At 35.8% G+C, this 72089-nt stretch overlaps 3 protein-coding genes and 6 pseudogenes across 3 annotated transcripts; 5 read left to right on the top strand and 4 right to left on the bottom strand.

The window, feature by feature from the left end:
- The first annotated feature begins 648 nt into the window (after positions 1–648).
- On the top strand, positions 649–2032 carry LOC148122837 (olfactory receptor 1165-like). The gene is made up of 2 exons (XM_087896585.1): positions 649–1549; positions 1932–2032. Exons 1-2 carry the CDS (start codon positions 649–651, stop codon positions 2030–2032), a joined length of 1002 nt encoding a protein of 333 aa, XP_087752711.1.
- Positions 2033–5096: 3064 nt separating this feature from the next.
- Positions 5097–7978, bottom strand: LOC148122836 (olfactory receptor 5D3-like). Its single transcript, XM_087896579.1, is given in 3 exon segments — positions 5097–5919; positions 5922–6163; positions 7930–7978. Coding segments are annotated over 3 exon segments (1056 nt in total). The 3' UTR covers positions 5097–5154.
- A 15361-nt stretch (positions 7979–23339) lies between these two features.
- LOC148122835 (olfactory receptor 4P4-like) lies at positions 23340–24271 on the top strand (annotated as a pseudogene).
- A 4216-nt stretch (positions 24272–28487) lies between these two features.
- LOC148122834 (olfactory receptor 4P4-like) lies at positions 28488–29417 on the top strand (annotated as a pseudogene).
- Positions 29418–34635: 5218 nt separating this feature from the next.
- On the bottom strand, positions 34636–35577 carry LOC148122833 (olfactory receptor 4P4-like; annotated as a pseudogene).
- A 2852-nt stretch (positions 35578–38429) lies between these two features.
- LOC146895380 (olfactory receptor 4P4-like) lies at positions 38430–46935 on the bottom strand (annotated as a pseudogene).
- A 1876-nt stretch (positions 46936–48811) lies between these two features.
- On the top strand, positions 48812–51284 carry LOC146895379 (olfactory receptor 5D3-like; annotated as a pseudogene).
- Positions 51285–54407: 3123 nt separating this feature from the next.
- On the bottom strand, positions 54408–55385 carry LOC148122832 (olfactory receptor 1165-like). Its single transcript, XM_087898326.1, has one exon. The coding sequence runs from the start codon at positions 55383–55385 to the stop codon at positions 54408–54410; it is 978 nt and encodes a 325-aa protein (XP_087754452.1).
- Positions 55386–60295: 4910 nt separating this feature from the next.
- On the top strand, positions 60296–60515 carry LOC148122831 (Nuclear RNase P; annotated as a pseudogene).
- Positions 60516–72089: the final 11574 nt, after the last annotated feature.

Here is a 72089-nt window from a genome sequence, read left to right as displayed (position 1 = left end):
CTGGGTCTTGTTTCTTCTGCTTGTATTGGCTTTTTGGGATCCTAGTCTGTTTGGATGCTCACCTTCCTAGACCTGGAGGGAGGGTGAGGAACTTGAACTTCCCACAGGGCAGGAAACCCTGACTGCTCTTAGGACTGGAGAGGGAGGAGGAGAGAGAGTGGAGGTAATGGGAGGTTATTGGGAGGAGGGGAGGAAGTAGAAATTTTTATAAATAAATAAATTAATTAATTAAAAAATACCAACCATTATTTAATAAGAGTTATTTGGCAATCTAAAGCCATTGCACACATCTGTATAGTAAGAGTCTTGTTTACAAGCTCTACTCCAGTAACAGAACTATCAGAGATGGTGTCCTAAAACTTAGATGGTGAAATGGGATTTATATCCAGTTTGGAGTGTTGACTATCCCTGAGTGATAACATTAAAGTGTTTACACAGAGGTGTTCATGACTTCTTGGTGTATATTAAATGAGGTAATGTTTATTTCCGACTGATATAAGAAACCTATGTGTATAAAAAAACTGTGATTCAAAGTCACACTATGTTCTTTTCAAATACAAGTTGGTGTATGCTATAGCATGAATTAAGGTATATTCTTCTCTCTCCCTTCATACTTTAAACATCTTCCACTGTATCCTGCTGCCTGGAATGAATTTTCTGATTTTCTCCAATAGGATCCAAATGCATCACTCAAGAAACCAGAGTACTGGAGTCTTATTTGTCTTCTTGGGATACTCAGAGTATCCGAACTTACAAGTGCCTTTGTTCCTGGTGTTTTTGATCATATACACTATCACTGTTTTGGAAAAGCTGGGTATGATTTTGGTTATCAGGATCAATGCCAAACTCCACACTCCCATGTACCTTTTCCTCAGTCATTTATCCTTCATTGATCTTTGTTACACCACAGTGATTGCGCCCAAACTCTTAGACCTTTTGATAACAACAGACAGATCTATGTCCATCAAAGGATGCATAGTCCAGTTTTACTTTGGCTGTGCTTGTGTGGTTGCCCAAACTTTCATGTTAGCAGTGATGGCCTACGATCGCTTTGTAGCCATTTGTAACCCTCTGCTCTATACTGTGGCCATGTCTCATAGGCTCTGTACTTTCCTTGTAAGCATAATTTACCTCTGGGGTGGGCTCTGTGCCCTCGAACTCACATATTTTCTTCTGGCACTATCTTACTGTAGATCTACCATCATTAACCACTTTTGTTGTGAGTACTCTGCCATCCTCTCAGCCGCCTGTTTTGATTCTTCCTTCAGCCAGCTGGCATGCTTATTAGTTTGTATGTTGAATGAGATTTGTAGTCTCTTGATCATCTTTGTCTCCTATATTGTTATTTTTGTCACTGTCATCAAGATTCCTACTAAAGGAGCACTCCAAAAACCCTTGTCTACCTGTGCACCCCACCTGACTGCTATCTCCTTCTGCCACGGAATCATTCTCCTTCTTCACTGTGTGCTCAAGTCCAAGAGCTCACTGCTTCTTGTCAAGATAGTCATTGTGTTTTATAGCATGGTCATCTGGTGCGGGAGAATTATCTGTATTCTGTCAATCATATTTTAATAAAACGCTGATTGGCCAGGCAGGCAGTATAGGCGGGAAAGCCAGACAGGAAGTAGGGGTGGAGCAAAGAGACTGGGAGTATTCTGGAAGCAGAAGCTCTCTCTCAGCCACTCCTGCGCAGACCACTGAAGAAGCAACATGTAAGCTGCCCCCGCTGGAAAAGGTACTGAGCCATTATGGCTAACATAGATGAGAATAATGGGTTAATATAAGTTATAAGAGTTAACAAGAAGCCTGACCTAATGAGCCAATCAGTTTATAACCTTATGGAGTCCTGTGTGTGATTTTCTTTGTTGCTTGCTGGCTGTTGGGGTACCAGGAAGGACAGAAACCCCAACAAGCCAGCACTCATACTACAGTCATCCCTATGCTCAATCCTGTTATTTACAGTCTAAGAAATAAAGATGTAAAGGAGACTGTGAGGAAGTTAGTTCATGAAAACATCCTTTCTCCCTCATAGCCACACACACGCACACACACCTAAATAATTTTTTACTAATATTTTTATTCATTGATTTCATATTATTCATGTAATGAAACAAAAAAATTCTGAGAAACTGGGGAAAATGTGTGTTTTTAACAGTTACGTGTTTCACAATAAATGGCTTTATAGAGAATATAAATTATGTTTTTTAATCTTAGAATGGAGAGAGCTAAATCATGATTCTATAATGATATATAAATTTTATTTTATTTTGTATTTCTCTTTTTTCATTCTTTCTTTTCCTTTCTCTTTCTTAAGTCACACCTATTTCTTCCCTTTTTCTGCCCTTTATAATTCCCCCTTGTATGCATGTTAACATTTGTGCAGGAGGACCTTTATATTTATATATGAGTACATATGAATCATAATTCCCTTTGTTTGCTTTTCCAGCAAGCAATAAGAAGGCATATTATATTATGCACATTCTTTAAACTTCATTTGAGCACTTTTAGAATCAATTGTCTTGCCTTCCATCAGTAAGGAAGAAAAACTCTTTGGAAATTATAATGTTTATAACTTTTTAGCAATCACAGTTTCTAACTGCTGGTTCTGAGATTACATAATTTGCTTTTATATACACATCTGAAACTTATGCATATAAAATTTTAATGTACAGAACATACAAAGGGTAGATAAAATTTTAAAGATTTTGTTCAAAGCAGTATTTACATTATTATTTGAAACATCATTTACTTTTCTATGACCTTTAACTATCTGTTTATCTGAATTATAGCTGGATTCTTTCTTTGTTTTCTCTTGTCAGTCCTGCGTGCTTCAGTCATTTAATCCTTGTACGTATCTTATTAAAGAAATTTACCTTTAATTATTATGTATATGTTGGAGTGTGGTCTTATGAAGCTGAGTGCAGTGCCCATGAAAGTCAGAAACAGTCTTGGATCCTTTGGAACTGGAATTACAGTCATTTGTGGGTTGCCCTTTGTAGGAGTTGATACATGAGCTCATATCCTCTGTAGGAACAGCGTGCATTCTTGACCAGTGGACCGTCTTTCTGGACCCTGCTAGTATGTGCATCCATGTTGGCAGGAGTTGGACTATAGCTACTTGTGGCAATCTATAATCATGTTTTCTATAGTCTTCAGGAGGCTACTTCCTTGTCATTGTCTTTGTCACACTCTTGAGCTACTGCTGATTCTTTAATAGCAATGTGTTATTTGCTGACCTGATCCTTTCTCAGTACAAAGTTCACAAACTATTCTCTGTGAGCTTCTTGGCACTGGTGCAATATCCTACTCTGAATAAGACATCAGCCAGAAGATTGCTTTTTTTCTCTCTAAATTTTTGAATAAAATACATAGCCTGAATTAATTTTCTCTCTTCCTTTATTTATATTTATATTCCTATAAATCAGCGTAATCATGATTTCAATGGTGGGATGATACACAGCTGTCTACATGTCTTTCATATGTCACAAAGATTTTCATGGTACCTGTTTTCTTTGTCTTATTTTTTTCTGTAAAATATCAAGGCTTTCAGAAGGTATCCTTTGTCTTTGTTTGATAGATCATCACCAGACTATGGCCTAAGCAACAACGATGTGAAGGAGATAGATAATAAATACCAACTGATATAGTAAAGCATATCATGTTAGACATTTTATTTGACTTAGAAAGTAACTGTGCTGTTGTTCAATGTCAAATTGACAAATCACAAATGTGAAGTAACCCACTTATCAGAAATTATTATCACATTATTTTACATTACAGAAATTAACAGGCCTAAAATCACATGTCTTAGAAGTAATCCCTGAAGTGAATATTCTGGCAAGAAGATTTGAGTATCAGCAGACTCTTTCATCTCTATCCAGATCAACATTCCTTTCAACTTGTAAAATTATTTTGAGATATTACCAAGTACATGTAACTTTAGTGCTGAGTTTTCAAACATCACTTCTTTCAGCACTTTGTGTAGCTGAGAGACAGCCTTCACTAAAGTTTGCTAGATAAACTTCACTGACTCAGACTGTTAGTGATGGATATAAACGTTTATTTAGAAGGTGGTTTCATGCTAAGCATCAGAATTAAGTCTCCCCCCTAGATTCAGTTTCATACCCTGCCATAGGCTTTGTAACAGATTTATATTACAAATTCTGGATTCCTTCCTATACCCTCTAGTGGGTCGCAAATCTATTTCCAGAATGTTGGTTACCACAACACAATCACTTTTTTGTAGTTTTGTTTTCTTCTACAAATGAGGAAAGCCAGTTACAGTGTCAAAATTATAATTTAATGTATAAATATCAGGTATGGTTTTTAAAAATTGTGATATACATTAAAAGTACATATAAGACAAATAGAGTTCATTTTTATTGTAATTTCATTCCCACTACATTATTTCTTGTTCAAAACATTACTTTAAATGTATATAACAATTGGCAGAGTTTTTTGTTAAATACTTATCATATCTAATTTACAGATTACCAGATATTCAATAAAGGAGGTATCCCGATAGTTAAACTCTATGATTGCTGATATAGTAATGTTTATTTCTAAGCACCTAGAAAGCTCTGATTGGATAAGTATTTTTTAAAAATCATTAATAATAAAGGAAATTACAATATTTGTTTTATAAATAAGAATCAACAATTAAAAATAAAAAGAACTTTAATTTGCAATTTGTTGTAGAATATCATTGAACTACATTGAACTTTATGAAAATTTTGATACTCCAAAAGACATCAGTCTTGATTAGCAAGTGAGAGTTGCAAAGATATAGAAATTTACTTCAGGCAATTAAGCACCCTACTAATTACAAAATAATGTAATCAATTCCATGTATCTAAATTTTAGCTAGCCAATGACTGAAAAAAGGAGAAATTTGTTTCATAATGAATGTGTACTATCTTAAAAATTGTGCACATTGAATTTCAAGTATGAAATCTTCACTTAAATAAAAAACCTCATGGCTACTTTCTATATTATTTATAGCTAAATAATCAACCTCAAGTTAAAAAAAATGGTTAACAAGATAACTTGGAGTTAAACTCGCTGTCTTTTTAATTTTTTTAAGTATTAATTTTATCATTATAGAAAGTGTGAGAAATTCTGTACAATATTTCTTTAAAATGAATGAATATGGCATTATATGATTTTACTGATTAACTTCCTGACTGTCTCTTTGACATCTTTATTCCTGAGACTATAGATCAGGGGATTTAACATGGGGATGAAGACTGCATAGAACACTGAGGCCACCTTGACCATGAGCCATGAGCTCTTTGTGTTTGGTACACAGTAGAGAAAAAGAATTGTCCCATGGAAAACAATTACGGCAGTCAGATGAGAGGCACACGTAGAGAAGGCTTTTCTACGGCCCCCGGTGGAGGGCACCTTCATTACAGTGATGAAGATGAAAATATAGGATGTAAGAATGATGACCAAGCTGCTTATTTCATTAAATGTAGCAGAGCCAGAAATAATCTCCTGGCTGATGTAAGGGTCAGAGTGGGATGCAGCCACAATAGCATCATGCTCACACACAAAGTTATTTAAAATATTAACTGCTTGAAAGGATAATGTCATCAAATAGTAAGTAAGCGTTGTGGAACATATTAGACCCCAAGAGTATGATGCGCCCACTAAAAAGGAGCACAGTTTGGGGGACATGGCAACCGTGCAGCGAAGAGGATCACACACTGCAATAAACCGGTCGTAGGCCATCACTGCCAACGTGTAGGTTTCTGTCACCACACATGTACATGCAAAGAAGAACTGCAGGATACAGCCTGAGAAGGAGATGGTTCTGTCTTCTACAAGCAAGTTTTCTAGCAGTTTGGGTGTCACAGCAGTGGAGTAACAGAAATCCACAAAGGACAGGTGAGCAAGGAAAAAGTACGTGGGGGCGTGGGGGTGTTGCGAAGCTGTGTGTTGACCCTGATGATGACAATCATGCCCAGGTTTCCCAATACAGTGACGGAGTATGTGGTCAGGAAGAGGAGGAACAGGGGCACCTGGAGGTCCGGGTATTCTGAGAAGCCCAAGAGGATGAAGGTCACTGAAGTAGTCTGGTTTTCTTGGTCCCTGAGATAAAACAGAAAAATTGAAAAACAGACACAATTAATAAGACAGGGTGAAAAATGTTTGTAAAGAACTACAAATAATATTATTTCAGTGGTTAAGTTTTTTAATTCAAAATATAAGTTGACATATCATAATATATGCTTTCCTTTGCAGTATAATGTTGCTTATTCCATAATAAAATCCAATTCACAAGATTAAAGATGGATCACTCAAACATAGGATAAAATTTCATCATAAATTGTAGAAAGTATTATTGGCTGTTACGGCAGGCACACTGTAAACTCATAGTGTATCACGACATATTTTAGTTATACAAAACAGCAGCTACAGTGAAAATTTGGATCTTTTAATTTCCTAATTTTTCAATATAATTATAATAATTATAATTATTCACTATATTGTGATATTATTTTTTAAAATAATATTAGACTTGTGCCCTCTATATAAAAACTATCATTGACATATACATTTAGTTTTTTTTTCAAATACTACTTTGGGTTTGGTTCATTCAATGCACAACACTTACTATATCATGAATACATTTACAAATTTCACACAAACTTTATTGAGTCCAAATTCTATAACTAGACCTTTTAAAACTTTACACAAATCTCCATTCTTTCTCTGATCCTAATATAACAAAATGTGAGCAACTTATGGTTGAATGAGGAATCTTTCCCATCAGTAACAAATGTGATTTCAACAACTTCTGATACATCTTTTCAACATGTGTAACTTTTCAGTCCATTTCTCATATTTGGTGCTTATTTTAATGCACTTGGTACTAAATTTCTAAATCAACCATTTTACTCTAGGAAGTGTCATCTATATTCAGTTGTTGGATGCCTCGTTAATTGGGGGCAGGGGAGGCAGAGTTGTGCCTTGAGGCAGAGGCAAAGAAACCTCCAGAAGGACAGGTGATCTGTATCGCTTTTTGAGTAGCTGTTGGCCTGTGAGAGCATCACCTGGACCCTCAGACCTAATGAATCTAGCTCTTGAATGGGCTCGTGTAGATCATGTTTTGAAATCCTCTTGTTGACTCTCTTGCTTTTGAAGTGTGAGAACACAGAGTTAAGAAATGCATGGACAATGTTACTAAAATAAGTTGAGGTCATAGGGAAAGTAGAGGGTTTTTATTGTTTTCCTACATCAGGTGCTGTGGGAGCTCTTTCCGCTCCTTCAGCCAATCGCCGCTGAGTTACCAGCCCATTGGGGCATGGTCTCTCTCTCTTTAAAAAAGCTGAGGCTGTCCTCCACACCCTCTTTGGCTTCCAGCTCCACTTTTGGCTCCTCGACTCCTTTCCTGTTCACACGGAGGGGCTGTTGTCTGGGACAGTAATCTGTAAGTTTTTTCCCCTTTGAATAAATAACCATTCTATTAATCATAATTCCAAACTGTTGTGGGATTGTCTGTGACTTATGCCTTCAATCAGGGGCTCATGTTTCAACAGCTATTAACTGTGTTTTCTCCCATGGTTATCTATGACCAATGGGCCTGGGCATTTTCATCACAGAGCTGTTTTGCTCCTCCCACTCTCCTGTCTAGAGCAGGATGTCTCAGCATCATACTGCAGGCAGGCGGTGCCAGATAATTGGTCATGGGAGGCCATCCTGTTTGCAGTAGGGCTTTAGCAGCCTGGCAGGCCTCTACCCAATAGATGCAATTAGCCTTCTCTCATTAGCAACAACCAAATATTATGTAGGCACAGTCAAATGTCCCCAGGAGGTAAAATCATCCCAGTTGAAAACCAGTTGATAAAAAGAATCAAAACCTAACAAGGCATATTTATTAAGTAATAGTATATTTCCTTGATTTATTAATGCAAACATAAATACCTGACAACCAGAACACGAGGAGGTAGGGTTCCTTGACTCCACAGTTCATCACACGGGCCTGGTCTCTAATATGTTGATCATCAGTGCTGCTCAGAGTTCTGTTGAAGGTTGTTTTTTTTGTTGTTTGTTTGTTTTGTTTTTTGTTTTTGTTTGTTTTTTGGTTTTGTCATAAGGAAGCATGGACAAACCATTTGTTATTCAAATATTAAATATAATGTTGTATAGAAAGTGCTCAGGATTTGGTGAAGAGTATTCACTAAAACATATTTTTATAAAAAAGAGGAGCCAATAAATATTTAAAGTCATAATATTGTGAAATTTGTTGTGAGGTTGTGTCTCATAGTAATGCACACCCAGACAGTCTTACTAGCAGAACTGCCTAAACATAAGCCTAAAAAAACTATAGTCATGGCAAAAAGGACACCGGAAAGATCAAGAGCCCCAACCTTTACAAAGAACTATAAACAACGAAGGAGTTCTGAGAGTGGGGAGGACAATGCTCCCCAGGAAAGAACATAACTGATTATTTATTATCAAATGGTCACCTGAAAAATTCATATAAATAACATTATTTATGAATGTATAAGTATGTAGATGTGAATATAGTTGCATGTAATGTAAATGTTAATGTAAAAAGAGTCATGTATTTGAAAGAGAACAAGGAACGATATATGGGACAAGGAAAGAAAGAAATGAAGAAATTATATTATAATCTCAAAACTAAAAGAAATTTTTAAGAAATCAGTATGCTACCGGCACAAAAGATTCAAAGCCTTCTTCTGGCTTTTTTGGGCACACTACATGCAGAAAAGATATTCATTTGCTTAAAATAAGAATACAAACTTTTTAAAAATATTTTTAAATGCAACATAGTATTGATTTACACATGGATTTACAACTTCAGAAGATTATGATCACACATTTCTTTCCTTCTAAAATAGAGAAACATATGATTTATTTATTTATAATTTTTTTACAAGATTACTACTCCTTTTAGGAAGCTATAAAAATAATACAATGGAAAAAACTAAACACTATATTTTGCACAGAACCATAGTAGTCATATATCCAGAGAAGATATACAAATGCCAAATAATCAGGACTAAAGCAGGTCACCATTGGTAATTGCTAGGGAAATGACAAAAAAATCAGAAACAACTCACTGATTTTGAGTAAGAAGTGTATTTCTTTATTTCTTTCTGTTTGTTTGTATACTTGTTTTGTTTTGCTTTGTAGTTGAGATACTGTATATACCTGGCTGCAGGAACTTCTTGTGTAGATCAGGATGATCTTGAATTCAGTGATCTTTGTATCTTGACCTCCTGTGTGCTGGATTAATGGTGTGAGCTGTTACCACTCTTTTCAGTTAAATGTGGTGGTGCACACCATTACTAGCCACCTTGGGAGGCAGAGCCAGCTAGATCTCTGTGAGTTCAAGGGAAGCCTGTTCTACAAAGTGAATTCCAGGATAGTCAAAGCTGAAGAAAGTAAGAGAAGAAAAAAAGGATATGGCTGTAAGGAGGTTGGGAAAGCATGGGAAGTGGGTAAAATATATGGAGATCGTGGTGTCCTTTTAGTATTATTGGAGAATATGTAAACCTGTGATATGCTTATGGAAACATGCATGGTGCTTCATCAAGCAATTAATGTGCAAATTCCACATAATCCAGAAATTCTACCTCAAATAAGTACCAAATTAATTAATACCAGACTCACATATTCATTTTCAGGTGATCCTTACTTACAATAAGCAAATGACAGAACCAAAGCAGTTAGCCATCAACAGATATGCATCCTTCAGCAAGAATGATCTATGCAAACATTAGAATAGATGAAATCAACACAGAAAATGCATAGTGCACAAATCCAACCATGTGTGGTACTTACGAACTTCATGCATACAATAAGCTTCCTTACAGTTAACCCGGTACAGAAGCTGGGGAAGAATCATCCAGCATGTCCACAACTCTTGTTGGGCTGGTTCAATGTTCTGGAGAGAGTGAATACAGCAGCACAACACTGTGAATACATTTGGGGACACCAAATTGTACACTCCCAAGTGTTCATGTATTAAATTTATATCCAGGATACTTTAAGTTTAAGTTCTTAATAGGTAATAAAACACAGCTATGAAGAACTGGTAAAATATGCAGCTTGCTAGTTATGACTAAAATATAAACATAGTTGTATGTGTGTGATGATTTTAAAGTCCTGTTAAGAGAAATGCAAAATACCCTTTCATGATGCTGGTCTCACTCAGGTTTGTAATTCTGTGAGCTTAGCCCTCAATAATTTATCACCTCTCCATCTCCACACAGGTTTATATAATTGTTCCAACTATTGTAAACTCTTAAAACTGTGTGCTCAATTTCTACATATTTTAATCTCAAGATTTGACCTTATAATGAGTTAAGTGTTAATGCAGTTAACTGTAAATCTTATATTATTTAAAGGAGAGATGACAGTCAGAGGCTTCTCCCAATGTGTTGTCCTTAGATAAAAGACATTTTATCTGTAGAGTCTAAGTCCTCATTTGCCTTAAGTTTTAAAAGGAGGGTTAAAATTAGCAAAAACACATAATTTTGGATTAACAGATGGTGGTAGAGTGTTTTATATACGGATAAGTGCAGTCTAGGACTAAGATATCTGTATGCACTCATATGTACATTGAAATGTGTTTTTAAGTCTCATGCTTTCTGTGTTTACACTTATATCTTATGAAATTATATATTCAGAAATCAATGATAACATAAATATTTCCACGGCAAATGCTATTACTCTTTAACTGATGGATTTTTTTTTTAGATGCGCTAATCATACTACAAAATTCTTCAGATCAACAGCAGTGAGATTTTGGTTTTGTTTACAAGCACACTCCACTAGGTGGCAGAATGGCACCATAATTCTAATCAACAGGAAAAAAACAATCTTTTTTAAGGACAGAAATATAAGCAGCAATCGTTATTTTTATTAGAACTTGATTATTGATTCCAATGCTTTATCAATTAATACACAGTAAACAGATCTTCAGAAATAATAAAGGGCATGGCTGAATTCAAATGATCATGTACTTTTTCCCTTATAATTTTAAATTCTGACTAGAAATAATTCTTTGGCTCTTTATCATTTAAACTATCACTAATTTTAAAAAGAAAAGGCATAGTTGACTACAAAATAACAATTAATATGACTAAAATCTTCATTTGAAGTTAAAATATTTACTAGATTAGTTTTAATGTTAAACATATCTGTGTACTATACATTGAGCACTCTCAACAACAAAATTATTTTTTTACAGTAAATATTTTAAAGTTGCCATAAAAATACTCTGATTTATAATAGAGTCCTTTAAAATTTAAGACAAATACTAATAAGAGAGGAATCACTAAATATCTTTAAATAATTCTAATTATAAATGGCCTTTAAAAATAGAAACATTTCATAAATTTACATGAAATTTTTTACAATGCCCATGATAATGCTCTTTTAATTGTCCCAGTTTTAGTAAACCTCCTACTAAAATGAGTCCTACAAATGGTCTTGAAACCTAGATTTTTAAAAAAAGGACTAATTTAATGAAATTTTAAAAATAGCACCAATAAAGATGCAAAAGCTTATGAACTACTAACTCCATGACAAAGACATAAGACTAAATGTGAGAGGCTGGACTGCAGTAACCTAAGCTAGTGGAATATGAAAGCAATTGTAGTTTGCTATACCAGTATCTGTGTGGCCATTTTTAGACGTGGTCAGAAGAGATAATGAAAGTCACTATGTACCAATGAGGGGAGTGTTTCTTCATATTGATATTATTTTATAAATAATATAAAAATAATAAATAATTTTACTGAACATTTGTCTACCCAATTTCAGAAATGAGGCCCCACTCAGCACACAGATGGATAGTTTTGACCCCATCTAAATTGCATCCTCCCTTCAGTTAATCTTCTTTGAAAGATATTAGTATCATACAAAACAAATATCATGATTGATACTGAAAACATTCAATAGTACTTTTTACAAAGTCCTTGGCCAGTGTTTAGTAATAGTTGGCTGATGCATGCAGGAAGTGGTCTTTTTCTTTAGACAATGCCAAAACACACTGAGGAGAAAATCCCATTTTACTTTGTGTGGTGATTTGAATAAGAATAGTCCCTATACTCTCCTGTATTTGAATGTTTGGATTGTTAGAATGTGGCTCTGTTAGAAGGTGTGTCCTTGTTAGAGTAAGTGTAGCTTTCTTGGACAAAGTGTGTCAGGAGGTGGACTTTCAGTTTTTAAATACTTAACCCAGGCCCAGTGGCTCTTTCTCTCTTCCTGCTGCCTAACGATGCAGATAAAGAACTCTCAGAACTTTCTCCAGTACCAGGTCTGCCTGTGCACTGCCATGCTTCCCTCCTTAACAACAATGGATGAATCCTCTGAACTGGTAAACCTGCTCCAAATAAATGTTTTCTTTTATGAGAGTTGACGTTATCATGGTGTCTATTTGTAGCAATAGAAACATTAACTAAGACACTATGTTTAAAAGAAAATGGTACCAAAAATCATCCTTTTCAAGGTTTATTTTGGAGTTATGCTCATTAAACCTTTCAGGGTTCAGAAAGATTACTAGAGCAGGTGAAAATCTGATTCTTAAGATCTGAGGGTAAATAAACTAATTCACTTATGTTATCTCTACATGCTATTTTTTAAGAAAAGAAGCAGAGAGAAGGGGCAGTTCCCACCATGATTTTAGTTTGTACAGACATGGTTGATAAAAATCCACAGGCAGAAATAATGATTATCAACATGTATTTATTTCAGAATCACAAAAAGGAAAGTAGAATCTAATAAAGCAGTGCCCCAGGAAAAGGTGACACTGAAAGATCTGGATAAATCCAGATCCCCCTAACAGGAAAAAATAGAGCCAAAAATCTAGCAGGAAGAGAAGAATCAGAAATCTAGGATTAGCCAGTTTCAGGGTTTCAGGAACTAGCTGAAGATAAAGTTAGATTGTAATCTTGAGAGTAATCTTGAGAAACAGGGAGTTTCCCCCTAGTAATTATCACTGGTATTTTTGGACTAGGAACTAGCTGATTATGACCTTTAGAATGATCTAGAGAGGCAGGGAGTTGCCCCCTTGTAATCATCACTGGAGTTTTCAGAATTTTCTGTGACACCCTCACTGCCCCCTTTCAGATTACTGGGCTGTGTGGTTTCTTACTATAAAAACTACTTCTCCTGGTCACTCGGGGTCAAACTCTTCCGCTGCGTGGGTTATGAGTCTCGGCCCCAGTGCACTGGTTCCCATCTTGTTGTCTTGTCACTAAACCTCGTGTGATTGCAGCAAGGATGGTCTCTTGTGAGTTATGGGGGGGTCACGTTATCCCGAGGCTTGAGTGAGAGTCTTCCAATATCGGGGGTCTTTCAAAACCACCCAGGAAGGTGGGTCTTTCAAAACCACCCAGGAAGGGTCGGTATCCAGAGACTTCAGACAAAGATACCCTGTTGAGATGACCTGACTATGGTGTCTGCAACTTGTTGTGGTTTGAAACGTGTTTGCTTTAGAACTTAGATGCAGACTGAACATTCGAGTGTTTTTAATTTCTGACACACAGAACTCATTTTGATTAAAATATTAAACCTAAGAACTAAGACCTAAACATTACTTTCAGGGAAAGAAAGACTCAAAATAAGAAATGACTAAATTTTTTCTTCACTTAAGAAGGGGGCAGACTGAGGGCTTAACAGCTGCTCAGAGAATGAAAGTGGTATTTAATAACAACAAATGGTATTGTACTCTTACCAGTAATGACCTGATATTTGCAACTGCTTATAAGATAATGAGAAAAATTGGTTTTGACCTATAATGTAAGAACAATGGTACTGACCAAAAGAGATTTGAAAAAGTTGGTATTGACTGACAATGCTAAGAATTATGATTTTGACTTGTTGTTGTTGGTAACTACTGAGAAAAGTTTTAGAGACACTGTAAATGTTGGGAGTTGATACATATCCTAAGAATTTTAGATCTAAGTGGTGCTCTAAATCGAGGGAAAAACATTTTCAACTTAGGCGATTCTCTTCCCCTTTAAATAGGAGACTACAGCCTTTGGGAGCTTCATTATTCATAAAGCGTTATGATTTATCCTAACAAAAAGGTATGGCTATGAGGCACAGGGTCCAAAAGTATATTTCTCTCCACTAATCTCTTTTCTTTACAGAGATCAGAAGTCAATGACGGGTTTGAAGTTTTTTCTACCCAGATGCCTAAGATAGGAGCTATCATATGTCAATGTCCGTTCCAAAGAAGAGAAAATTTGTATAAATGAAGAAGTCTTTGCCCAAGCCAGGTGCAATCTATCTGTTCTGTTGCAGAAAAATAGGTTTTATTAAAATTAATAAGAGGAAGTAGATTGGAGGCCCACATTTCATACAAGATATTTACAGTCAAGTTCTCTGGCCATGCTTGGCTTCTAAAGCATGGCCATCCTGCCAGACGAGCTGTGGCTACCTAACAAAACATTAAGATGTATTGTTCCTTCTCTTTTGTTATTTTGTAGTTTGCCTAGAGAGAGGTGTGGATTCCAAGCTGGTGACTGAGTTGCAGGTGTGACCCATCCCCCGGAAAGAGAATATTAATAAGTTTCCACCTTGGTTTACCTGGGGGAATAAAAGGTGTTTGAATAATAAATGCGGGTGATCTTCAGGAATGAATGAACCCTGAGACTCCTTTCCGATATTGCTGTATGAACTGTGTCTCAATTTTTCCCACACCTCTGTACTGGTCCAGTTAGGGAAAAGTAGTTTTATGTTGGGGCATCGGACCCCAACATTTCTCATTGAAACAAACCCCTACTTCCTACCAAATCCACTCTGTTTACCTACATACATACCCAACTTATGTCTCTCTCTCCTTGTGTCTGACTGTTTCTGACTCTATCTCAGTGTGTTTCTCTTTGTCTGTCTGTATCTTTCTCCTTCTCTGTCTCTCTCTGTTTTTGTGTTTCTATCTCTTTGTGTCTGTCTCTCTCCTACCATAGAGTTGTGTGAATCAAACACAATTTGTATTGTCCAAATATTCTTGCATGTTTTGCCTGCCTTAGGTTGATGCACTACTATCCAAGGCATTAAAGAAAATTCTCTTCTCTTGTAATATCTGTCAGTCTCCAACAACTCCTCACCTAGGGGAGAGACTATATGCCTACATCGTGGTGTTTTATTCCTTCTATATTTCTACACCTTGCTAGGATTTTTATTTTTCTGGTTAACTTCTGCTCTTGTGCACCATGTTATATCTGCACCTTGACCAATTGTGAGTCTCTGTGTTTATACTGAAAGACCTGGATAAATCCAGATCCCCCTAGCAGGAATAAATAGAGCCAAAAATCTAAGCAGGGAGGGAAGAATCAGAAATCTAGGATTAGCCAGTTCAGTTTCAGGAACTAGCTGAAGATAAAGTTAGATTGTAATCTTGAGAATAATCTTGAGAAACAGGGAGTTGCCCTCTTGTGATTATCATTGGTATTTTTGGATTTTGTATGATGCCCTCCCTACCCCTTTGGATTACTGGGCTGTGGTTTCTTCCCTTAAATACCCCTTCTCCCAGCTACTCAGGGTTGAACTCTTCCCCTGCGTGGGTTATGAGTCTCGGCCCAAGTACACTGGTTCCTGTCTTCCGATCGATTAAACTTCATGTGATTGTAGCAATGACAGTCTCTCATGAGTTACTTGGGGGGTCGTGTTACCCCGAGACTTGAGTGAGAATCTCCCCATATCGGGGTCTTTCATTACCAATAAGAAGCTCTTCCAAAGAGGCTTAAGAAATGCACTATTCTAAGCGTATAATGATGAATCATTAGGAGTTATTTTAACATGGTATCTATTTAACATAACTATTATAGCACATCTCCTTTTGGTTCTATGTGACAGTTTTGATGAGAATGCCCCCTAGAGACTCATATATTTTAATGCTTGGTTACTAGTTGGTGGATCTATTTGAAAATGATGGGGAAATGTATCACTGCCTGAGCCTCAAAATTTCAAAAGTCCATGCCATTCTCAGTGCTTGTGGTTAAAGATTAGAATGCAAGATCTTAGCTGCTTCCCTAATGTCATACCTGTTGGCATGATGCCACTCTCCCTGCAATAATGGTCCTGTACTCTAACTAACCCACCTGAAAGTGAATGCCCCAAGAAACTCTTTCATTTATAAGTTTTCTTGGTTATGCATAGTGTCTTTTTACAGGTATAATACAGTTAACCAAAACAACCTTTTAACTCTCTAGCCACAGGTATTTGGACATGAGATAATGATGCCATGCAGTAGTTCCAACTCATGGAATGGTCCTGAAATCACATCAGAATAGTTGTTTCATTCCATAAAGTTCATGCTACCATTGTAGTAAGTGGCATGTATCAGCAGGTCATGAACTGCAGTTCTCAGGGCAGGTAACTGGATAACATTGATGATTACTTTTCATCCCTAGTAGGTGTTATCACATTCTAGGCATGTTAGAAATAACCTAAAATGATGAGTCCTTTACACCAGTACTTGCTTGATTTCTTTGTTTTATGATTTGTGTATTGTGTCTCCATAACAGTCTTACTTTCAGTTTTTAGAGGGTGATCAAGAAATCAAATTGAAGACCCTGACATAAATCTATACACCTATGGACACATGATTTTTTATATAGATGTACACTTGAAAAAAGGGAGCATCTTCCACAAATGGTGCTGATCAAACTGGATATATCTGCCTGTAGAATAATGCAAATATATCCATGATCATCACCCTGTACAAAACTCAAGTTAAAATGGAATAAAGGCCTCAAGACAAAATTGCATACATTAAAGCTGATATATGATAAAGTGGGAAATTTCCTTAAACTCTTTGGCACAAGAGAAGACTCTTTGTACAGAGAATACTGTTAGCATAGGCACTAAGATCAACAATCAATAATGGGCCCTTATAAAACTGAAAAGTTTCTTTATAGATCTCTGATATTTATTAAGTATTCATCCAAGCTAAGTAAATGAGTTCCAGGTTTATTGAGAGAAGTCCTTCCAATCAAGGTGGAGAACTATTGATGAAGACACAGGAAGTCAACCTTTAATCTCTGTGCTTGTACAAATATACATGTAATCTCTATAATGTGTATACACTTACATGAACACACACACACACACACACACGGAGAGAGAGACAGAGAGAGAGACAGAGAGAGAGACAGAGATATAGGGAGAGACAGAGAGACAGAGAGAAATGGAGTGGGGATGAAGGCAAGCAATGGTGTTAAATTTTAAATGTTTCCATTAGATAATAGTATATGCTTTATGGAATTTGTGGGATAATTTAAAAACTGTAGATAGAGTTAGCACTTATATTTTGCATAAACTGGCTACAATGAGTTTCCAGTTCTATCATATTAATATTATTTTTATTGCTGTTCAATATCTAAGTATTGTAACTTTTCTTTACAAAAATCACTTTTCCAATGACTACCTCCTCACCACAAGGACAGGTGATTTTATTGTAGTTTTCTGATATACTCAAATGATGGATGCACTAATGCTAGCCCTTTTTAGACTTCTGAACAAAGTTTTAAATAAGAGTTCTGTTTAACCTTGGTCAACTGATCTCAGTGAGCTACTCTAGAAACAGTGATACTGTGCTGCATTTCTGTCAGCACTGTATCTGCCAAGAAAATTAGTTTGTAAGTGAACAGAAACCATGAAATACTTACGTTTTCACTTCCCCTCGGGACTAAAGTAAATGTGATATTGGAAGAGAGCTGTGAATATTTGCCAATACGCATGACATCAGTTTCCTTACCTCTTCAGTTATATTAACTAAAGCTAGAAAGAGTCAAGTTTGTTTTGGAAACATACCACAGGACTTTTCTTTCAAAACAAGTAAGTGTTATCTTCAGGTTATACAAAATTACTTGTAGGTGAAAATTTAAACACATATCCATTACACTTAATGGGTGATTCCAAATTAAGAGTAGCTGTGGATCATGCTGCATAAAATTTAAATCAAGTAGATGGCAAATTAAATTATTTTTCAATATCAGCTCTCAGTAAAAATTCTGCATGAAGCAATATGAATCATGCTTTTATAATATATTTTTAAAAAATAAATAAAATCATTATTTATGATGCTTCTATTCTTTATTTAAAATTTTAGGGACAATTTGTATAAAGTTGAATAAAAGAAAAAAATTTATTATGTTAGTTTTTTGACAGCTTCATATGTATAACATTTATGTTAGTTCTCTGACAATATCATACATATTCTGATTACATTCTCTTCCCATCTTTTCTTGCCTTTCTATAACACCTATCTAGTTCTCTATCCCTATCACTCCCTTTCCATGTTTGAAGACTCCCATTTTGTTTTGTAACTCATTTAATATAACCAGAGTCATATGTATATTACATTGTAAGTATTCACTGAACCCAAGTCAGGTAACCAGTAACTGATTACATTTTAGTATTGTAGCTAACTTATGAAACCCTGCAAAATTTCTTATCTGTTTAAAAATCTTGCTAACAAACAAAGATAAATTGCTATTTTTCTTCCTAAATATCAATTTTAGTCTATCCTTTGTGATTTGGGAACTTGACATCCTTGTATAATACCTACCACAGAGTAAGCAGTGATTGAAAGATTAATTTGAAAGATTAATGACAGACAAAAATATTAGATTCAGAAACTCTATATAATTAATCCCAAAGTCAGATATCAAGATTCAATACAAAATTGATTCATTTAGTCTCATTTTGTTTTATTCTGTTCTGCTTTCAATTATGTTGTTGTAAAGGAAAACTAACATGATGGCCCTAATACTCATAAAGGTAGAATTTCTGTACAGAACCAATTCATGGAATTTAACATTCAACAAATAAACAATCCATATAAAGCAGTTAGCTGTAGCACCAGAGGGCACAGTGATTCTGAGTATACATAATATTGTGATAAGTTAATAATGAAACATTTTGTAAACTATAGGAATTATGATCAAATTGTAAATAATTAGACAGGAAATAGAATAATGTCCAACTTCATCCCAGTACAGTTGCAAAAAAACAAAAACTAAAACAAAAAAAAAATCAGTGAAGGCTGTGAAATTTAAACTTCTCTGATCTCATGATTTCTCATTCTGTGGCATGAAGGCAGTCTGTAAAGTGTTGGAGTCAGTGTGGTAGGACACACTGACTAATGACATTCCTTACTTTATGCAGGTAAGGGAGCTTTACATTCTGGGAAAAAGGAAATGTCATAATTTTAGGATCAGAAAAGTTAGGCATCAGTGGTAAGGAGGAAAAGTAGCAGATGTTGTCTTTGCAAATCTACTCTGATCTGCTTACAGAAATGCAAGCAGGCATTAGTCCCAGCTTCAAACCCCTCTTTACCAATGTAAAAACATAAGTAATGATGAGTTCAGAGTTGATTTCTGAAAATAGAGGTTTGTACTCGTTCTGACTTCCACCTAAGCAGAACTGCACAAAAGGATGTCACCTATTTAAGTTCAGGGAAATAGGAAATAATACCGACAGATGAAAGAGACAAACTTCAGCATTATTTACTGAGTAGTGATAAAATGGCTTATATATGTGATATAGATTAAATACATTGAGAGATATGTGTATAGTATTGTTATTATATTTATCCCCCTGTTATTCTCTCTTACTCCCTACCTCTCCCTGCAGAAACTCTCCTCAAATAATTTTCCTTTTTTCATGCATTCTTTGTGACTTTCTCAATTTACGAACACCACAGATATGTACACACATTCACACACACATTATTCTAAAGGATGATTAAAATGGAGTGCATAATAAATTCAAATAATTTCTAGAGCATTAGTTTATATTTTGATTTATTTGATTATTTGACTTTTGTATAAGGTGAAAAGTAAACTAAATGATAGCTTCTTTAGCATGTCTCAATTAGTTCAGTTGTACTCAAGCATAAAATTATTCCTTTAAAATTAATTCTGTGTATCTAAAATATACAAAATGATGATCTTTTAATCTTTACTTTGAAAGTTTTAAATTCCTCAGATTATTTTCCGTTATTGTTATAATAACACAGGCCTTTGATATTTTTAAACACTGATTTAGTATGATGTTTTGAAGAATCTCAAAGAGCTGCGGTGGATAAGAACAGGTAGACAAAATGTCTACCTATACAAAATGAAGAAAATCTCAAAAGAGTCTTGATCCAGCTCATGTAGAATGTTAAGAATAAATAATTCATTCTTTCCGTGTAGTCAGAAGAATCTGAGTTTTAGAAGAGGATAAAATAGAGCATTACCCATTTTTAAATCATTGGTAATAATGTGGAAGCCTAAAATACGTCTGTTAATTGAACTTAAAATTTCATGTGACAGCAAAAAAAATTTTCCTCACTGTCTAGTGTAATGGATTCCAGGAAGGATTTATTGGCACTTACCACCAACTCTGTAACACTCTGAAAAGATTCACATATGCTTAATCTTTACACAAATTAAATGAGAACTTAAATGGAAGGGCAATGAATCTCAAACTTACTGGAACTGGTGTTATGCGCAACTAATATAAAATAGTTTATAATGTTCTCCTTTGCATAAAAAAGTGAATTTCTCGTATGATCAAGCAGACCGACCAAAAGTTTCTTCTATATTATTTTTCTTATATTAATATTTTTAATAAATTTAATAAAATTATATTTAAAAGTCTACAAGCCAAAAGTGTTTATGCATATTAAAGTGAGATTGTGTGGGTAGAATAGTTATGCAGTGTTGGGTTCTATTTTTGGCATCATGAAAGAAATAAAGCTAGGAAAAAGTTAACACAGAAATACTCATGATGTCTGGATTACTTTTCTTCAAGACGATAAAAAGTAAGAAGTGTAGAGAAAATAATTGGGAGAACATGAAAAATGCAGTTTGAAATTCTGAAACTGAGATTGCTGGAAACTAAGAATTATCACTTCTAGGTTGGTGTGATAGCTAGTCTCCATTGTCCAATTGACACACCCGGCAAAAGGAACCTGAGTTGAAGAATCACCTACATATAATTTACCTGTGAGATGTCCATATGGCATTTTCTTGTTTGCTCATTGATCTAGAGGTTCCAGGCTGGGGGGGGGGTGCAATTCCATCCCTAGGCTGACTGTATTTGAGCTTGGAGACTGGCAGCTGAACAGATTTCTATCTTCTATGTTTCATGTACAGCCTCCAGTTTCTGGCCTTGGGTTGGCATTCATCAAGGAATGTTGTCTGTAAGACAAATAAACCCTTTCCTTCTCAAATTGGATTTTGGCTGTGTTTTATCAAAGCAACACAAAAATAAATTACAACAGAGGGTCAATTAGAAAAGTTGAGTAACTTGTATGGTTAAGTAAAATGTAACTGAATTGTGTTATTCAGACTTGGGTAGATTGTTCCCTGGGCAGCAGAGGAGAGGGTGCCTGAACTGGCCTTGGCCCATAACCATACTGTTGAAAATTTTGCATATCACCTGTGGAAAACATTCCACCCGAAGTCTGCATCACCACCCACCTGGTATGACCTTGGCTCCATACCTTCCAAGAGCTAGGTAAGGTCCTAGGGGTTAAACACAGGATTGCACAACACAGATAGAGAGTTTGAGTCATTCACCAAGAGGAGAATGCCCCTTTTATTCAGCTTAATCCAGGGTTAAATACTTTGGCCCCAGAAGAGGAGAACCCCCTCCAAGCCAGAGGGGGGATGGGGAAGCTGGCAGCAAGTGAGCTTCTCCGCAGGCAGGTGGGCGAGGGGTGCAGGGCAGTGCCAGACAGGGTAGAGGTACCTTGGCGCCTGGGCTCTCCTGGGCAGGTCGAGAAATTACCATTTTAAAGTAATATAAAGCCCAGACTATTTTACCTGGCTAGAGCAGAACAAGCAAAGAACTTAGCAGGAAGCTTTAGCTGGTTGTCAAAACAGTTCTTGATTTGCATCCCAGGGAGCAAGGGAAGGCCCGGGCCTTACAATCACCATAGAACCTTCATCTGGCGATGGATGGGGATAGAGACAGAGACACACATTGGAACACTGGACTTAACTCCCTAGGTCCAAATGAGGAACAGATGGAGGGAGAACAGTGAGCAAGGAAGCCGGAATCAGAGGGAACCTTCATCCCAGATGGATGGATATTGAGACGGAGACCCACACTGAAGCACTGGACTGAACCCCCTAGGTTCAAACGAGGAGCAGAAGGAGGGAGAACATGAAAAAGGAAGTCAGGACCACGAGGTGTGCCTTCACCCACTGACACAAGGGGACTGATCTAATGAGAGCTCACCAAGGCCAGCTGGACTGGGATTGAACGAGCATGTGATCAAACCGGATTCTCTGAATGTGGCTGACATGGGGGCTGACTGAGAAGCCATTGACAATGGCACTGGGTCTTGTTTCATCTGCATGTACTGGCTTTTTGGGATCCTAGTCTGTTTGGATGCTCACCTTCCTAGACCTGGAGGGAGCGGGGAGGAACTTGAACTTCCCACAGGGCAGGAAACCCTGACTGCTCTTAGGACTGGAGAGGGAGGAGGAGAGGAAGTGGGGGTAATGGGAGGGTATTGGGAGAAGGGGAGGAAGTGGAAATTTTTATAAATAAATGAATAAATAATAATAATAATAATAAAGACTTGGGTAGATGCTAAATTACAAACAAAAGTTACTTTTTTCTCAACATGTAGGATGTAGTTACACAGTTGACTCTATTAAATATAGAAGTCTTTTTTTCTTGCATTGATATTTTTTCTGTAAGTCAAAAATAATCCTTTATTATACAAATACAAATTCCTAAATATAGCAGTTCAAATTATTGAGACTAGAAACAGATTTTTCAGTTAGGTGAAAAAAGAAACCCTATATAACTATGCAGTGATTCCAAATACACAAGCCCATTATTCACATATATTTGTATATAGAGTGTGTGACTCAACATATTTTATTTGTGGCAGTACTCAAGTATTATACTTCATGAATTTACATGTAAATGTGTTCACATTTAATCATTTGTTTCTGTATCTCTTCTCAAAAATGAACAGAAAAAAGTATACTAGACTGGGATTCTACAGAAGTAGCTATTCTATAGATCTTTGGTGGTATCCTATCCATTTTTGTTTGACAATGCATCACTATAGAATCCCACTACAAATATGTTTTATTCTACAACATTAATATTCATCTCAAATATGTAAGACTATTTAACAGCTATTCCTGTTTTCAAGATGTTACAAAAAAACACTATTGGAAATTTTTCTTAAATAAAGATGAAAATTTAACATTATTTATACTCTGAATATTTTTAATCTTAACTGCTCCCCAAAAGGGGATAATTTGCAGCATTGTGCTAAATGTATTTCACACATGTTTAAATTTATTTCAGATTAATACAGACATTTGCGGATCATGGACTATAGTACTAATATCACAAAATTTGTTCTTCTAGGACTTTCTCAGACAAAAGAAATACAAGCTCTTTATTTTGTCTTATTTTTACTTTGTTACATTGCAATTTTATTCGGGAACCTACTTATCATGATTTCTGTCACATGTAGTCACCTTATCAATCAACCCATGTATTTATTTCTGAGTTACCTCTCATTTTCAGATCTGTGTTAAACTTCCACTGTGACCCCCAAGCTGATCATCAACTTAGTAGCAACACGAAAGTCAATTTCCTACAATGGCTGCATGACACAGCTCTTCACCATGCACTTCTTTGGGGGCATTGAGGTCTTTGTCCTCACGGGAATGGTCTACGATCGTTATGTGACCATTTGCAAACCCCTGCATTACACCATCATTATGAGCAGGCAAAGATGCGATGCAATGATTGCCGCTTCCTGTGCTGGGAGATTTCTGCATTCCTTGGTCAGTTTCTCCTGGCAGTGTTCTTACCTTACTGTGGCCCAAATGAAATAGATCACTACTTCTGTGATGTGTACCCTCTGCTCAAACTGGCTTGTGCTGACACCAGAAATATTGGTTTCTTGGTTATTGCTAACTCTGGCCTGATGGGCTTAGTGACTTTTGTGGTCTTGTTGATATCATACGCTGTGACCATATATACTGTCCGGTCTTACTCTCCAGAGAATCTTCGCAAAGCGCTATACACTTGCAGTTCCCACATTTCTTTGCTCCTCTACTCTTTATTTACATTCGATCAGCAACGACATTACCAGAAGACAAAATATTTGATCTTTTTTACACTATCATTGCCCCCATGCTCAACACCCTGATTTACACACTCAGAAGCAAGAAACAAGGAGATGAAGAATGCCATCAAGAGATTGCATCACCGTATCACAGAGGACGAGGGAAATAGACTGAAATCATAACTGTTTTCCACCATGACACAGGTTCTGGAAAGTACTTCTAAATTTAAGCATCAAATGGCAAATAACCTTTCGATCTTATGTAGCGATATGTATATCAATAGTATATATGTATATTGCACGCTACTGATATGTATGGGGCTGTCCGTAAGCAAATATTTACTGTTCTCTTTATTAAACCAGACCTCCTAACTATAATCCTGCTATTCGGATTTGCTGCTGTTGTTGATGTTCACGTTGTCTGTATTGCTTTGCTTGTTTGGATCTATAGCAAATTATGTTTGACAGGAGATTATCCTTAGCAATGTGTTCACCAGTTATAATCAAGTGAACACAGAGAACAGATAAAATCTTTATACTGTATGACTGTGTTCAGTAAACTAGTAATCAGATTTCAAAAACACTAAAACAAACTCTTAATAAATAACATAAGAGAATAGTCTAAAAGATCTACTTTATGGGTCACAAAATATTTCTCAAAAGTTTCACATTATGACTTAATTTAAAAAAACAAGCATTAAGTTATTATTATTATTTTAGTTTTTCACATTTCTAAAACCAATACATTTTTTCAAGCCAAAAATTATCTTTTACAGCAGTCCTCCCCACCTCTGATTTTTACAGAACTTCCATCAACCCCTATTCTGCAGTTGGAGGCAGCACTGTGCTATAAATATTTTATTTACAGATGAACACTCAATGCTTATTCATTGAGATTTGACCTGCCATGTGTTTATGTAATAATCATTTTAATTTTAAAAGGGTAGTTGAAATAGTTTCATTCCTTATTTAATACTGTAAAAATTAAAGAAAATTTTAGTGAAAATCGAATGCCGCCCTTGAACAAATAAAAGAAACCGAAATACATGTAAACTCAAGATGAAAAAAATGTCTAAAAGGCCAGTAACTACTTTATTCTGAATGCAGAAGAATTCAAAGGACTTAAAAAACTGCATTAAGATGAAAAAGATTACAAAATAATTTATTTTCAGTCTAATTCAAGCAAAACAAAATGAGGTACTGAATAATTTAGGAATATCTGAGAGCTGTCAGAATGATGCAGGCTGTAAAAATACATGGGCTGGCTCTCTCTAAACAGTGAAACATGGGATAATTCTCTATAAACAGAAATACATGGGATATAGAGAATGGTATCAAGATTTTTTTTTTAGAAAGTAATTTTATTAAATTATAAAAGTTTCCATTTCCGCCCCTCCTCCCAACACCCTCCCACCCCCCCCCCCACTCCCTCTCCTCCTCCCTCTTCGTCCCTAAGGGCAGACAGGGTTTCCTGCCCTGTGGGAAGTTCAAGTTCCTCCCCACCTCCCTCCAGGTCCAGGAAGGTGAGTATCCAAACAGACTGTATCCCCAAAATCCAGTATATGCAGAGGAAACAAGTCCCAGTGTCATTGTCAATGGCTTTTCAGAAAGACTCCAGGCCAGCCACATTCAGAGAATCTGGTTGGATCACGTCCGGGTTCAGTCCCAGTCCAACTGACCATGGTAAGTTCTCATTAGATTCGTCCCCTTGTATCAGTGGGTGGTAGCATCCCTCGCAGTCCTTATTTCCTTTTTCATTTTCTTCGTTCTTCTGCTCCTCATTTGGACCTTGGAGGGCTCAGTCCGGTGCTGCAATGTGGGTCTCCGTCTGTATCGCCATCCATCGCCAGATGAAGGATCTATGGTGATAAGCAAAATATTCATCAGTATGGTTATGGGCCAAGGCCAGTTCAGGCACCCTCTCCTCTGTCCAGAGAACAATCTGGGGATCTCTCCTTGGACCTGGGATCTCATTGATAATCAAGTCTCCTGTAAACCCTAAAATGACTCCCTTAGTTGAAATATATTCTTCCCTGATCCCCTATTCATCCTTCCTCCCTCCCCCCCATCCCGGTCAACCGAGATTTCCCCATTCCTTCCTTACTCCCTTCTCTCTAACCGTCTCCCCTTCCAACAACCCCCCCCCCCCATGCACCCGAGGTTACCTGGGACTCTTGTCTATTTCCTACCTCCTGGTGGATAGCTAAATAATCTTCATCAGGTTCATCTTCTTATTTAGCTTCTCTAGGATCACGAATAATAGGCTCAAAGACCTTTAATTATGGTTAGAATCCACTTAGGAGTGAATACATACCGTGTTCCTCTTTTTGGGTCTGGCCTACCTCACTCAGTAAAGCGTTTTCTATTTCCATCCATTTGCATGCAAAATTTAAGATGTCATTGTTTTTTACCGCTTTGAGTTTCTCTCCATTCAATTTGATGTTAGCTGTCGGCTTGCTATATATTGCTTTTATTATATTCAGGTATGATCCTCGTAAACCCAATCTCTCCAACACCCTTATCATAAAGGGTTGTTGAATTTTGTCAAATGCTTTTTCAGCATCCAATGAAATGATCATATGGTTCTTTTCTTTCAGTTTATTTATATGATGGATTACATTGATAGATTTGCGTATGTTGAACCAACCCTGCCTCTCTGGGATGAAGCCCACTTGATCATAATGGATGATTTTTCTAATGTATTCTTGGATTCGGTTTGCCAGTATTTTATTGAGTATTTTAGCATCAATGTTCATGAGTGAGATTGGTCTGTAATTCTCTTTCTTGGTTGTGTCTTTGTGTGGTTTTGGTATCAGGGTAACTGTAGCTTCATAAAGAGTTTGGCAATGATTCTTCTGTTTCCATATTGTGAAATACATTAAGGAGTACAGGTATTAGCTCTTCCTGGAAGTTCTGGTAGAATTCTGCATTGAAACCGTGTGGTCCAGGACTTTTTTTGGTAGGGAGATTTTTGATAACAGCTTCTAATTCTTCACGACTGACAGGTCTATTTAGATTGTTCACCTGGTCTTGGTTCAACTTTGGTATATGGTACTTATCTAAAAAAATGTCCATTTCTTTTACATTTTCCAACTTTGTGGCATATAAATTTTCGTAGTAAGATCTGATGATTCTCTGAATTTCCTCTGTGTCTGTAGTTATGTCCCCCTTTTCATTTCTGATCTTATTAATTTGCATGTTCTCTCTCTGTCATTTGATTACTTTGCATGGTCTCATCCACAGAGATGAGGGATTCAGCGCTCCCTAGGTGTATTCATGTAATGTGCCTCATTTGCTTATATTTAAATTATAGGTAAGTCATTTTTCTATAAGTAGAGTGCCATCTGCAAAATAGAGTCTGCTTTAATTTTACTAAGACAAGGACAAATTTGGTCAATAAAACAATAACTCATTAAATTCTGGTTTTGACACTGTTAGCTTTTTGAACACTGTGAATGGTGGGATTTTTGCCTTGAAACAACACCAATAAATAAATACAGCTTAAGCAGATTACAAAGGAAAATATAGATACTATGGTAGGAGCAAAATGTTTTATTTTTTTCCTTAATGAATTTATATTTGAATGATAAACTTGAGTAGAATTAGTTTCTTAAAATTTTCATTCATGATATAAAGTAGTATAACTGACACATGCTTTGAATTTTTTACTAATTTTTTAGACTTTATATGTTCTTTATTTTTTCCATAACAAGTATCAAATGAATTTTATAAAAATCATGCAAAATTTGAATATGGCAATGAATGAATATGCTCATAAATTTATAACTATCATTCCATAATTTTGGCAAATTATTTGAACATTTTTTGGTTTCTTGTTATTTAGATAGTGATTTTAATGTCCCTTCATTATATGGGTTCACATGAGAAAGGAGATCGTTTTCTTCACAGATGTTAAATAGTTGTGTTGATAAATTTTAACAAGATACACTTTTGTCTGTAAACATATATTTTGGGAATTTCCTCCCAAACTAAGTGAAGAAAAGTTAAATCAATGGAAAAAACATGTGTAAAATATTTTGCTTTACCTAAATTAATTCAGTTATCAAATATTTTTGGTAGTAGTTAAAATTATTCTTTGTGAACAGAACAACTTTTAAAATATTATAATTTTTATCTTTGAAAATGCTAGAAAAATTCAGTCTTTTCATTACATGTCATCACACAAAAACCTTTACATCACAGACCTAACAATAAAACATTTCTTACTGCTGAATATAAATTATTTATATTACATTAAGACTTAGATTACATTTAGATTTAGAAATTTGTTAAGTTTACATTATTGTTGCATTGATCATTTTATGAAGATTTTGTTTCTTTTATTTGGAGATATTTAATTTTTCTCCTTCTCAAAGATGAAATTGAAACACTGAAAAACATGGAGAATCAGAGTACTGTCTCAGAATTCATTCTGCTTGGATTTTCTAATGACCATGACATACAAATATTTTGCTTTGCACTTTTTTTTAGTCTGTTACATGGCTCTTTTGCTAGGAAATTTTGTGATCCTTATCTCAATTCGGTGCAGCCCTCTTTGTCATCAGCCAATGTACTATTTCCTCAGCCACCTATCTTTTATGGGTATATGGTTTACCTCCTGTGTGACCCCGAAATTCATTGGTGACCTGCTAGTAGTTAGGAAAACCATCTCGTATGCAAACTGCATACTGTAGGTCTTTGCAATGTACTTCTTTGGCATGATTGAAGTCATAATTCTAACAGTCATGACCTTTGACCGCTGTGTGGCCATCTGCAGGCCTCTTCACTAAATGGTCATAATGAACAGGACAAAATGCCATCTTCTAATGTTAGCAACTTGGGTTGGTGGAGCAGCCCACTCATTTCCCCAGTTTTCTATTGCTATCTTATTGCCCTTTTGTGGACCCAATCAAATTGACCACTACTTCTGTGATATCTTTTCTCTGCTTAAAGTTGCTTGTACTGACATATACATCATTGGTGTCCTTATTCTGGCCAACTCAGGTATCGTCACTTTAGTGACCTTTATGGTTCTATTTGTTTCGTATGTCATTATTTTACTCACTGTAAGAGCTCACTCAGCAGAAGGAAGACAGAAAGCACTGGGTACATGTATGTCTCATGTCACTGTGATAGTTTTATTCTTTGGGATGCTGTCTTAGACCTCCTACCACTTTCCCTGAAGATAAAGTATTTGCTCTGTTTTATACCATCATTGCTCCTTTGTTCAATCCCTTAATTTACACACTGAGAAAGGCAGAGATGAAAAATGAAAGGAGAAAAGTTTGGTGGGTGTCAGTTTCTAATTTTAAAGGAAGTATACAATTAATTTGTTTATTAGGTGAGTGGCTTTATAATAGAAAATTGTAGGTGTAAATTAAATAGAAACTATATCATGCATGTTATTTATTTCACTATCTTTAGGATAATGAATATGTAGAATAAAACTCGTTTTATTTAATAACTAAAAGACTATTAAAATATCAATTTTTGGACTACAGAACTGAAATCAGCAGAGTTACTTGCATTGAAAATGTGAACCAAATCAAGCGACTGATACTATAATCTTCAATAATTTATTTTTAATATTTTATAGATTTACTGAGCTTTGTGGTCTGTGGTGGTTTGGAAGAAAATAATGCCCAAAGAGGGTGATACTATTAGGAGTTGTGGCTTCATTGGAGTAGGTTGTTGGAAGAAATGTGTCACTGGAGTTCTCCAATTCTCAAGCTCCTCCCAGTGCCACAGTTGATTTCCTATTGGCTGAAAAATGTAACCAGCACAATGTCTGCCTCCAAGCCACCATGGTGATAATGGACTAAACCTCTGAACTGTAAGTCATCTCAATTAAATATTTTCATTTACAAGAGTTGCTGTTGTCATAGTGTCCCTTCACTGCAATAAAAACCATACCTGCAATAAGGCTTCTATTAAATTACATCTTTTTTTTCTGGTTGTAAAACAATTGAAATTTATTGATCAATGTTATGTGTTAGGAAAAAATTTTAAGACGAGCAGATCCACTGGCTCAAAGAAATCCAATTAGGTCAGATAAACCAAATTAAAATGCCCATTTTTTTATTAAATACAACTCTCTCTGGTGGCTGAGCACATGGTTGGGAGCAGGAAAGCAGGGAGCACATGCAAACCCGGAACCATGTGTTTCTCTTCTGGGAGCCCACTTAAATACCCTGTGGGAGTGGTCCTGACTCCTCCTAGGATCTGGGATTTGGAGTCCAGACTAATACAACTCTCAGGCCAGAGGGCTTAGATGAATGCCAGGGGCTGGGGCTATGTTTAATTTTTTAAGTTTTGACAGCATATGCTCTTACACCTCATCTACTAGTATTCAGAAATCAGTTGTGGGTCTGAGATATCAATACAATATAATGTGGAATAAATTAGATCTTGGGTTAATAGTTGGGCTTACCAATGCAGAAATGTGAACCACTATTGAAAATAAAATAGGAAGTAGTAATTCAGAATGCCAAAAACTTGTGCTGATGGTTTATTAATTACCCCTACTATGAGAACCCTTCCCATAAAAAATCAAAGGAGCCACATAATAAAATCATTTGCATATCTCTGCCCCTATAATACCTAAAGCTTTTATGTAAATTATTATTGATTGAATATGACTCAAAGACATTTCTTGTTGCAATGAGTGAAATACCACAAAGAAGAAGGGATTGTCCTTTAGAAAAAGAGAATTATACTGTGGTGTCATGGTTGTACTGACAGGATTTTAACTGTCTTACACTAAAATTTACCACTATACTATTTAATTACATGGAACATGTAGGGAAGATTACTTCACACTGAGAAGAAAAATGTATGAAAACATTTAAAGAAACTCAAATATATATTATATCATAAAATAAACTGTTCTGAAGGGGCTGTGTATGTGTGGAGTATCATGCATACAGGAATTATCTACTTCCTGCTCATTTCTGGTATTAATTTAAAATTCTCCAAAAATGAAATTAATGACTTAAATTTCTTATGGCAGAAAAGTACTTCAAGAGTTTATGTAGAAAAATCATATACAGAATGTCTTATCAAATTATGGTGTGCATTATTTGCTCATCTTCACTTAGAAATCCATTCCGAAAAGCAGCATATCTTTCTTAAAAAGGACTGGGAAACACGACTGTATGGGAAGGAAGATAATTAAAACACACAAAAATTTTAAAATACAGAAGTGAACTGGAGGACTTCCATTTGCCTTGAGCTATGGAAAAACAAAAGGTAAATGAGGAAGATGCTATTATTTGCAATTCTTAAAAGAAAATATTAAGTATTAGAAACATATCAGTAATTAATAAAGCAAATATCTCTTTTGAAAAAACACTTCAAAGTATTTCATAATCCAATGATTAGAAGGTAATGAATTTAAATGTTTAATATCCTCAGTGTGTGGATACCTCTATTTCAGATGTAAGTAGGCAGTTTCAGAGCATTCACAGTCCCCTAAAAGCCTCCGTTGGATCTGTGATCCTGGATAAGAATGCCTCTTCAAGAGCAAATTAACTAATCTTATGGGTTAGTTGAGATGAATGAATTAGCTGGCAGAATGCAGGTAAATGAGGGAACCTTGGATAGATAAGAAACTGCTTCCAACAGTGCCCAAAGATCTCCTGAAGAACATGAAAGAGTCTCTTCCCTAATTCAGGACATTTTGTTAGATTTGCTTCCATTCTTATTGAATTGCCAGAATCCTGCAAAGTCTTTTTAATATTCGTGTCCCAAAGAGAGCTTGGAATCTCTTTATCATTTGTCTTTCTGATCACTCTGTGAAATAATGTTTAAATCAAAGTCAGAATTTTACAGTAATCCCTTTATATCCACTTAAGAAAAGATGGTTTCAAATCTCTATTAGTTCATTCTGAAGATTTCTTGAGCATCTACTTTTGGCCTTGTCCTAGACTTAAGTGAATAAGTAAGATAAAGGGGATGGTCCTATAGATAATCACATTTCTACAGAGGAGCTAAGACTTGGGTTTTATTGGGGATTGGAAAGAAAGCACTATTTGCAACAGGAAATAAAGCATAGACGGTTGTAGAAATCCTTAAAGTATCAAATTTATTGATTTTTCTCCCCCTTGTTGTTTAACCCAGGCTGAACTCAGACTTACTGCTCTACTTTAGCCTCCTCAGTGCTGGGACTATGTCACAAGTTTCGCAACAAGGGCTTTGTGAATAGGAATGTAGACTTTTAAGAAACTAGAAAAATTGACAATGAATTCAATGATATGGGTTTGAGTGTATACCAAGACTAGGTGGATTTGGAGAATGCTGCTTTAAGTGAGAGCCTACCTCAATACCTATATAATTGACGGCAATTGAGGAAGACAGCAAATGTAATCTCTGGGTCTCCATATGTACCTCTGCACCCAAACATATACAAACAAACAGATGTATGAATTAATAACTGAGTTTGAATCTAGCAGGTGCCCAAATTTGAGACCAAAACCCAGCAATTTCAGATGTTGGTGAACTTGCTAGCTAGCTTTCCTTCATCCTCACTACCCAGATGAGATCTCCAGCACTGCCTCAGCTAGCACACCCAGTGCACCCTGAAGCAAGGAGCTGGGCCAGTTCCCCTGCTCTCAGGACCACCTTCACACTCACATGGCCAGAGTCAGCACTCTTATTTTGCTGAGGCAAGGTAGGTGCGGGGCCCTTTATCTCGTTTGCCTTAGCAGGTATATAAGAAGGGGTGGGGTCAGATCTCCTGCTCTGTTGTGTGTGTGTGTGTGTGTGTGTGTGTGTGTGTTGTTTTTTCTTTTTACTTAGAGAGGGGAATCCCAGATGAGAGAACAGTAATCAACAACCACAGGCAATTTTAAAAACTTATAACTATAATAAAGATTGGCTTGGCAACTCATGACAAATACAATAACAGCACCAGAATATTAATTAACCATTTTTGGGGGTGACGGGGTTAAGTCCCAATTCACAAAATGAAGCCAATACCTAAAGCAATTATTAGGCTAAGAAACAACAGCTCTACTGGTCGAATATAGGGAAGAGCCTACTACTACTAATTTGCTAAATGGCCATAGTGTTCAACTGACTCCTAATGGCTTATTATCATTCTCATAGATCAATATAGCATTCTACTCTCATTTGAGAGGCCCTTTATTTGCATTATATGGTGATTAGCATGGAGACTCACAGCTGGCCAAGGTGCAGAGAAGAGAGAGCATGATGTTCAACCTCAAATGGAATTTTCATACTATAGCGGTGGTTAGAATGAAAACAGTTTCTGTAGGTTCATTTGTTTGAATAATTGGTGTCTCAGTGGTACTGTCTGAAGAAGTTTAACCAGTGTGACACTGTCAGAGGAAGTGTGTCACTAATATCAGACTTTGACGTTTAAAAAACTTGATACCATTCTCTATATTCCATGTATTTCTGTTTACAGAGAATTATCTCATGTTTCACTGCTTAGAGAGAGCCAGCACATATATTTTTACAGCCTCTATCATTCTGACAACTCTCAGATATTCCTAACTTATTCAGTACCTCATTTTGTTTTGCTTGAATTAGACTGAAAATAAATTATTGTGTAATTTTTTTCATCTTAATGCAGTTTTTTAAGTCCTTTGAATTCTTCTGCATTCAGAATAAAGTAGTTACTGGCCTTTTAGACATTTTTTTTCATCCTGAGTTTACATGTATTTCAGTTTCTTTTATTTGCTCAAGGGTGGCATTCAATTATCACTAAAATTTCCTTTGATTTTTACAGTATTAAATAAGGAATGAAACTATTTCAACTACCCTTTTAGAATTAAACTGATTATTACATAAACACATGGCAGGTCAAATCTCAATGAATAAACGTTGAGTGTTCATCTATAAATAGAACATTTATAGCACAGTGTTGCCTCCAACTGCAGAATAGGGGTTGATGGAAGTTCAGTAAAAATCAGAGGTGGGGAGGACTGCTGTAAAAGATAATTTTTGGCTTGGAAAAAAATGTATTGGCTTTAGAAATGTGAAAAACTAAAATAATAATAACTTAATGCTTGTTTTTTTAAATTAAGTCATAATGTGAAACTTTTGAGAAATATTTTGTGACCCATAAAGTAGATCTTTTAGACTATTCTCTTATGTGATTTAAATAAGAGTTGTTTTTAATGTTTTTGAAATCTGATTAATTACTAGTTTACTGAACACAGTCATACAGTATAAAGATTTTATTTGTTCTCTGTGTTCACTTGATTGTAACTGGTGAACACATTGCAAAGGATGATCTCCTGTTAATCATAATTTGTTACAGAACCAAACAAGCAATGCAATACAGACAATGTGAACATCAACAACAGCAGGAAATTCGAATAGCAGGATTATAGTTAGGAGGTCTGGTTTAATAAAGAGAACAGTAAATATTCACTTACAGACAGCCCCATACATATCAGTAGCATATAATATACATATATACTATTGATATTCATATTGCTACATAAGATTGAAAGGTTATTTGCCATTTGATGCTTTAAGTTAGAAGTACTTTCCAGAAACTGTGTCATGGTGGAAAACAGTTATGAGTTCAGTCTATTTCCCTCATTCTCTGTGATATGGTGACACAATCTCTTGATGGCATTCTTCATCTCCTTGTTTCTGAGTGTGTAAATCAGGGTGTTGAGCATGGGGGCAATGATAGTTTAAAAGAGAACAAATATTTTGTTTTCTGGTAATGTCATTGCTGGTTGAATGTAAATAAAGGGTAGAGTAGCAAAGAAAAGGACAACTACAGTAACATGGGTACTGCAAATGGAAAGGGCTTTGTGACGATTCTTTGCAGAGTAAGACCGTACAGTATATATGATCACAGCGTATGATATCAACAAGACCACAAAAGTCACCAAGCCCATCAGGCCAGAGTTAGCAATAACCAAGAAACCAATATTTCTGGTGTCAGCACAAGCCAGTTTGAGCAGAGGGTACACATCACAGAAGTAGTGATCTATTTCATTTGGGCCACAGTAAGGTAAGAACACTGCCAGGAGAAACTGACCAAGGAATGCAGAAATCTCCCAGCACAGGAAGCGGCAATCATTGCATCGCATCTTTGCCTGCTCATAATGATGGTGTAGTGCAGGGGTTTGCAAATGGCCACGTAACGATCGTAGGCCATTCCCGTGAGGATAAAGACCTCAATGCCCCCAAAGAAGTGCATGGTGAAGAGCTGTGTCATGCAGCCATTGTTGGAAATTGACTTTCTTGTTGCTACTAAGTTGATGATCAGCTTGGGGGGTAAGAGTGGAAGTGTAACACAGATCTGAAAACGAGAGGTAACTCAGAAAGAAATACATAGGTTAATTGATAAGGTGACTACATGTGACAGAAATCATGATAAATAGGTTCCCGAATAAAATTGCAATGTAATAAAGTAAAAATAAGACAAAATAAAGAGCTTGTATTTCTTTTGTCTGAGAAAGTCCTAGAAGAACAAATTTTGTGATATTAGTCCTATAGTCCATGACCGCAAATGTCTGTATCAATCTGAAATAAATTTAAACATGTGTGAAATACATTTAGCACAATGCTGCAAATTGTCCCCTTTCAGGGAGCAGATTAGATTAAAAATATTCAGAATTTGAATAATGTTAAATTTTCATCTTTATTTAAGAAAAATTTCCAAAAGTATTTTTTTTGTAACATCTTGAAAACAGGACTAGCTGCTAAATAGTCTTACATATTTGAGATGAATATTAATGTTGTAGAATAAAACATATTTGTAGTGGGATTCAATAGTGATGCATTGTCAAACAAATGGATAGGATACCTCCAAAGAACTATAGAATAGCTACTTCTGTAGAATCCCAGTCCAGTTTACATTTTTCTGTTTATTTTTAAGAAGAGATACAGAAACAAATGATTAAATATGAACACACTTCTATGTAAATTGATGAAGTATAATACTTGAGTACTGCCACAAATAAAATATGTTGAGTGACACACTCTATATACAAATATAGGTAAATAATGGGCTTATGTATTTGGAATCACTGCATAGTTATATAGGGTTTCTTTTTTCACCTAACTGAAAAATCTGTTTCTAGTCTCAATAATTTGAACTGCTATATTTAGGAATTTGTATTTGTATAATAAAGGATTATTTTTGACTTACCGAAGAACTATCAATGCGAGAAAAAAAAAGAATTCTATATTAAATAGAGTCAACTATGTAACTACACCCTAAATATTGAGAAAATAGTAACTTTGGTTTGTATTTTAGCATCTACCCAAGTCTTAATAACACAATTCAGTTACATTTTACTTAACAATACAAATTTTACTCAACTTTTCAATTGACCCTTTGTTGTAGTTTATTTTTGTGTTGCTGCGATAAAACACGGGCAAAAGCCTACTTGAGAAGGAAAGGGTTTATTTGTCTTACAGACAACATTCCTTGATGAATTCCAACCCAAGGTCAGAAACTGGAGGCTGTACATGAAACAGAGAACATAGAAATCTGTTCAGCTGCCAGTCTCCAAGCTCAAATACAGCCAGCCTAGGGATGGAATTGCCCCCCTTAGCCTGGGACCTCTAGATCAATGAGCAAACAAGAAAATGCCATATGGACATCTCACAGGTAAATTATAGGTAAGTGATTCTTCAACTCATGTTCCATTTTGTCAGGTGTGGAAATTTGACAATGGAGACTAGCCATCACACCAACCTAGAAGTGAGAATTGATAGTTTCCAGCAATCTCAGTTTCAGAATTTCAAACTGCATTTTTCAGGTTCTCCCAATTATTTTCTCTACACTTCCTACTTTTTATCGTCTTGAAGTAATTCAGACATCATGAGTATTTCTGTGTTAACTTTTTCCTAGCTTTGCTTTCTTTCATGATGCTAAAGATAGAACCCAAGTTACACATACACTGCATAAGTATTCTACCCACACAATCTCACTTTAAAATGCATAAACACCTTTGACTTGTAGACTTTTAAATATAATTTTATTAAATTTATTAAAAATATTAATATAAGAAAAATAATATAGAAGCAAACTTTTGATTAGTCTGCTTGATCATAAGAGAAATTCACTATTTTTATACAAAGGAGAACATTATAAAATATTTTATATTAGTTGCACATAGCAGTTCCAGTAAGTTTGAGAGTCATTGCCCTTCCATTTAAGTTGTCATTTAAATTGTGTAAAGATTAAGCATGTGTGAATCTTTTCAGAGTGTTACAGAGTTGGTGGTATGTGCCAATACATCCTTCCTGGAATTCATTACACTAAACAGTGAGGAAAAATTTTTTTTTTGCTGTCACATGAAATTTTAAGTTCAATTAACAGATGTACTTTAGGCTTCCACATTATTACTAATGATTTAAAAATGGGTAATGCTCTATTTTATCCTATTCTAAAACTCAGATTCTTCTGACTACATGGGAAGAATGAATTATTTATTCTTAACATTCTACATGAGCTGGATCAGGACTCTTTTGAGATTTTCTTCATTTTGTATAGGATAATACTCTCCCTGTTCTTATCCACTGCAGCTCTTTGAGATTCTTCAAAACATCATACTAAATCAGTGTTTAAAAATATCTAAGGCCTGTTTTATTATAACAATAACAGAAAAAATCTGAAGAATTTAAAATGTTTAAAGTGAAGAATATAAGATCATTATTTTGTATATTTTAGATACACAGAATTAATTTTAAAGGAATAATGGTATACTTGAGTACAACTGAACTTATTGAGACATGCTAAAGAAGCTATCATTTAGTTTACTTTGCACCTTATACAAAAGTCAAATAATCAAATAAATCAAAATATAAACTAATACTCTAGAAAATATTTGAATTTATTATGCACTCCATTTTAGTCATCCTTTAGAGTAATGTGTGTGTGAATGTGTGTACATATCTGTGGTGTTTATCAATTCAGCAAGTCACAAAGAAGGCATGAAAAAAGGAAAATTATTTGAGGAGGGTTTCTGCAGGGAGAGGTAGGGAGTAAGAGAGAATAACAGGGGGATAAATACAATAACAATACTATACACATATCTATCGATGTATTTATTCTATATCACATATATAAGCCATTTTATCACTACTCAGTAAATAATGCTGAAGTTTGTCTCTTTCATCTGCCTGTACTATTTCATATTTCCCTGAACTTAAATAGGTGACATCCTTTTATGCAGTTCTGCTTAGGTGTAAGTCAAAACGAGTACAAACCTCGATTTTCAGAAATCAACTATGAACCCATTGTTACTTGTTTTTTATTGGTAGAGAGGGATTTGAAGCTGGGACTAATGGCTGGTTGCATTTTTGTAAACAGATCAGAGTAGATTTGCAAAGACAAGATCTGCTACTTTTCCTTTTTACCACTGATTTCAGCACAAGCCAGTTTCAGCAGAGGGTACACATCACAGAAGTAGTGATCTGTTTCATTTGGGCCACAGTAAGGTAAGAACACTGCCAGCAGAAACTGATCAAAGGAATGCAGAAATCCCCCAGCACAGGAACTGTAGTAAGGAGCTTCAGGCAGGCCTGCTTTTCATCCTGCCCAGCTCCCGACATGGCTAGCTTAGCCCCAGAAATAACAACACGCAAATTGGCTTACCGGGAAAGATTCAGCATGTGTGACCTGGTGGCTGGCTCCATGGCGTCTGCCTCATTGCCCTCTTCCCAGCATTCTATTCTGTTTACTTCACCTACCTAATTTTCTGTCCTATCAGAGGGTCAAGGCATTCTCTTTATTAACCAATGAAAATAACGCATAACAGAAGGTCCACCTACATCATTTCCCCTTTTTCTATTTAAACAAAAAAGAAAGGCTTTCACTTTAACATAGTAAAATTACATATAACAAAACAGTTATCACGTAAGAATTACAGTTACAATATTTATATCTATTTTATCTTTATCATAATAATGGAAAACTATAACTATAAATAACCATTCTTCAACTCCATCAAAGACTCCAGAAAGATATATTATTACCTAAGAAGCAACTTCCAAAACTCTAGAAATGACAGAGATATTTTGCTGCCTGGACAGTCACCCAAAGTTCCTCTGTACCATTGGGGCATCCATCTTCACCCTACAGGCCCATAGTATCCAGCAGACATTTCCATGAAGCAGGAAATTTCATAGGCAGTTCAGTCCCGATCTGCTGTGTAGTGCAGAATGTCTCACAGACTCTTTCATGAATCAGGAACCCCGAAAGATTATCTCACCTTTAGGCAAGTTCAGCAGTCCTCTCTCTGCAGGTTCTCTGTGTCCAGTTTATATAACAGTCCAGGCAAGAGCAGTTTCTTGCCCAAATTACTATCAAACTCCATAAGGAGCCTCTTCGATGCCCATCTTCCTCTTGAAGTAGATTGGTACTGCCAGAACCAGACATGTCTTATTGTCATGAAAAGCCCTATCTTATTAAAACATTTAAAATACCATATTCTGTAGTCTTTGAAAGAGATGAAGAATGCCTATCTGAAATATATCTATGTACATCTAGAAAATCTAACTAACATGACTATAAGTTTGACTATTATCGATGATTATCCATTAACAACCTATATTTTTAATTATACATTGCATTTTTAAATTACAATACCTCCATCAAGATCAGAAATATATATACATATAATAAAATTGACCTAAAAATTCATACCAATGCAAATTATTCATATTTATATTACATCCCCCTTTAAATGAAAAAGAACATTTATAAACAATATTTGGGAATGTGAACATAGCTATTTCTCTACAATCTTCTCCCTGCTGTATAGGAAGGAATCACTGTTAATGCACTGTTAATCAGGTCTTTCATGGTATAAACTGTCTGCCAGGTTCATCTCAGTTGGCATTTGAATGAAGTAATTTTTTGAGAGTGTTCACAGCAACCTTTCAGGAGGGCTTGGTCTATCATACCATATTGTGATAGAAGCAATCCACAGGGTCCCATCCTCTGTGAAAACAAAAGAAAAACCTTCTTTCCAAAGTATCATATCCTTAGATCCAAATTTTGAGGTCAAGGTATTTTCAAAATTCCAATCTTGGATTAGTTCAGCAGCATTTAGAACAAAAGTTTCTAAAACAAAAGTTTTAGCAGCTGTTGCTCCTTCCTCAGCATTCAAACAATTCAAAGAGAGCATAATAGCATACAGTATCAAGATTTGCTGTGTATTTTCCATCTTTATATGGCTTTATTTCAACCTCTATTTCTTTTATTTTTATTTTTACTTTTTGAGACAGGTTCTCTGTATATCTTTGTCACAGAATAACTCTGTAGACCAGGCTGTCCTTGAACTCACAGAGATCAGTCTCTGCCTCCCCAGTGCTGGGATTAAAGGCATGTGCTGCCACACCTTGAAGTCACAGAGGTCAATCTATCTCTGCCTCCCAAGTTGGGCTCTGATTACCTAATTTTCTGTCCTATCAGAGGGCCAAGGCAGTCTCTTTATTAACCAATGAAAATAACACATAACAGAAGGCCCACCTACATCAAGGAAGCGGCAATCATTGCATCGCATCTTTGCCTGTTCATAATGATGGTGTAGTGCAGGGGTTTGTAAATGGCCATGTAATGATCGTAGGCCATTCCCATGAGGATAAAGACCTCAATGCCCCCAAGGAAGTGCATGGTGAAGAGCTGTGTCATGCAGCCATTGTAGGAAATTGACTTTCTTGTTGCTACTAAGTTGATGATCAGCTTGGGGGCACAGTGGAAGTGTAACACAGATCTGAAAATGAGAGGTAACTCAGAAAGAAATACATGGGTTGATTTATAAGGTGACTACATGTGACAGAAATCATGATAAGTAGGTTCCCGAATAAAAGTAAAAATAAGACAAAATAAAGAGCTTGTATTTCTTTTGTCTGAGAAAGTCCTAGAAGAATAAATTCTGTGATATTAGTCCTATAGACCTTGATCCGCAATTGTCTGAATCAATCTGAAATAAATTTAAACATGTGTGAAATACATTTAGCACAATGCTGTAAATTGTCCCCTTTCAGGCAGCAGATTAGATTAAAAAATATTCAGAGTTTGAATAATGTTAAATTTTCATCTTTATTTAAGAAAAATTTCCAACGGTGTTTTTTTTTTTGTAACATCTTGAAAACAGGACTAGCTGTTTAATAGTCTTACATATTTCAGATGAATATTAATGTTGTAGAATAATACATATTTGTATTGTGATTCTATAGTGATGCATTGTCAAACAAAAATGGATAGGATACCACCAAAGAACTATAGAATAGCTACTTCTGTAGAATCCCAGTCCAGTTTACTTTTTTTTTGTTCATTTTTGAGACGAGATACAAAACAAAATGATTAAATGTGAACACATTTACATGTAAATTCATGAAGTATAATACTTGAGTACTGCCACAAATAAAATATGTTGAGTCACACACTCTATATACAAATATATGTGAATAATGGGCTTGTGTCTTTGGAATCACTGCATAGTTATATAGGGTTTCTTTTTTCACATAACTGAAAAATCTGTTTCTAGTCTCAATAATTTGAACTGCTATATTTAGGAATTTGTATTTGTATAATAAAGGACTATTTTTGACTTACTGAAGAAATATCAATGCGAGAAAAAAAAGAATTCTATATTAAATAGAGTCAACTATGTAACTACATCCTACATGTTGAGAAAATAGTAACTTTTGTTTGTATTTTAGCATCTACCCAAGTCTTAATAACACAATTCAGTTACATTTTACTTAACCATACAAGTTACTCAACTTTTCTAATTGACCCCTTGTTGTAGCTTATTTTTGTGTTGCTTTGATAAAACACAGCCAAAAGCCAATTTGAGAAGGAAAGGGTTTAATGGTCTTACAGACAACATTCCTTGATGAATTCCAACCCAAGGCCAGAAACTGGAGGCTGTACATGAAACAGAGAACATAGAAATCTGTTCAGCTGCCAGTTTCCAGGCTCAAATATAGCCAGCCTAGGGATGGAATTGCCCCCCTTAGCCTGGGACCTCTAGATCAATGAGCAAACAAGAAAATGCCATATGGACATCTCACAGGTAAATTATAGGTAGGTGATTCTTCAACTCAGGTTCCCTTTTGCCAGGTGTGTCAATTGGACAATGGAGACTAGCCATCACACCAACCTAGAAGTGAGAATTGATAGTTTCCAGCAATCTCAGTTTTAGAATTTCAAACTGCATTTTTCAGGTTCTCCCAATTATTTTCTCTACACTTCTTACTTTTTATCGTCTTGAAGTAAAGTAATCCAGACATCATGAATATTTCTGTGTTACCTTTTTCCTAGCTTTACACTCTTTCGCGATGCTAAAGATAGAACCCAGCATTGCATAACTATTCTACCCACACAATCTCATTTTAATATGCATAAACACTTTTGACTTGTAGACTTTTAAATATAATTTTATTAAGTTTATTAAAAATATTAATATAAGAAAAATAATCTAGAAGCAAACTTTTGTTCAGTCTGCTTGATCATATGAGAAATTCACTATTTTTTATGCAAATGAGAACGTTATAAACTATTTTATATTAGTTGCACATAACACCAGTTCCAGTAAGTTTGAGATTCATTGCCTTTCCTTTTAAGTTGTCATTTAATTTGTGTAAAGATTAAGCATGTGTGAATCTTTTCAGAGTGTTACAGAGTTGGTGGTAAGTGCCAATACATCCTTTCTGGAATCCACTACACTAGAGAGTGAAGAACAATTTTTTTTCTGCCACATAAAATTTTAAGTTCAATTAACGGATGTACTTTAAGCTTCCCCACTATTACCAATGATTTAAAAATGGGTAATACTCTATTTTAATCTCTTCTAAAACTCAGATTCTTCTGACTACGTAGGAAAATGAATTATTTATTCTTAACATTCTACATGAGCTGGATCAGGACTCTTTTGAGATTTTCTTCATTTTGTATAGGTAGACATTTTGTCTACCTTTTCTTATCCACTGCAGCTCTTTGAGATTCTTCAAAACATCATACTAAATCAGTGTTTAAAAATATCAAAGGCCTGTGTTATTATAACAATAATGGAAAACAATCTTAAGAATTTAAAGCTTTTAAAATGAAGATTATAAGATCATTATTTTGTATATTTTAGATACACAGAATTAATTTTAAAGGAATAATGGTATACTTGAGTACATCTGAACTTATTGAGACATGCTAAAGAAGCTATCATTTAGTTTACTTTTCACCTTAAACAAAAGTCAAATAATCAAAGAAATCAAAATATAAACTAATACTCTAGAAATTATTTGAATTTATTATGCACTCCATTTTAGTCATTCTTTAGAAAAATGTGTGTGTGAATGTGTGTACATATCTGTGGTGTTCATAAATTCAGCAAGTCACGAAAAGTGCATGAAAAAAGGAACATTATTTGATTAAGGTTTCCGCAGGGAGAGGTTGGGAGTAAGAGAGAATAACAGGAGGATAAATATAATAACAATACTATACACATATCTATCAATGTATTTAATTTCTATCACATATATAAGCCATTTTATCACTACTCAGTAAATAATATTTAAGTTTGTCTCTTTCATCTGCCTGTATTATTTCATAAGTCCCTGAACTTAAATAGATGACATCCTTTTATATAGTTCTGCTTAGATGGAAGTCAAAACAAGCACAGACCTCTATTTTCAGAAATCAACTCTGAACTCATCGTTACTTATGTAACAATGAGTTCATCTCTACATTGATAACAATGATACATGATAACAATGTATCATCTCTACATTGGTAGAGAGGGATTTTAAGCTGGGACTAATGGCTGGTTGTATTTCTGTAAACAGATCAGAGTAGATTTGCAAAGACAACATCTGCTACTTTTCCTCCTTAACACTGATGCCTAACTTTTCTGATCCTAAAATTATGACATTTCCTTTTTCCCAGAATGTAAAGCTTCCTTCCCTGCATAAAGTAAGGAATGTCATTAGTCAGTGTGTCCTATCAAACTGACTCCAACTCTTTACCCACTGCCTTCACGCCACACAATGAGAAATCATGAAATCAGAGATAGTTTAAATTCCACAGCCTTTACTGTTTATATTTTGTTTTTTGCAACAAAAATTGATGGGAAGACAGGAACCAGTGCACTGGGGCCATGACTCATAACTCATGCAGGGGAAGAGTTCAACCCTGAGTAGCTGGGAGAAGGGGTATTTAAGGGAAGAAACCACAGCCCAGTAATCCAAAGGGGTAGGGAGGGCATCATAGAAAATTCCAAAAATACCAATGATATTCACAAGGGGGCAACTCCCTGTTTCTCAAGATTATTCTCAAGATTACAATCTAACTTTATCTTCAGCTAGTTCCTGAAACTGAACTGGCTAATCCTAGATTTCTGATTCTTCCCTCCCTGCTTAGATTTTTGGCTCTATTTATTCCTGCTAGGGGGATCTGGATTTATCCAGGTCTTTCAGTATAAACACAGAGACTCACAATTGGTCAAGGTGCAGATATAACATGGTGCACAAGAGCAGAAGTTAACCAGAAAAATAAAAATCCTAGCAAGGTGTAGAAATATAGAAGATATAAAACACCACGATATAGGCATATAGTCTCTCCCCTAGGGGAGGAGTTGTTGGAGACTGACAGATATTACAAGAGAAGAGAATTTTCTTTAATGTCTTGGATAGTAGTGCATCAACCTAAGGCAGACAAAACATGCAAGAATATTTGGACAATACAAATTGTGTTTGATTCACACAATTCTATGATAGGGGAGAGACAGAGACAAAGAGATAGAAACACAAAAACAGAGAGAGACAGAGAGACAGAGAAAGAGAAAGATACAGACAGACAAAGAGAAACACACTGAGACAGAGTCAGACACAGATAGACACAAGGAGAGAGAGACATCTGTTAGGTACGCATGTAGGTGAAGAAGTAGAGTGGATTTGGTAGGAGGTAGGGGTTGGTTTAAATGAGAAATGTTGGGGTCCAATGCCCCAACATAAAACTACTTTTTCCTAACTGGACCAGTACAGAGGTGTGGGAAAAATTGAGACACAGTTCATACAGCAATATCGGAAAGGAGTCTCAGGGTTCATTCATACCTGAAGATCACCCGCGTTTATTATTCAAACACCTTTTATGCCCCCCAAATAAACCAAGATGGAAACTCATTAATATTCTCTTTCCGGGGGATGGGTCACACCTGCAACTCAGTCACCAGCTTGGAATCCACACCTCTCCCCAGGCAAACTACATAATAATAAAAGAGAACAATAAATCTTGAGGCCTTTGTTAGGTAGCCACAGCTTGTCTGGCAGGATGGCACTGCACTGGAAACCAAGCATGGCCAGAGAACTTCACTGTAAATATCTCATCTGAAATATGGGCCTCCAATCTACTTCCTCTTATTAATTTTAATAAAGTCTATGCTTCTGTAACAGGACAGATAGATTGCACCTGGCTTGGGCAAAGACTTCTTCATTTATGCAAATTTTCCCGTCTTTGGAACAGACATTGACATATGAGAGCTCCTATCTTAGGCATCTGGAGAGAAGAAGCTTCAAACCCATCATTGACTTCTGATCTCTGTAAAGAAAAGAGATTAGTGGAGAGAAATATACTTTTGGGCCCTGTGTCTCATAGCCATACCTTTTTGTCAGGATAAATCGTAACGCTTTATGAATAATCAAGCTCTCAAAGGCTACAGTCTCCTATTTAAAGGAGAAGAGAATCGCCTAAGTTGAAAATGTTTCTTCCCCGATTTAGAGCACCATTTAGATCTAAAATTCTTAGCATATATATCAACTCCAAACATTTACAGTGTCTCTAAAACTTTCTAAGTAGTTGCCAACAACAGCAAGTCAAAATCATAATTCTTAGCATGTCAGTCAATACCAACTTTTTCAAATCTCTTTTGGTCAATATCATTGTTCTTAGCATTATAGGTCAATATCAATTTTTTTCATCATCTTATATGTAGTTGCAAATATCAGGTCATTACTGGTAAGAGTACAATACCATTTGTTGTTATTAAATACCACTTTCATTCTCTGAGCAGCTGTTAAGCGCTCAGACTGCCCCCGTCTTAAGTGAAGAGGGACTTTAGTCATTTCTTATTTTGAGTCTTTCTTTCCCTGAGGGTAATGTTTAGGTCTTAATTCTTAGGTTTAATATTTTAATCAAAATGAGTTCTGTGTGTCAGAAACTAAAAACATTCAAATGTTCAGTCTGCATCTTAGTTCTAAAGCAAACAGGTTTCAAACCACAGCAAGCTGCAAACACCATAGTCAGGTCATCTCAACAGGGTCTCTTTGCCTGAAGTCTCTTGATACTGACCCTTCCTGGGTGGTGTCACCTTTTCCTGGAGCACTGCTTTATTAGATTCTGCCTTTCTTTTTGGGATTCTGAATAAATACATGTTGATAATCACTATTTCTGCCTATGGATTTTTTTCAACCATGTCTGTAAAAACTAAAATCATGGTGGGGATTGCCCCTTCTCTCTGCTTCTTTTCTCAAGGAATAGAGAGCATGTAGAGGTAACATAAGTGAATTAGTTTATTTACCCTCAGATCTTAAGAGTCAGATTTTCACTTGCTCTAGTAATCTTTCTGAACCCTGAGAGGTTTAATGGGCATAACTCCAAAATAAACCTTGAAAAGCATGATTTTTCTTACCATTTTCTTTTAAACATTTTAAACATAGTGTCTTAGTTAATGTTTCTATTGCTACAAATAGACACCATGATAACGTCAACTCTCATAAAAGAAAACATTTATTTGGAGCAGGTTTACCAGTTCAGAGGATTCATCCATTGTTGTTAAGGAGGGAAGCATGGCAGTGCACAGGCAGACCTGGTACTGGAGAAAGTTCTGAGAGTTCTTTATCTGCATCGTTAGGCAGCAGGAAGAGAGAAAGAGCCACTGGGCCTGGGTTAAGTATTTAAAAACTGAAAGTCCACCTCCTGACACACTTTGTCCAAGAAAGCTACACTTACTCTAACAAGGACACACCTTCTAACAGAGCCACATTCTAACAATCCAAACATTCAAATACAGGAGAGTATAGGGACTATTCTTATTCAAATCACCACACAAAGTAAAATGGGATTTTCTCCTCAGTGTGTTTTGGCATTGTCTAAAGAAAAAGACCACTTCCTGCATGCATCAGCCAACTATTACTAAACACTGGCCAAGGACTTTGTAAAAAGTACTATTGAATGTTTTCAGTATCAATCATGATATTTGTTTTGTATGATACTAATATCTTTCAAAGAAGATTAACTGAAGGGAGGATGCAAATTTGATGGGCTCAATACTATCCATCTATGTGCTGAGTGGGGCCTCACTTCTGAAACTGGGTAGACAAATGTTCAGGAAAATTATTTATTATTTTTATATTATTTATAAAATAATATCAATATGAAGGAAAACTCCCCTCATTGGTACATAGTGACTTTCATTATCTCTTCTGACCACTTTTGTCTAAAAATGGCCACACAGATACTGGTATAGCAAACTACAATTGCTTTCATATTCCACTAGCTTAGGTTACTGCAGTCCAGCCTCTCACATTTAGTCGTATGTCTTTGTCACGGAGTTAGTAGTTCATAAGATTTTGCAGCTTTATTGGCGCGATTTTTTAAAATTCATTAAATTAGTCTTGTTGTTTTTTTAAATTTAGGTTTCAAGACCATTTGTAGGGCCCATTTTAGTAGGACGTTTACTAAAACTGGGACAATTAAAAGAGGATTATTATGAGCATTGTAAAAAATTTCATGAAAATTTATGAAATGTTTCTATTTTTAAAGGCCATTTATAATTATAATTATTTAAAGATGTTTAGTGGTTCCTCTCTTATTAGTATTAGTCTTAAATTTGAAAGGACTCTATTATAAATCAGAGTATTTTATGGCAACTGTAAAATATTAACTGTAAAAAAATAATTTTGTTGTTGAGAGAGTGCTCACATGTATAGTACACAGACATGTTTAACATTAACACTAGTCTAGTAAATATTGTAACTTCAAATGAAGATTTTAGTCATATTAATTGTTATTTTGTAGTCAACTATGGCTTTTTAAAAAAATTGGTGATAGTTTAAAAGATAAAAAGCCAAAAAAATTATTTCTAGTCAAAATTTAAAAATATAAGGGAAAAAGTACATCATCATTTGAATTCAGCCATGTCCTTTATTAATTCTGAAGATCTGTTTACTGTCATTAATTGATAAAGTATTGGAATCAATAATCAAGTTCTAATAAAAATAGCGAATGTTGCTTATTCAATATCTCTGTCCTTAAAAAAGATTGTAGGTATTTAAGTTTAAAGAATATTAGCATCTCACAAAATTTTAATAAGGTATTTGAATCATTAAAATTAGTTATGAAAATGTTGCTAATATTAGAGAAAATTACAAGTAAAATATCACATGTGGCTTCAGTTTATCTAATTGTTTGATTTGTGCCTCCAGGGAAATTCTTCAGTCTCATTCTCTAGGGTTCACATCCCCGAAGTATTTGTGACATACATGTAGGTTACAGTTTGGTGCTTGATTTCTGCTTTTTCCCTTTCCTTTCTCTCAGTTTTCAGAGACATTTTTGTAAAAGTTATGTAATAGAAGTCATTTTTCTAAAATATTTCTTGAAAATAGAATAAAACTTGAATTTTTCATGTTTTATTATGTTTCATACAATTAATTAAAAATAAATTGAATTCTTAGCAGAGATGGCTCTGGAGCCTTTTAATTTTTGTTAAGAGTCTTAAGTAAATGAATACATCAAACTTTTCTGCATTGTAGTGAGTTTACTCAACTCTCACTTTATTTTATTTTAAAAGGAAAGTGATATAAGGTCCTAGTCTTCTCAGGCTTTAAAATCTATGTGTAAATCTACCATCTATGACCATCACACAGTCCTACTAACTAGATGAATTTGTCATGTTGTTTCCCATTATATGGTTCTTGTGTTACAAATATTTCCAAATAATTTTATTTGTTCATATATTTATATGTATTTTCTTTTATATACAAACATTATAACTTTAATCAATTATAACACATTCATGAAATGCTTATTTGTAATTATATATGCATATGTGTGTATACATATATCACTTTATATTAATTCTCAAAAGAAAAATTGAGGATACAAATTAAATTTGATAATTCATTAGTTTCTAAAATATTCAATATGATGTTCTGTGCATAGAAGAAATGTAATGATAAGCCTAAGTTGGATCTCAGAGAAAGAAAGGAAGGAATTTTTTCTTTACTGGAACATATTTACAATATGTACAGCACACAGAGCCATCAAACAACTGAATATAGATGACACTTCCAAGAGTAAAATGGTTGATTTTGAAATTTAGCACCAAGTGCGTTAAAATAGGCACCAAATATGAGAAATGGACTGAAAAGTTACACATGTTTAAAAGATGTATCAGAAGTTGTTGAAATCACATTTGGTTACTGATGGGAAAGATTCCTCCTTCAACCCTAAGTTGCTCACATTTTGTTGTATTAGGATCAGAGAAAGAATGGTGATTTGTGTCAAGTTTTAAAGGTCTAGTTATAGAATTTGGACTCAATAAAGTTTGTGTGAAATTTGTAAAGGTATTCATGATATAATAAGTGTTGTGCATTGAATTAACCAAACCCAAAGTAGTATTTGAAGAAAAACTACATGTATATGTCAATGATAGTTTTTATATAGAGGACACAAGTCTAATATTATTTTAAACAATAAAATCACAATATAGTGAATACTATAAGGCTTTAATTTTTGCACACAGACATGTCATTTTTATCTTATGTGCAACAGTGTTAATTTGATGCTGAGTAGTCAGTAAATACTTATAATGTATTTCCAAGAAAATGTAATTAAAATCATAGAAAGGAGAAGTTAAGATATTTTGGAAGAGCATAACACATATAGGAGTAACTCCTTTTTATTTTTTCTGTAACTGTAGTTATTTTCAATAATTAGGAAATTAAAAGATCAAAGTTTTCACTGTAACTGCTGCTTTGTATAACTAAAATATGTCATGATACACCATGAGTTTACAGTGTGCCTGCTGTAACAGCCAATAATACTACAATTTTATGATGAAATTTTATCCTATGTTTGAGTGATCCATCTTTAATCTTGTGAAATGTATTTTATTATGGAGTAAGCAACATTATGCTGCAAAGGAAAGCATATATTATGATATGTCAACTTATATTTTGAATTAAAAATTTAACCACTGAAATAAAATTATTTGTAGATCTTTATAAACATTTTTCACCCTGTCTTCTTAATTGTGTCTGTTTTTCAATTTTTCTGTTTTATCTCAGGGACCAAGAAAACCAGACTATTTCAGTGACCTTCATCCTCTTGGGCTTCTCAAAATACCCGGACCTCCAGGTGCCCCTGTTCCTCTTCTTCCTGACCACATACTCCGTCACTTTGCTGGGAAACCTGGGCATAACTGCCATCGTCATGGTCAACACACAGCTTCGCAACACCTCCATGGACTTTTTCCTTGCTCACCTGTCCTTTGTGGATTTCTGTTACTCCACTTCTGTGACACCCAAACTTCTAGAAAACTTGCTTGTAGAAGACAGAACCATCTCCTTCTCAGGCTGTATCCTGCAGGTCTTCTTTGCATGTACATGTGTGATGACAGAAACCTACACGTTGGCAGTGATGGCCTACGACCGGTTTATTGCAGTGTGTGATCCTCTTCGCTGCACCGTTGCCATGTCTCCCAAACTGTGCTCCATTTTAGTGGGCACATCATACTCCTGGGGTCTAATATGTTCCACAACACTTACTTACTTTTTGATGAGATTATCCTTTCAAGGAGTTAATATTTTAAATAGTGGCAGCATCCCACTCTGACCCTTACATCAGCCAGGAAATTATTTCTGGCTCTGCTACATTTAATGAAATAAGCAGCTTGGTCATCATTCTTACATCCTATATTTTCATCTTCATCACTGTCATGCAGATGCCCTCCACCAGGGGCCGTAGAAAAGCCTTCTCTATGGATGTGCCTCTCATCTGACTGCCATAATTATTTTCCATGGGACAATTGTTTTTCTCTACTGTGTACCAAACACAAAGAGCTCATGGCTCATGGTCAAGGTGGCCTCAGTGTTCTATACAATCTTCATCCCCATGTTAAATCCCCTGATCTATACTCTCAGGAATAAAGATGTCAAAGAGACTGTCAGGAAGTTAATCACTAAAATCATATAATGCCATGTTCATTCATTTTAACGGAATATTGTACATAATTTCTCATACTTTCTATAATGATAAACAAAATTAAAACTAAAAAAAATTAAAAAGACAGCGAGTTTAACTACAAGTTACCTGGTTAACCATTCTTTTTAACTTGAGGTTGAGTATTTAGCTATAAATCATAAGGAAAGTAGCCATGAGCTTTTTATTTAAGTGAAGATTTATACTTGAAATTCAATGTGCACAGTTTTTAAGTTAGTACACATTCATTATGAAACAAATTTCTCCTTTTTACAGTCATTGGCTAACAAAAATTTATATACATGGAATTGATTAAATTATTTTGTAATTAATAGGGTGCTCAATTGCCTGAAGTGAATTATTGTATCTTTGTAACTCTCACTTGCGAATCAAGACTGATGTATGTTCGAGTATCAAAATTTTCATAAAGTTCAATGTAGTGCAATGATATTCTACAACAAATTGCAAATTAAAGTTCTTTTTTATTTTGTAATTGTTGATTCTTATTTCTAAAATAAATATTGTAATTCCCTTTACTCTTAAAGAATTGTAAAAAATAAACTTATCCAATCAGAGCTTTCTAGGTTCTTAAAAATAAACATTAATATATCAACAATCATGGAGTTTAACTATGGGGATACCTCCTTTATTTAATATCTGGTGGTCTGTAAATTAGGTGTGATATGCATTTAACAAAAAAACTCTGCCAATTGCTATATACATTTAAATAAAATAATGTTTTGAACAAGAAATAATGTAGTGGGGAATGAAATCACAATAAAAATGAACTCTATTTGTCTTATATGGACTTTTAATATATATCCCAATTTTTAAAAACCATACCTTATATTTATACATTAAATTATAATTTTGACACTGTGACTGGCTTTCCTCATTTGTAGAAAAAAACAAAACTACAAAAAAGTGAGTGTGTTGGGGTAACCAACCACTCTGCAAATAGATTTGCACCCACTAGAGGGTATAGGAAGGAATCCAGAATTTGTAATGTAAATCTGTTACAAAGCCTATGGCGGGGTATGAAAGTGAATCTCAAGGGGGGAGACTTAATTCTGATGCTTAGCATGAAACCACCTTCTACATAGACGTTTATATCCATCACTAACAGTCTGAGTCAGTGAAGTTTATCTAGCAAACTTCAGTGAAGGCTGTCTCACAGCTATACAAAGTGCTGAAAAAAGTGATGTTTGAAAACTCAGCACTAAAGTTACATGTACTTGGGTATATCTCAAAATAATTTTACAAGTTAAAAGGAACGTTGATCTGGATAGAGATGAAAGAGTCTGCTGATACTCAAATCTTCTTGCCAGAATATTCACTTCAGGGATTACTTCTAAGACATTTGTGATTTTAGGCCTGTTAATTTCTGTAATGTAAAATAATGTGATAATAATTTCTGATAAGTGGGTTACTTCACATTTGTGATTTGTCAATTTGACATTGAACAACAGCACAGTTACTTTCTAAGTCAAATAAAATGTCTAACATGATATGCTTTACTATATCAGTTGGTATTTATTATCTATCTCCTTCACATCGTTGTTGCTTAGGCCATAGTCTGGTGATGATCTATCAAACAATGACAAAGGATACCTTCTGAAAGCCTTGATATTTTACAGAAAAAAATAAGACAAAGAAGACAGGTACCATGAAAATCTTAGTGACATATGAAAGACATGTAGACAGCTGTGTATCATCCCACCATTGAAATCATGATTACTCTGATTTATAGGAATATAAATATAAATAAAGGAAGAGAGAAAATTAATTCAGGCTATGTATTTTATTCAAAAATTTACAGAGGAAAAAAAGCAATCTCCTGGCTGATGTCTTATTCAGAGTAGGATATTGCACCAGTGCCAAAAAGCTCACGGAGAATAGTTTGTGAACTTTGTACTGAGAAAGGATCAGGTCAGCAAATAACACATTGCTATTAAAGAATCAGCAGTAGCTCAAGAGTGTGACATAGACAATGACAAGGAAGTAGCCTCCTGGAGACTATAGAAAACATGATTATAGATCGCCACAAGTAGCTATAGTCCAACTCCTGCCAACATGGATGTACATACTAGCAGGGTCCAGAAAGACGGTCCACTGGTCAAGAACGCACGCTGTTCCTACAGAGGATATGAGCTCATGTATCAACTCCTACAAAGGGCAACCCACAAATGACTGTAATTCCAGTTCCAAAGGATCCAAGACTGTTTCTGACTTTCATGGGCACTGCACTCAGGTTTATAAGCCCACACTCCAACATACACATAATAATTAAATGTAAATTTCTTTAATAAGATACATACAAGGATTAAATGACTGAAGCACGCAGGACTGACAAGAGAAAACAAAGAAAGAATCCAGCTGTAATTCAGATAAACAGATAGTTAAAGGTCATAGAAAAGTAAATGATGTTTCAAATAATAATGTAAATACTGCTTTGAACAAAATCTTTAAAATTTTATCTACCCTTTGTATGTTCTGTACATTAAAATTTTATATGCATAAGTTTCAGGAATTATGTAATCTCAGAACCAGCAGTTAGAAACTGTGATTGCTAAAAAGTTATAAACATTATAATTTCCAAAGAGTTTTTCTTCCTTACTGATGGAAGACAAGACAATTGATTCTAAAAGTGCTCAAATGAAGTTTAAAGAATGTGCATAATATAATATGCCTTCTTATTGCTTGCTGGAAAAACAAACAAAGGGAATTATGATTCATATGTACTCATATATAAATATAAAGGTCCTCCTGCACAAATGTTAACATGCATACAAGGGGGAATTATAAAGGGCAGAAAAAGGGAAGAAATAGGTGTGACTTAAGAAAGAGAAAGGAAAAGAAAGAATGAAAAAAGAGAAATACAAAATAAAATAAAATTTATATATCATTATAGAATCATGATGTAGCTCTCTCCATTCTAAGATTAAAAAACATAATTTATATTCTCTATAAAGCCATTTATAGTGAAACACGTAACTGTTAAAAACACACATTATCCCCAGTTTCTCAGAATTTTTTTGTTTCATTACATGAATAATATGAAATCAATGAATAAAAATATTAGTAAAAAATTATTTAGGTGTGTGTGCGTGTGTGTGGCTATGAGGGAGAAAGGATGTTTTCATGAACTAACTTCCTCACAGTCTCCTTTACATCTTTATTACTTAGACTGTAAATAACAGGATTGAGCATAGGGATGACCATGCTATAAAACACAGTGACTATCTTGACAAGAAGCAGTGAACTCTTGGACTTGAGCACACAGTGAAGAAGGAGAATGATTCCGTGGCAGAAGGAGATAGCAGTCAGGTGGGGTGCACAGGTAGACAAGGGTTTTTGGAGTGCTCCTTTAGTAGGAATCTTGATGACAGTGACAAAAATAACAATATAGGAGACAAAGATGATCAGGAGACTACAAATCTCATTCAACATACAAACTAATAAGCATGCCAGCTGGCTGAAGGAAGAATCAAAACAGGCGGCTGAGAGGATGGCAGAGTACTCACAACAAAAGTGGTTAATGATGGTAGATCTACAGTAAGATAGTGCCAGAAGAAAATATGTGAGTTCGAGGGCACAGAGCCCACCCCAGAGGTAAATTATGCTTACAAGGAAAGTACAGAGCCTATGAGACATGGCCACAGTATAGAGCAGAGGGTTACAAATGGCTACAAAGCGATCGTAGGCCGTCACTGCTAACATGAAAGTTTGGGCAACCACACAAGCACAGCCAAAGTAAAACTGGACTATGCATTCTTTGATGGACATAGATCTGTCTGTCGTTATCAAAAGGTCTAAGAGTTTGGGCACAATCACTGTGGTGTAACAAAGATCAATGAAGGATAAATGACTGAGGAAAAGGTACATGGGAGTGTGGAGTTTGGCATTGATCCTGATAACCAAAATCATACCCAGCTTTTCCAAAACAGTGATAGTGTATATGATCAAAAACACCAGGAACAAAGGCACTTGTAAGTTCGGATACTCTGAGTATCCCAAGAAGACAAATAAGACTCCAGTACTCTGGTTTCTTGAGTGATGCATTTGGATCCTATTGGAGAAAATCAGAAAATTCATTCCAGGCAGCAGGATACAGTGGAAGATGTTTAAAGTATGAAGGGAGAGAGAAGAATATACCTTAATTCATGCTATAGCATACACCAACTGGTATTTGAAAAGAACATAGTGTGACTTTGAATCACAGTTTTTTTATACACATAGGTTTCTTATATCAGTCGAAAATAAACATTACCTCATTTAATATACAACAAGAAGTCATGAACAACCCTGTGTAAACACTTTAGTGTTATCACCTAGGGATAGTCAACACTCTAAGCTGGATATAAATCCCATTTCACCATCTAAGTTTTTAGGACACCATTTCTGATAATTCTGTTACTAGAGAAGAGCTTGTAAACAAGGCTCTTACTATACAGATGTGTGCAATGGCTTTAGATTTCTAAAAAAATTCTTCTTAAATAATGGTTGGTATTTTTATGAAAAAATGTAAACATTGTCCTATTAAATTGTATGGTGTTTGAGATTTAGTGTCTATTTCTGTTTTTGTCTTCCTGTTTCTATATTCTAAGATATAAAATGCCTCTATTAGTAGTTATGAACATTAAAATATTTACTAAAAGAAAAGGAATATCCGGGTTTCGTGTGCATGTTGGTAAAATGACATGCATGGAAAGGAATACAATATAAAATCTCAAATTCTTTTGAAGTACAATGGGACTGAACGAGCACGTGATCCAACCAGATTCTCTGAATGTGGCCGGATTCTCTGAATGTGGCTGGCCCGGAGTCTTTCTGAAAAGCCATTGACAATGACACTGGGACTTGTTTCCTCTGCATATACTGGATTTTGGGGAACCAGTCTGTTTGGATTCTCACCTTCCTGGATCTGGAAAGAGGGGGAGGAGCTTGAACTTCCCACAGGGCAGGAAACCCTGTCTGCCCTTAGGGACGAAGAGGGAGGAGGAAGGGGAGTGGGGGGAGTGGGAGGGTGTTGGGAGGTGGGGCAGAAATGGAAACTTTTATAATTTAATAAAATTACTAAAAAAAGACAAACAAACAAAAAAACCAAAACAAACAAACAAAAAAAACCAAAAAAAAAGGCCATGCGTGGAAAGGAATACAATATAAAATCTCAAATTCGTTTGAAGTAAAATGATATAAACATAATGTAAAAAGTACAGAAATTTGCAAATGAATTTAGCATCACAGTCATGATTTTATGAACTGGGACATGAAACATAAATAAAATTTAGCATACACTCTAATATTCAACACTCCACAGAATCCTTTAATAAAAGACAAGATTATAAAGTCAGTTCTTTTCCAGTACTGACTCATCTTACACAAAAACATCAGTACAAAGGGTAGAGAGTCACATCTTTTGTCTCCTCCATTGTTTATTTTGTCGAACAGATAATTAAATAATTAAAATGTTAATTTTTAGTACAAAAATTTAATTTATGTAATTTAGGCAAATGTTGTTTTGCAAGACAGAGGTCTAATATAAATCATCATTTTTTACAATGAAAACCAAAAGTTCTTGATTTATCTTTTCTATATCAAGCCATATGCACTGGTTATTCTATTCCGTGTTTCGTAGGTTTAATTTCCCTTCTGCAGGATTTTATACATGTCTGGTTTCTCTACACTGAGAATGCCAATACAGAGATTCACTTTTAATGGGGTATCTCATACAGTATTTTATAGTCGAGAACAAATTAGTTTTGTCCAATCATTTCTAATCTTGAATACTTAGATTACTTAACATTTTCTAGCAAACCTAAATCTCTAAAATAAGGTTACAGACTCTTTGGCCTATTTTTAAATTCTTAAAAGTTTATAGTATTCTGTTTGAAATTTGACCTTTAGAAGTAAATATCTGCTTCCTCATAGAAACATTCTTATAAGCAAATATGAAAAACAGTAGTACTCTGTACTCTTCCATATATACGACTTTCCTTGTATTTCTGATAATTGAAACTCGGGTACAGTAATACTACATTTTCAATAGTACACATTATAGGTTTTCAATATGTGCTTTACCCTTATTAATATTTAAGATGTAATGCAATTTTGGCTTCAAAAATTTCTGAAATGTCTCTCCTTTCTCTTTGCAATAATTTGATGTTTAAGTGAATTGAACATTCTCCCAATTAATAACTATGTCCCAGTATTGTGAACAACAGGGCTTGCTACTCAAGTCTTAATAACAGGCCACTTACTGATTCTTTTGAATATACAGATGTGATGTCAGTAAGAATGTTGACAGAATTCGGTCAGCATATGTTGAAATTCTGTTTAAACAAACTATTCATATGTGGCTCCAACAAGTTATGGAAGGTCTATTGCCCTTGGACATGAAAACATAATGAGTAATTATTAACTAACAGTATTGGTGTCACTGTCATTGTTATCATATAACTTATATAAGTTACTTTTAGAGCAATAAATACTTTCTGACACATATCAGTGAATGTCCACAAAATATAAGCTGTTCTTTCCTGCTATTTCATGGTTTCTTGAGTTTACTTAAGATTTATAATACATAAAAAGCAAATATATAATTACCATTAATATTTTGTAAATTATGACTTGTGTAACTAAATGAGAAACCATGAATGGAAACACTCTGACAAAGATACACTAGAAGCGGTGTTCTTCCTTGATCTTATTATGATTACTATTAAGCTTTCAGATTTAGGTTCCTGCAGTTTCCCAAACTATCACACATTGTTTGCATCTTCTTTTTTGTTACAGGTTAGGTGAAATAGAAGAATCATTCAACATGCACTCATGTGTGGATTCTCACTTCATTGCATTTAAACTTATCAAATTACCAGTGTCTCAACAAGAGCATTTTTATGTACATGCTACCTACTTATTGTCAAAATTAAATGTTTAATTAATATTATTTTAATTCTACAATGTCTATTACACATTCAATACACTAATAAAATTCAAACATGAACTCAAGTCAAGGTTTTTACTAATATAATAAGTAGTTCAGTACCTTGCATTATGAATCTCAGGTGAATCTTATGTTGTCACGGAGCTCTTTCCCTAAGAAAAATATAGTTTCAACTTAGAGTCTCTCACATCTGAATCATGATATGACATGTTAATTAGCTAACCACCCAAAACCATACTCCCTCTGTAGGTTCATTAATTGAAGGTTTTTTGATCAATTCCATAAATTACAAAAAAATTATAAAACTTTGATTAAAGACATCAATCTAATATGGAATTAAGCTATAATGGTTCCATTTTCAAAATATGCCAGGAGAAGAGCCAAGAAAATTTATTTATTACTAAAAGGATAATGTTCAGCTTAAAAATTCTTACAGTGTGAGTAAGACTCAGAAACCAAATATGACAGTCAAAGATTGTGTTTTAACTCTCAAAGCATGGCCCCAGGGAATCAAACCACAGAAATCTTGAGAAAGTTTACCATGAACTAGAAACAAACTGTTTCCCAATTATGAGTATAATTAACTGAAATCACCAAATTATATGGGACAGTAAATAGGTTTGTAATCATTAGTAGAAAATTACATCAAACTTACAGCAACAAAAGTGCAATTCAAAATAGTATGAATTTATTGTTGAAAATATTACATTTCCAAAAATTATATCTTGTTTATCAGCTTGCATTTCTAAATAAGTTAATAACAGACTTTCTGTAGCATTATTTTGTTGGGAGCCACCTGGAGGCACAGGTGGTCCTGCAGTTTGGAGGTAGCCACGTGGGGCTGAGCAACCCTGCCTGCACCCTTGCCTGCACATGCTCAGACCAGCAGAATGGCATTAACCAATCAGGACAGCGTTCAAGCTGCTCCGCCGTTTAAAAGCAGCTGCCTCGGGGCCCAACGCTCTCTCTCTAAGCTTTCTCTCGTCCCTGCTCTATCGTCCCTTCCCCCGATTTTCCTCAAGGAAATGCTCCAAATAAAGATGTGACCAGAGAAGGAATTCTCGTTTTTGGTGGCGTTCATTCCTGCTGGACAGGATGGCGCCCCGCAACTGGTGCTCGAAACTCCGGGACGCTGAGGGACCCTGACAACTACGCCGGGGGACCCTGAGAAAGCCCGGGAGAAAAAGCCAAGATCAGACACCAGCACAGAGAGCCTTGAATTTCAGAACTCTGAGAACATGGAGCGGTGAGTGACGTCGGTTAAAATCCCCAGAAAGGGGAGGAAAAGAAATGTAAAAAGGAATTTCAAAGGATAGGCCTAAAATAGAAAAAAAAAAATACAAAAAAAAATCAAAGTTAAGGTATCTGAAAAAAGGTACAAAAAGCAACGGGGAAGAAAAATCCCTTAAGTTCAGTGCAGGAGGAATGTAAACAGCAGCAAAAAAGGCGAGGTAACTAAGGCGGGACTTTGAGGACGATGGGGTACGGGAGACCGCGGCTTCCGCTCCCTCTCCGTCCACCTGCGTACTCGCTGATAGAGACTGGAGGCAACAGTCTCGTAGGGAGGCAAACTTGATCACTGCCTTCCCTGTTCTTAAAGAGCCACAGAGCTTTTGGAGGTGATTTTCGCCTAATTTTGATAAGAGAGCTCAGTCTCTGGCTCTCACGTACAAAAAACTTTAATTTTTTGACTGAGAAAGACAAGCTGCTTGATCGTGCTGAGAGTGCTGGCGGCAGCCGGCCCGCCTTTGAGCGGTAATGCCTGATTAGAAACACGGAAGTGGGCCAGGCACGGTGGTGCACACCTGTGATCCCAGCTACTCAGGAGGGAGACGCAACCGGTTGCTGGCGGGGAGTTTGCTGGGGGCCTACGGAAAGCCAGATCGCCATGGCGACGGGCAGGCTAAAGTCCGTGTGACATCAGAGGCTATATGTCCCGGCCTTCTGGCGGGGCTATGGTTTTTGGAGGACTTTTTCAGCACCTGAGCGGACTCGCCTGACTGAGGCGAAAGCTGCGTGGTGAGCAGCGGCGCCATAGAAAGCAGAGAGGAGCTGAATCGGCTCTGCGGAAAAACTGTGTTTCCATAGCAACATGGGCGAGCGGGGAGGTGAGTTCCCAGAGAATGGGGCTCTGCGCGCGGGCGGACCGGGCAGGAGAAGCCCCTCCACGGGTGGGCGGATGCCCCCCCTCGCCGGAGCTTGGAAAAGGCTCACAGCCGGCGGTGCGAATTCAATGCCTGAGGTGAGGCTGAGGTACAGTTCGCAGTTACGGGATAACCGGCGAGCCCGCGCACGGCCCGGGGCGGAGCCATGCCTTTGGGCCATGCGGAGCGCGCCACGGTGGGCCGCGCCTCAGAGGCGGAGCCGCCGCTGTCCGCTGCTGCCGCCGCCCTCAGCCAAGGTCGCCAAAAATTCAGTCAGATAAAAACATTTGTCGCCAAAAATTCAGTCAGATAAAAACATTTATCCCCTAAACAACGTCCCTTCGTCAGCAGGAAGTAGCCAGATCGATGCTACGCCCATTCTCCCTTAAAGAACTGGTCGTGATTATCATAATAAAGGCATGTTTACCTGGTTACCGTATCCTAGGTAACAAAGAAAGGCGGACCTTTTGCCTGAGGCACCTGGTGAGATAAACAATGCTACCTAGACGTTTTTCCATCTGAATGGGGGAGCTGGAGAGATGGCTCAGAGGTTAAGAGCACTGATTGCTCTTCCAAAGGTCCTAAGTTCAATTCCCAGTGACAACTGCTTTGGTTTTTAAACAATAGAGGGGGACTACACTACCAGTGACAGCTTCCCCCAGAGAAAGGATTTCTCTTGCATTCTATACACTTAATTTTTAATTCAAAATTTTGCTGGTACAGGCAAACAAGATTTGCTTTTTGAAACAGAGACCTGCAGATCTCTAAGTTCAAAACCAGCCTACTTCCAGTACTGATTGTGCTGAATTTTTACACTGAGAGTTTTTAATACTCTTAAATGTTAATTTGGGAGGAGAGTTTTGTTTATGTTTTTCTAGGAATGCTGACATACATCTGGATGCCAGCGAGACCGACCAGAGAGATAAAGAAGACGACCCAGTGGATGCTGAGTGTCCTGCTGTGGAAGATTCGTGCGGAGACAGCAGAGATGACCTTCTGGGCGGTGTCAAGAGCAGCTGTTTCACACCATCGACTTGAGCAACACCCTGTGCAACCTCTTATCTCTTACTCTATTTTGCCTTTTCCTTCCTTAGGAATGGGTGGGAGCAGAGATATCCTTGGCATGCTGCGTCTAGGTGGGGACCAGATTGGAAAATAGTTTTGCCTTATTGCTCTTAAAGACAATAATTAGGGGGAGATGTTGGGAGCCACCTGGAGGCACAGGTGGTCCTGCAGTTTGGAGGTAGCCACGTGGGGCTGAGCAACCCTGCCTGCACCCTTGCCTGCACATGCTCAGACCAGCAGAATGGCATTAACCAATCAGGACAGCGTTCAAGCTGCTCCGCCGTTTAAAAGCAGCTGCCTCGGGGCCCAACGCTCTCTCTCTAAGCTTTCTCTCGTCCCTGCTCTATCGTCCCTTCCCCCGATTTTCCTCAAGGAAATGCTCCAAATAAAGATGTGACCAGAGAAGGAATTCTCGTTTTTGGTGGCGTTCATTCCTGCTGGACAGGATGGCGCCCCGCATTATTTGTCTTTTAATATCTCATTTTAAGTAAATTGCTAATTTTACAATAAAGCTGATTATACATATACATACTTATTGTCAATTGATAGATGTGTTAATATTTGAGGATTTACTGAGTTGTAATATTACAGAAGCACTTTAAGGGGGTATCCTTAAAATTTGTTGTTATTTATAATGATTTTAGGCATAGTAATCCAAATCTTATTTTATTAAAGCATTACCAAACTGTGTGTCTTGCATTAAACTCTTACCACACTTAAAACTTGAAGTTAAGACATTTCAGCAGACTGAAAGTAAAGTGTTGCCACCTGTCTACTAATTTTGCCAAAAGGAAGTCAATTGGATTTCAAATTATCACTTACTTGAGTATATTTTTTCATTTATTCTATCCCATTTGATAAGGTATTGTCTTATATGAGATTGATGGTCGAGTTTTTCTTTTCTTATTTATTTCCCCTCCCTCCTCTCCCACCAATTTCTCTCTTCTCTCCTTTGCGACTCTCACCTCTACTTCTCCTCCATATCTGTTAAGAAAAGGGCAGACTTCCCACTGATATCAACAAAACATGGCATTTCAGGATGTGGTAAATCTAAGAACCTTCCCATGTATTAAAGCTGGACAAGGCAACTCAGTGTGAGGAATAGTATCCCAAAAACTAGGAAAGGAGACAGAAACAGCCCCTCTTCTTACTGTTAGGAGCCCCGGAAGATCAAGCTGCATAAGAGTCACTTATATGCAGAGGACCTAGCTTAGTCCCATGCAAACTTCTTAGATGTCCGTTCAGTTTGGGTAAGATCTATGAGCCCAGGTTAGTTGGTTCTGTGGATTTTCTTATGGTATCCTTGACCTCTCTGCTTCCTGCAATCCTTCCTCTCTTTAGCAGGTTTGCCTAAACTCAACCTAATGTATGAGTGAGGGGAGGGAAACTCGGTCTCTGTTTCCACTCCTACCTGGATGAAACCTCTCTGATGACTATTGGGCTAATACTGGGCTAAGCACGGATCTATGAGTTCAGCAGAACATTGTTAGGCACAGGTGAAAGCACAGGTGGAGAATGCTTTTTGGAGTGCTCCTTTAGTAAGAATTTTGATGACAATGACAAAGATAACAATAAGTTAGTATTCTTGCTCTCAAGTTTGGTGTCTCTTTTGTGCGGCTTGAATCTTTGCATGCTGTTTGATCCTGTAATGCGCCCATATGCCTTACTTATTCATTTTCTCAGCTACAGAACAATAAATGAAATCAATACATTTGCAAATTAAATACTTGCCTTATATATGTATGTTAAAGTTAAAATATAAACTTATTTTTGACTCTTACTAAATCTTTCCCAAGATTCAGTTCTATTCTTTTATATTATATTATAATAAAAATAGAAATAAAAATAAAAATAGAATTTCTATTAAAATAGAAATTTTTAAATAAAGTCAAAAAATAATAGAAAAAAGAAAATAAAAATGGGCTGAACACTGAACTTCACAGCAATAAGATATATTATTCTAGTGACCCTGAAACTAGAAATATTGAGACTGTATTCACCTAGGAATTTCTTATTTTTTTATACTGTCAGAAAACAAAAGAGCTTGTATATTTCAGTCAGTAGAGCATCAGACTTTTAATCTGAGGGTCCAGGGTTCAAGTCCCTGTTACGGTGGAAAGTAGTCATTTGTCGGGTGGTGGTGGCACTTGCCTTTAATCCTAGCACTTGGGAGGGAGAGGCAGGTGGATCGTTGTGAGTTCGAGGCCAGATTGGTCTACAAGAGCTAGTTATAGGACAGGCTCCAAAGCTACAGAGAAACCCTGTCTCAAAAAAAAAAAAAAAAAACGAAAAAAAAGAGAAAAGTAAAAGAAAACAATTGCCACCCCACATTACCACTTGATGTTGACTGAAATTCAGATCTCAAGATGACTGTAATCAGGTGCTCTACTAATATTCTAAATTCAAAACTGCATAAAAATTTCCATATGAACAGTATATGCATAACTTCATGTTTTTCTAATAAAACTGATCTTTGATTTTTCAATAATTTTCTTACCTTGTTCAATCTGAAAAGGATCCAGAAATCTATGCATCATGGCTCCTAATGAAGAGTTTCAGACAATTTTTTGAATTTTTTTAAGGTTTTATTATCTTTCTGGTGTTGATAAAGCACTTAGATTTAAGTCTTTAAATCTCTCTGTGTATCTAACTGCCTCCCTGTCTATCTATAAATGCATCTTAGAAAGGACAATAAGTAATGATTATCAGTAATTATGAACCATAAAATATGCAAATATTAAGGAAACTGAGTTTTATAATGACAGCAATTTATCGTGACATTGTTATTAGTCCTTGAAGTCTATTACATTATCATATGTAAACATATTAGTCTTACTGAGCTTCACAAATTAGTCAGGAATCACAAAAAGAGATTGGGGATACAAGGATCATACCTAAATATAATAAAAGCTATTTACTGCAAGCCGACAGCTAACATCAAACTGAATGGAGAGAAACTCAAAGCCATTCCATTGAAATCAGGAACACGACAAGGCTGTCCACTCTCACCATACCTCTTCAATATAGTACTTGAAGTTCTAGCAATAGCAATACGACAACATAAGGGGATCAAGAAGATTCGAATTGGAAAGGAAGAAGTTAAACTCTCGTTATTTGCAGACGATATGACAGTATACATGAGTGACCCCAAAAACTCTACCAAAGAACTCCTACAGCTGATAAACACCTTTAGTAATGTAGCGGGATATAAGATCAACTCCAAAAAATCAGTTGCCGGGGCTGGAGAGATGGCTCAGAGGTTAAGAGCATTGCCTGCTCTTCCAAAGGTCCTGAGTTCAATTCCCAGCAACCACATGGTGGCTCACAACCATCTGTAATGGGGGTCTGGTGTCCTCTTCTGGCCTGCAGGCATATACACAGACAGAATATTGTATACATAAAAAATAAATAAATATTTAAAAAAAAATCAGTTGCCCTCCTATACACAAAGGATAAAGAAGCAGGGAGGGAAATCAGAGAAACTTCACCTTTCACGATAGCCACAAATAGCATAAAATATCTTGGGATAACTCTGACCAAGGAAGTGAAAGACCTATTTGACAAGAACTTTAAATCTTTGAAGAAAGAAATTGAGGAGGATACCAGAAAATGGAAAGATCTCCCCTGCTCTTGGATTGGGAGGATCAACATAGTAAAAATGGTAATTCTACCAAAAGCAATCTATAGATTCAATGCAATCCCCATCAAAATCCCATCAAACTTCTTCACAGACCTTGAGAGAATAATAATCAAGTTTATATGGAAAAACAAAAATCCCAGGATAGCCAAAACAATCTTATATAATAAAGGAACTCCTGGAGGTATAACCATCCCTGACTTCAAACTCTATTACACAGCTACAGTATTGAAAACAGCTTGCTACTGGCATAAGAACAGAGAAGTTGACCTATGGAATCGAATAGAAGACCCAGATATTAACCCACAAAACTATGAACACTTGATTTTCGACAAGGGAGCTAAAGGTATGCAATGGAAGAAGGAAAGCATCTTTAACAAATGGTGCTGGCCTGACTGGATGTCAACCTGTAGAAGAATGAAAGTAGATCCATATCTATCACCATGCACAAAACTCAAGTCCAAATGGATTAAAGACCTCAACATTAATCCGACCACTTTGAACCTGATAGAAGAGAAAGTGGGAAGTAGTCTACAAGATATAGGCACAGGAGACCACTTCCTAAGTAGGACCCCAGCAGCACAGACAATAAGAGAATCAATGAATAAATGGGACCTCCTGAAACTGAGAAGCTTCTGTAAAGCAAAGGACACCGTCAGTAAGACAAAAAGGCTACCTTCTGACTGGGAGAAGATCTTCACCAACCCCTCATCAGACAAAGGCCTGATCTCCAAAATATACAAAGAACTCAAGAAACTAGACACTAAAACTCTAATTAACCCAATTAAAAATGGGGTGCTGATCTGAACAGAGAATTCTCAACAGAAGAACTTCGAATGGCCAAAAGACACTTAAGGTCATGCTCAACATCCTTAGCGATCAGGGAAATGCAAATCGAAACAACTATGAGATACCATTTTACACCGGTCAGGTTAGCTAAAGTCAAAAACACCAATGATAGCATATGCTGGAGAGGATGTGGAGAAAGGGGAACTCTCATCCATTGTTGGTGGGAATGCAAACTTGTGCAGCCACTGTGGTAATCAGTGTGGCGGTTTCAAAAGAAACTGGGAGTCAATCTCCCTCAAGACCCAGCAATTCCACTCTTGGAAATATACCCAAGAGATGCCCTATCATACCACAAAAGCATTTGTTCAACTATGTTCATAGCAGCACTATTTGTAATAGCCAGAACCTGGAAACAACCTAGGTGCCCCTCAATAGAATAATGGTTAAAAAAGGTGTGGAACATATATACATTAGAGTTTTACACAGCGGCAAAAAACAATGACATCTTGAATTTTGCATGCAAATTGATGGACATAGAAAACGCTTTATTGAGTGAGGTAACCAGACCCAAAAAGAGGAACACGGTATGTATTCATTCATAAGTGGATTCTAGCCATAATTAAAGGTCTTTGAGCCTATTATTCATGATCCTAGAGAAGCTAAATAAGAAGGTGAACCTGAAGAAAATCATGTAGTTATCCTCCTGGAGATTGGAAGTAGACAAGCGTGCAAGGCAACCTCGGTTGCATGGGGGTTGGGGAATTGTTGGAAGGGGAGAAGGTTAGAGAGAAGGGAGTAGGGGAGGAATGGGGAAAGCTAGGGGGATTGGGATGGGGGAGGGAGGAAGGATGGGTATGTGATCAGGGAAGTATATATCTCAACTAAGGGAGTCATTTTAGGGTTTACAAGAGACTTGATTATAAAGGGGATCCCAGGTCCAAGGAGAGATCCCCAGATTGTTCTCTGGACAGAGGAAAGGGTGCCTGAACCGGCCTTGGCCCATAACCATACTGATGAATATTTTGCATATCACCACAGAACCTTCATCTGGCGATGGATGGAGATTGAGACAGAGACCCACATTGGAACACTGGACTTAACTCCCTAGGTCCAAATGAGAAGCAGAAGGAAAGAGAACGTGAGCAAAGAAGGTAAGACCAGAGGGAACCTTCACCCGTTGATGGATGGAGATTGAGACAGAGACCCACATTGGAGCACTGGACTGAGTCCTCAAGGTCTAAATGAGGAGCAGAAGGAGAGAGAACATGAACAAGAAAGGCAGGACCATGAGGAGTGCGTTCACCCACTGATACAAGGGGACTGATCTAATGAGAGTTCACCAAGGCCAGTAGGACCGGGACTGAACGAGCACGTGATCCAACCAGATTCTCTGAATGTGGCCGGATTCTCTGAATGTGGCTGGCACGGGGTCTTTCTGAAAAGCCATTGACAATGTCACTGGGACTTGTTTCCTCTGCATATACTGGATTTTTGGGATCCAGTCTGTTTGGATGCTCACCTTCCTGGACCTGGAGGGAGGGGGGAGGAACTTGAACTTCCCACAGGGCAGGAAACCCTGAATGCTCTTAGGGATGGAGAGGGAGGACGAGAAGGAGTGGGGGGAGTGGGAGGGTGTTGGGAGGAGGGGTGGAAATGGAAACTTTTATAAATTAATAAACTTTAATTTTATTAATTAAATAAAATAAATTTAATTAATTATAAATTAATAAATAAAAAAGAATGTTACCTACTGAAAAAAATAAATAAAATTAAAAAATGGATAATTCTACCACATTTAATATTAACTTGTAGTCTTCATTGAAATCCATGTCAACTTTGAAGATCAACTGAAATATTTAACATTGTATAAATTCTTGATAAAAAAGACAATAATGTAAGAGGGCAATTTTCAAAGGATCTTCCTGGAAAATTCCTCCAGGCCAATACCAAGGTCAATGGTAGGTGCTGTCTTTTAAACATCTGTTGCCTTAGGCCAGAGAGGAACAGAAGAGTCCTCTGAAAAAGACTTAATTTAAATGGCTTCAACTTGGAAAAGTCAGACTATCATATATAAAACACCATTACTACATAGGCAGCTATAACAGTCTGTCAGAACAACAGATGAAGTTCATCTTGAGGTTCATTAAAATTGAAGATACAGAAGAACTCAGTACATCTCTAGCAGTTTAAGTCGCTGAGAATAGGTATACTGTGACCCTTGATTTTATATCTGTTTTGTTTTGATTTCTTCCGTGTGCCTTTTTTTGTTGAAGTTCATATTGACATTGTTGCTATCATTTCTTTATTGGTTGTTAAGTGCAGACTGGCAAGTACTGAAAACATATACAAACAACAAAAAGAGACTTAGCAAGTTGTGTTTATGTATTTGTACACACACAAACACACACACACACACACACACTTCTGGCTCCAAGAACACAGATTGAGGTCAAATAAAAGGTTTTGAAAATACAGTCCTTTTTTTTTTTTAACTTTGTAACACTTCTCAGTCAGGAAATGGTAGATACTAACATGTTTTTGTTCTGTACCTTGCTTTAAAATCTACAACTGTCTTTAAAATTATCTGGGTTCGAATATAAATATGTACACATCTATCGCCTGACTGTAAAAATAATTGAGAGTGCTATTTAATTACACTTACAGTCAGTCTTCCAAGTGACACAGCAAACATTCACCCAGGCAACAAGCATTTCATGACACCCATCTCTCTCTCCTAACTATAATTATGTCCTTAAAATTCTATCAAATATGAATGCAGTCACTTTTCTATCCAATCCCAGACCAACCTTCATGAAAACATCAGGGATTAATGCAGATATCAAAAATAAACTGTAATTATTTGCTTCTAATATGTATTAGAAAATTCCAATTACATAAAGCCCACTAAATGTCATCATTGTATATATTAACAAAATATTTCCTAAATATATGTAAAAATTCAGAATTAAAAAACTTTCCTAATATAATTATTAGATACTATTAATTTAATAAATAAGATTAGAATACAAACTCATTCAAATATTTTATGCTTGTAAGATATAATGTTTAATACCTTGTGTTATTTCCTACTTGGTGAGATGGATATAGCAGATACTCCTGTTTTAACAATATTTTTATGACATAAATGGAATATTTCAGAAACTTCCACATAAAATAAAAATGCGCTAATATGTAAGGTTTAACTAATAATTCATTGGAAACTAGGCAAACTTAAGCAAATTCACAGGACTACTTACTGATGGATTTTACTCTATTAGGTAAATTATTAAGTTATTAAAATATACACTTTTTTCCAGTTTGCCCATACTTATCCTGTCAGAGAAAGTTTCTTGCAAATTGGTAGCCCCTAAGAAAGCAAAGAAATCTGATTTCTTCCCATTATAAAAGAAAGCCTTTTCACAGAATGTCTCTGAAGGGAAGCCAGACTAAGAGGCCAAATTTAGGTGCTATGTTTTACAATAACTGCATAGTCAGGAGGGAATAAAACCCCTCGGTACTTGGGGTATACATGTGAACTGAAAACAAAATTAAACCAAGTTTCATCATCCTAATTTAATCAATAATTACCTTAAAACATTAAGGCATAGGAGGAATTCAACCCACTGATAATCTGGCCTTAGGAAAATAAATTTTGTCAAGAAAAACCATCCAGGCATTATTTTTTTTAAAGATTTATCTATATAACATTTCTTCCATGTCTGTCTGCCAGAAGAGGACGCCAGATCTCATTACAGATGGTTATGAGCCACCATGTGGGTGCTGGGAATTAAACTCAGGACCTCTGGAAGAGCAGTCAGTACTCTAAATCTCTGAGCCATCTCTCCAGCCCCCATCCAGGCATTATTAACATCTTTTTTTTTTTCCATTACTGAGCGCACTCAGAGAATTGAAATGCACCTTCCAGGTCTTCAAAACTCACCTGGACTCAGAACTTAGAATGTCAGGTTAGAGAACAGTCTGCGGGACATGGAGGACTGTGGAATATTCTTTACATTATATGAATACATGTTACTGTGATTAGTTTAATAAAGAAACTGACTGGCTCATAACATAATAACATAAGGTAGATGGGAAAACTAAACCGAGTATACTGAAGAAAAGAAAGGTAGAATCTGAGGAGACTCAGATAAAATCAAGATGAACATGCTGATCTGAAACTAGGACATATAGCTCCCAACAAGTAATTTTGGGATCACATTTTATATTAAGTAATGGTACAGGCTATTGTTTTAATATTCAACGTATATGCATTCTTATGTAGAATTTGTAGACATAGTAAACATAAATGTTAGCTTTTCTAATTTATTAAAGAATTTTTCTGAGGATGCATAACTCTCAACACAATTGCATCATTAATATAATTGAAGTGACTTTAGGGGGAAAAAAAGACAGTAAACATTCCTTCTTTAGGGTAAAAGAAAACGCATCAAAACCCAATTACAAATTTGTGCAAACAAATAAAGAGCTATCATATAGGCACACTGTTTGCTACTAGGGACTCTTTTGAGTGTATTGTGTCAATAAATTGGAAAACCTAGAAAAAATGGGTACATGACTCTACACTTAGAACTTTATTTCTTTTAATCATAAACACAAATTTTCATTAAACTTATAAAAAACAAAATTAAAGCAGTAACAAAGATTTTACCAAACTGAAAATAACAGGAAAAAATTTTCACTTTTAATTTTACTAAATTTGTGCAAATTTAGGAAGAGAGATATGGTAGTAATTACAATTTATAAGTTTGTTTGTTATTCCTCCTAATTTTGTAATATGGTAAGCCTTGATATTAAATGATGTAGGATGTCGTTCTGTACATGTGTTGTTTTTATTGGTTGATGAATAAAGCTCTTTTGACCAACAGTTTAGCAGAGCAAAGACAGGTAGGAAATCTGAACAGAAATATATAGAGAGAGTAGACAGAATCACAGAAACACCATGTAGCTTCTGAAGGAGACAATCTCCAAAATCTTACTGGTAGGCCACAGCTTCATGGTGATACATTGATTAAATGCATTAATTTAAGACTATAATAGCTAACTAGAAATATGCCTGAGTCATCGGCCAAGCAGTGTTTCAATTAAAATAGTTTCTGTGTGATTATTTGAATCTGGGCAGCTGGAAAACAAATGAGCATTCTCCAATTACAATTAAATTCAGAAAATAAATTAATAACAGTTGAGTATTGCTGGAGAGAGATTTTTGCTTCAAGGACAAATCTATATGAGTTGCCCTTGATATAGTAAATACAGTTTATTGTGTTTCTTAAAAGAAACCCTGATTAAATTCATTGTTTCAAACTACTTGATTGAAATTGCTTCTATTCTTGGTGCCCTATCATGGATGACAAGATACTTCATTCATATTTCTTCAGAACAAGTTCAGATGACAACATACACATTATGAAATATCATACTACAAAATATAAAAATAAACAGCTAATATGAGTCAATTAAAAAAAATTTCCATACAATTATCTGTTATGATGGCTTGAATAAGAATCACTTTCAAACGCTCACAGACTTAAATACTCGGTCAAAAGTCATTGGTACTATTTGAAAGGATTAGGAAGCATGGCATTGTTAGAGGAAGTGTGTCACTGGTAGTGTTCTTTGTGTTTGCAAGGACCTAAGCCAGGCCTAGTCCCTTTCTCTTCCTGTTGCCTGTTGATCCAGGTGTAGAACTCTCACCTACTTCTCCAGTACCATATTTCACTTCATGTGCCACGTTCCCACCATGATGACAACAGACTAAACTTCTGAAACTGTAAATTAGTCTCAATTAAATATTTTCCTTTAAAAACATTGCCATAATTATGGTGTCTCTTCACAGTAAAAGAACTCTGACTAAGACACATGTGAAGCCCAAATTTTAAAGTGAAGAAAGAAAAATATTTGAACTTACATAAATAAGGTACTTTTTTAGACAAACACAAAATTAATTGGTCAAAATGTATGAGAAGTACGAAAAAGTGGAGAAGCCTCAAAATCATCAGAAATGAAAGAGTAAACACATAATCTGATGCCAGAAAACTAAAACGAATTTGAAGTGAATTGCAAAAGAATTGCCAACACATTTTATAAACTGTAGGAAAAAGATGAATGCTTGTAAAACTGTACTCTTTCATGAATAAGCTATGAGAAGATGGGAGATACTAGTAAATATAAAAACTCAAGTGGGCAGAAAGCATCAGTTG

Source organism: Myodes glareolus, chromosome 2, assembly GCF_982192425.1.
Source record: "Myodes glareolus chromosome 2, mMyoGla1.1, whole genome shotgun sequence".
NCBI lineage: Eukaryota > Metazoa > Chordata > Mammalia > Rodentia > Cricetidae > Myodes > Myodes glareolus.
The sequence above is the reverse complement of the archived record's forward strand: the minus strand, read 5'-3'. Positions and strand labels throughout refer to the sequence as shown.

Bases quoted from the DNA above. Each gene is read 5' to 3' on its own strand.
- LOC148122832 (XM_087898326.1), bottom strand. From the start codon at position 55,385: ATGAATTTTCTGATTTTCTCCAATAGGATCCAAATGCATCACTCAAGA.
- LOC148122837 (XM_087896585.1), top strand. From the start codon at position 649: ATGAATTTTCTGATTTTCTCCAATAGGATCCAAATGCATCACTCAAGA. The intron at 1,550-1,931 runs GTATTCTGTCAA...CTCATACTACAG, and splicing joins CTGGTGCGGGAGAATTATCT to TCATCCCTATGCTCAATCCT.